This window comes from Lacerta agilis, chromosome 12 (assembly GCF_009819535.1).
Source record: "Lacerta agilis isolate rLacAgi1 chromosome 12, rLacAgi1.pri, whole genome shotgun sequence".
In the NCBI taxonomy this organism is placed as follows: domain Eukaryota; kingdom Metazoa; phylum Chordata; class Lepidosauria; order Squamata; family Lacertidae; genus Lacerta; species Lacerta agilis.
This window is the reverse complement of record NC_046323.1, coordinates 45528751-45600839: the sequence shown is the minus strand read 5'-3', so window position 1 is coordinate 45600839 and position 72089 is coordinate 45528751. Positions and strand designations below refer to the sequence as shown.

The 72089-nt window shown below is 43.2% G+C and overlaps 2 protein-coding genes across 4 annotated transcripts; one reads left to right on the top strand and one right to left on the bottom strand.

Annotated features, from left to right (window-relative positions):
- Positions 1 to 11506: 11506 nt before the first annotated feature.
- Positions 11507 to 39048, bottom strand: PAXIP1 (PAX interacting protein 1). Of its 3 annotated transcripts, none has more exons than XM_033164871.1 (22): positions 38807 to 39047; positions 35296 to 35430; positions 34185 to 34228; positions 32981 to 33044; positions 32762 to 32875; positions 30788 to 31411; positions 29298 to 29474; positions 28736 to 28910; positions 27712 to 27806; positions 27150 to 27245; positions 26182 to 26319; positions 25117 to 25238; positions 24586 to 24770; positions 23528 to 23571; positions 22770 to 22837; positions 21710 to 21812; positions 19060 to 19228; positions 18160 to 18260; positions 15595 to 15729; positions 15429 to 15504; positions 13456 to 13516; positions 11507 to 12621 (listed from the first exon to the last, which is right to left on the bottom strand). In XM_033164871.1, exons 1-22 carry the CDS (start codon positions 38897 to 38899, stop codon positions 12606 to 12608), a joined length of 2835 nt encoding a protein of 944 aa, XP_033020762.1. In that variant the 5' UTR covers positions 38900 to 39047; the 3' UTR covers positions 11507 to 12605. The 3 variants fall into 3 exon arrangements, with proteins under 3 accessions (XP_033020762.1, XP_033020763.1, XP_033020761.1); XM_033164872.1 differs by having other exon boundaries at positions 28736 to 28913; positions 29301 to 29474; XM_033164870.1 differs by having other exon boundaries at positions 28736 to 29474; positions 38807 to 39048.
- Positions 39049 to 62921: 23873 nt separating this feature from the next.
- HTR5A (5-hydroxytryptamine receptor 5A) lies at positions 62922 to 70585 on the top strand. Its single transcript, XM_033164873.1, has 2 exons — positions 62922 to 64202; positions 70224 to 70585. The coding sequence occupies exons 1-2, from the start codon at positions 63414 to 63416 to the stop codon at positions 70554 to 70556; spliced, it is 1122 nt and encodes a 373-aa protein (XP_033020764.1). The 5' UTR covers positions 62922 to 63413; the 3' UTR covers positions 70557 to 70585.
- Positions 70586 to 72089: the final 1504 nt, after the last annotated feature.

Sequence of the window (72089 nt, the reverse complement as noted above, 5' to 3'; positions counted from 1 at the left end):
TTCTGATTCACCTTTAAAACTTTGTGTAGTAAGGAAATGGAGGACCCAGTGTCTCCAGAAACACACAGCCTGCAGCTATTTAGTGGTCCAGCAACCATTCCCATCTCCTACACTAGTAAAACTTTAGTTTGCTTTGGATGGATCAAGGAGCTTGGGAGGTAGGAAGCAAGGAGGAGGCTGGAGCTGCTGTTCTCACAGCCTTCTAGGCAGTCCATCTCCCAGCTCACTCCAAGGAAAACACAGGAGGTGGCAAGGTGGCCACAGCTGAGGGAGCATTGCTCACATGCTGCTAGTGGCCATAAAAAGCAGGACGCAGGAGCGATGAGGGGGAAGTCACCAAGAAAACTTTAAGAGCGGAAGGGAAGAGAAGCGGAAGGAGTCAAAGGGACAAGACAGAGAACCTTTGCGTTCCCCATGCTTCGCAAGGGCCATTGTGCCACAGACAAACAAAATCTGTGCGTTTCAGTTTCAGAGAATCTCGCAGATAGAAAAAAAGTCAGCGAAGGCAGGAAGAAACTGGATTGGCTGCAAGTAGAATCTGAGGGCAACCCTCACATTGCTGAGCCTCTTAATACCCTGCTAGGCGATGTGGAGATTGTCAGAACGTTTATATAATATGGTTGCAGAGTTAAATGTTCCTTATTTAAAGGCAAGAGAGCATTTCTGGGCTGTTAAGCCTATAGGGATGCAGGAAGAGACCAGTGTGGGATACTTAAAGGGACCCTAGGCTCTAGGAAAACAGGGGGTAGGTAGGTATGCCCTACACTATAGAATATGCTAAGAATGTTTAAGAATTCTGTAATTACCAATTGTTGTTGTTGTTGAGTTGTTTAGTCATGTCCGACATTCATGACCCCATGGACCAGAGCACGCCAGGCACTCCTGTCTTCCACTGCCTCCCGCAGTTTGGTCAGACTCATGTTGGTAGCTTGTGAACACTGTCCAACCATCTCATCCTCTGTCGTCCCCTTCTCCTTGTGCCCTCCATCTTTCCCAACATCAGGGTCTTTTCCAGGGAGTCTTCTCTTCTCATGAGGTGGCCAAAGTATTGGAGCCTCGGTTTCAGGATCTGTCCTGTAGAATATAAAAAAACCAATCCTGTGACAAAAATCTAAGCCCCCTTGGTAGAGACTAATCAAAGACTACCTACAATAGTCTATGACCCTAGGAATCAACCTAGGACCCTGAGGGTCCTTGGGACCAAAAGGGGGGATTTCCTACGCATAGCAATGATAAGCCCCTGTCCTTTTTGCCTTCAAAATCCGCCCTCCATTCCCCATAACACTTTTTCTTCTTGTACTGTAATTTGCTGCTGTCTCTTTTTCTTTGAGATGAACTCAATCATGCTTTAACACCCAAGAAAGACTAGTCACATTGCAGTAAAGCAGGCATAGGCAAACTCAGCCCTCCAGATGTTTTGGACTACAGTTCGCATCATCCCTGACCACTGGTCCTGTTAGCTAGGGATGATGGGAGTTGTAGTCCCAAAACATCTGGAGGGCCGAGTTTGCCTATGCCTGCAGTAAAGCCAAACAAAGCTCTTTCTTTTAAGGACTGCTTTGTTTCATTTCATTTCTAGGCTACTAAACTGGGCAAAGGCCAATTGTGCATAAGGCCAATTCATCAGTGCGTTGCAGTAGCAATCTGTTTGGGTAGAATAGGCACAGGTTTCTTGAGCCTGCCACCACAAAATAACATTTTGCAGATTTGCAGTCATCTGGGAGCAGTGTGGGACTTTCAAGTGGCTGGCAATGGCCAGTGAGACAAGGGTTGTCATTTGTTTTCTTATCCATATACCCCTGTGGTAACATGCATATTGGAGGAATATGTGTTAGCTAAGAGTCAAGGTACACCACAGGGTGAATTGTGCCTAGAGAAGGGGGAATTGGCAGAAACGTAACAGGTGAGAGTTTAGAATGAAAGAATTTGCAGTTTATTTATATTTAGAAAATATTAGAAGCCATCAATCTAGATGCCAACATGAGCTGGCCTATTAGTCCAGACACATAAACCATTGGCTAGTCCAAAATCAGTTGCATCTGCTTGTGTCTACGCACTTTGATTATCTTGGCTATGAATCAAAGTCTGTTTATCTAGCAAAAGTGTTGTGGTCACTTGACACTTTGTGGTCTGCACAGTGACTCTCTCAGGTCCAGGAAATGAATTCTGAAAAACTAAACTATCTGTACCGGGATGTGAATGGTATTCATAACTCAACAGCTGAATGGCACTAATTTTACTCAGAAGACAGTAGGGAGTCACATCATAATAAGTTGCAGGAGGAGGGGAACGTTCCTTCAGAATAACTGGAACCAACGTCGGTGATAAAGCTGCGAAGGAAACTATCCAAGGAAAAGTAGGCAACAATTACTGCATGAATGAAATGAAGAAGTAACCACGCATATCAAGCTAATGAAATTATCCAGTGCACTCACAGCTAGCTAACGAAATTGCCTGCTTGCATATATTATCTAAGCAGCAATGCAAATCCACAGTTGGTTGAATTAACTCTTGACACGCAGATGTTACACCGGTGATCGAAGACCAAGAGTCGAGTTTCACAGCACTTGAACAGAGAAAGACATGGCAGATTTATATTAGACCTAATCCAGAGAAGACCCTAAACCACAAGGCTAGAAGTGTGGTTAGGTATCTAACCACGGGGGGTGGGGTTGAGGTGGCCTCTAAATTGTCTGCACCTAAGGGACTGACCACATAAACCACAGCTCTGTGTCTCCAGCTGGTGAAGTCGCATAGGCAACTGTCTGAAATGAAGTCCCACAATGATGAGTTAATGATCTACCCCACAAACACCACTTATAAGCATTGCCGATAGCTGGACATGGAAGAGCATTTTGGAAGGGGTCAGGTTGTGAAGCAAAGAGAACTCCACTGTGCAGTCAGTCATCGCAACCTGAGTCTGTGCTGGCAACATACAAGAATCGGTCCCGGATCAGTGCCGCTCTTCTTGGAAAAAAGACTGCATGGAGAGAATTCCCACAAACTCTCAAACAGTTGTCCAGACTCTTTTCTACCAAACTTAAAAATAAAAAACTTGTAGGGTTTTCATTTTCTGTTCATATCCAGTTTCTGAGGTGGTCATAGACCTTTAATTAAAATACATAGGAGAACGCCTACATTAAAACATCCATAATTAAAATATGTAACAAACAAGCTCATTAACACAGCATGACAGTTAACACAACAATCAAGGCAGGTGGAAAAGGGAAGACTCTCTTCCCAGGTACTGCAAGCAAAGGGACATTCGGCTTTATAGAAAACCAGCCTGGCTGGATCAGAGCAGGAGATCCTTTCAGGCCAGCAGGACCCCAGGACCTGAGACCAGGGCTCAAATCCTTGCTCAGCGGGTGACCTTGGGCATTCAATCTAACCCACCTCACAGGGTTGTTACTCTGTGAACCGCCGTGAGACCTGCAGGTATAGGGCGGTATATAAACTCAATTAATAATATTAGCAATAAATAATAATATATAAGCGGGAAGGGCAGAATCATGCATGTCACTTTGAGTTCCTTGGAGGAGAAGTGGGAAATAATTGCAGGGGGTTGGACTAGATGACCCTGGGGATCACTCTACAATCCTATGAATTAAAATTGTATGGATCGGGTAGCAGGTGATGGTGGGAGAGGCTAAGTCATGAGCAGGCAGTTCTGGACTGGATGGACAAATGGTCTCACCTGGAACAAGGCAGCTTCCTAGGAAAGGATGAAGTATCACTTAGTTTAGTACAGGTATCACTTAGTTTAGTACAGCTAGTCAAGATCCATTTTTGCACAACCTTTGCATATTGAAGAGAGAAAATATGCCAGGTCAGAGACTTAATTATTATTTACGTTTTTATCTCATCCTTTGTCCAAGGAGCTCAAAGTAGCCTTTCAAATTGAGTTAGACTGAGAGAGAATGCATTGTGGCTGATCAAGGATTTTGTACCCAGATCTCCCTGCTCTAAGGCCTGCACTTTAACCACTACACCATACTACCTATGATGCGCATTCCTCCTCTTCCCTTCCCCTGGCCTACACAGAAGGGCATTGTTGCTTCTTCTGAACATCTGACAGTCTGGCTTCAAACGATGACATCGCTACAGTCCTAATTAAAAAATAACTGGGGCTCTGTCTGCATGTGTGACACTGTTTGCACATGGCCACCTTTGCTTCCGCTCTCTGTGGCCCTGCAGCTTCCAAGCTCTGTGTCAGCTCCAGCAGGGCGGGCAGTGAGCACTTCATCAAGACGTCGGATGCTCAAGGGTGATTTTTATGGATATAATGACTAGTGCCAACTCCAGCTGAGATAAGGAGGCTTTCAGTTCCATCACAAAGCCTTATTCCTTCAGTCTTATACACACAGGGTCACTCTTCAGCTCCATTTTAGATGCAAGATGCTCTTTGTGTAAAAAACAAAACAAAAAAAAAGTGCAAAGGCAAACTGGAAGCTTCTTAAACCGAGGAGCAATTTGTAATGCTATCAGTTCACTGAGTGTTGCTGCAGTCCCTGTTTTGATGTTTTATTGTGTCTCTCTGAATGCAGGCATCACTCCCCCTAGCGGAAAATGTGGGCCATCATATTTTATTTTTTTTAAATTCTCTTTCCCAAATACATTTAAGATTTAGTTCCAAAAACTCTTTTGCCGTAACTCACCCCACACCAAAGGGGAACAAGCTCTGTTTGAAGTTTCCCCAAAGTAGCAAAGAAAATCTAAGAGAAACTGGACAAATTGTAAATTGGTATTAACCTAGTGGGCAACATACAATCAGTGGCGGACTTGGATACCATGGCATCCTGGGTGAAGCCAAAATGTGGTGCCCTCCCCAGCCCTTGTGCTGCTTTCCCAAATTATTTAGTTAGTTAGTTAGCTAGCTAGCTAGTAAGTATACTACCCTATAACCACAAGTCTTGAGGTCATTATAGTCTTGAGGCCATTATAACACAAAATACATACAAATACAAAAACAAAAAGACAGAAAAAGTCCCATTCCACAAGGTCTACCTGGTTTTTGGAAGGAGGTGGGGATGTTGCACTGCAACGCCCTCTGGCATCACATTTTAATAACACATTATTAGCATTAAATATGAACGTCACATGGCTATATTGTTATCAGAACCATTCCTTAACTCTTTTCTTAAAAACATGAGTGTAGATCCTCCCTAGGTTTTGGGAAGGAGGTGGGAGGACTCCAGGACCCTGTCAGACCCTCATGCCTCGTTCCCCAAGCCTGGTGTCTCACTTACCGGGCGTTAAGACGGTGCCCTTTTGGCTCAGTGCCGCAGTGTGTGCACCCTGATCGCACACCCCTAAATCCTAGATCAGATGCAAAAGTGCAAGGAGAGCTCCTTCACCCCTTGGTGGGAGGCCATCAATGACTAGCTTAGAAAGGATGGCTATGCATACCCTGATACATGGCCTTTTGACAAATGAAACAGTGCTTTATATTTCCCTACTGTGCAGGAGGTGACTTCTCATCCTGGGAGGAAGGTGCCTTTGAAAAACGGTGAAAGGTTCATCCTGGCTTCACACAGACTTTTATTTGGAAATATCCTACGAATAATTATATTTCTAAGATATTGAGTTGTCAATCAGTATAAACTCCCCCCCCCCCCAAATATTTGGATGGCAAATATCTGAAGAGAAAGATGTATATAGTTTGGGGTTTCTCTTTTAAGTTGGCAAACAAGTTAAGCGTGGCCATGTTTTTTTTAATTAATGGAATCAAATTTTCCAATCAAACCCCTCCCTGTCATACGAATGGTTTTAAGAAGTAGGGCATGGGGGTGTGTTTTGTTTTACCAACGTCCTCTGTCTTGATCTCTTGGGAAGCAGCCGTCTTAAGCCACTAGCGCTGCACAAAGCTGTTGACTGAATGACAAAAATATGGAATGACAAGAGGAATTTTCATATGAAGACTCTCTAAGCAATCTGGCATTGGGGTTGTGGTTTTACTGGTGTGAGCCTGACAAAACTGTCAATGTTGTTAATGCAGGACCACAGAAGAAACAGGAAAATATTAAAACCACAGGAAGGCTGCGTCTGGCACAGCAATTATAACACAGAAGGACTTTGATATTTCTAAACAGCTTAGCAATGAAGAACATTTCTTTGAAAAACAGTGATGCATCAGCCATTCTTAAAACAAGGAGGTGTTTGAGATGTCATAGTAATAATCATTGTACCTCTTTTTTGGTACATTTCATATTTGTGTCAGGGAATAAACAAACTACACCTGGAACCAAAAAATAAATTTAAAAATTGCAAACTTTTGAAATGTGACAAAATTTCAAATTTTGTGAAATTCTAAATTTTACAGTGGCCAACTAGATACCTGTTGGAAACTGTTAAATTTGAAATTTGAGTAAGCAGAAATTAAGTGATATTTCAATATGCTTTAATCATTTTTGTTCTTATCTTAAATTGCAAGTTTATTTTCTCAAGTTTTATGGCCACAACTAATATATAGTTATTGTATTGCACTGGAAATTTGAACATGATATTTTACCTCAAAAACAACAATGCATGTTGTTGTTAAGTCGCTAGACGCTATTGAATGATAGCTTTCAGTATCATCAGCTACTGAACAATCCCGTGTTCAGTCTCTCAAATATTGTCAATACAGAAAGTATTATGATGCAACAGGGATCAAATTGTAGTAAATGCTGAATATTATTTCATATCATTGATACTTGACATGCTATGATGTCCAGTACTTATTACTGTGTAATGGATGACACCATAATATTTACCCTGCTTATGCAAACTATTAATAACCAAAGCAAAATACCAATGAAGATCAGATATCAAATAAAGTCAGAGTTCATTAAATGTTATTTAAAACGTCTAAAATATTTACCCTTTAATTGTATATGAAATGATGCACCATTTCTCTATAACAAAAGGTACATTGTTTGCTATTGTACACTGCCATCTGTAATATGAAAATCAAATATTAATATAAAACAGTCAGTGAAGTTAGGAAATATTCAAACTAGAGACTCAGCTATACAGCTGCAAATAAAACGTTTTGAACGTGTCGTGAAGTGCAATATACAATTGTGGTACTAGATGGTGACTTGGAGCTATAGCATATTCAATGCATTTTTCAAAGCGATTTGAAAAACAAACAAACCCATTTTCACAAGAAGTGAAAGTTTTAAACGTGTGTAGATTCCACCTAGGTATATTAAACTTCAAATAATTGGGAGTTATTCAATAGCCCAACACAAGATGGCAGCAAAGGACAAATTTGTGTGTTTTTGTTATTCATTGCAAGTAGGCAGTTTTTTTTTAATTTGATGTTTTAATTTGTTGGGAGCCGCCCGAAGTGACTGGGGCAACTCAGTTGGATGAGCATAACATCAACAACAACAACAACAACAACAACAACAACAACAACAACAACAACAACAACAAGCTCATTCCCACCTGGGACCAAAGGCAAGAGAGAGAAGGAGATGGATGCGCATTTTGTCCACTGTTTCACAAGCTTTAGTACACTTTCCTCTATCATGGGCAGGTTTCATGGAATCATAGTTAGAAGGGGACCCTGAGAACCATCTAGTCTAACCCCCTGCAATGCAGGAATAAGACATGTAGCTGTCCCCTATGGGGATTGAACCTGTGAACCTGGCGTTATCAGCACCACACTTCAACCACCCAGTGGTTTCTACAATAGCTTGAAGACCTTTTCATCAATTCCACCTGGCAATAAGACAACTTTGCCCCTCAGATTTGGCCTTTGCAACTGTCATTCAGGTATCCATCTCCTCCTAGACTACTTGGGACCTGCAGAAAACAGTACTTCATCTCGTACCATTTGGTTCCGATTAAAATTTTAGTAGCTCCCCACCCTCCAGGAAGGTCTTGCATTTCATCTGGTTCTCTAGAAAGCTCACATTGTTCCCACACACACACACACACACACACTTCCCTCCGCAGCATTGCTCAGCATGCACAGAATGCAAACTAGGCTCCGTTCTCACTGAGCTGTTTTGGGGTCCCCTCTTGGAGTCCCCGCTCCTCTAAAGACTACTTTGTCCTTCTGCAAACCTTGGTGTCTTCAAGTCTGCCAATTCTTCTCCTTTGTGTGTGTCTGCTGCTCTTCTTAGCTGCATAATAAGGAAGGGCACTTGGAGAAATTGGATTTATAATATAGGGGAGAACTGGCATTCTGAGTGGGGAAGACGGAGCATTTGTTGCTTTTCCTCGAACTGCTTACTCTCCTGCTGAAAGGAAATAGTTGCACCAGCATACCTGGCATGGTGGCGATCCCTTCAGTGCAGTATTAAGTGCATAGTCTCTGTCTCCTGTATTTTTTGTCCCTTGTGAACAGTTTTGCATGTCACAGTTAAGCCACACTAGGTGGTGGAGCCTGGTGCTGATTTTATGCGCCTATCAACTCTTTTAGGCTACTTTCTAAACTGAAGCTATCTTAACAGCCACAACTTGAAAGACTGTTCATATTTCTTTTGCTTTTTTCTATGTAGGATTTTACCAACATGAGTCTGACCAAACTCCGGGAAGCAGTGGAAGACAGGAGTGCCTGGTGTGCTCTGGTCCATGGGGTCACGAAGAGTCGGACACAACAAAAAAAGTAAGATTTTATGTATACAGAGTCAGACCATTCGTACATCTAGCTCTGTAAAGCCTTTTGCCAGAGGTTGGGAGTGTTTGGCCCTTCAAATATTGGGCCAAAACTCACCTTGCACCTGACCACTGGCCATGCTGGCTGGGAATGGTGAGAATTGGAAGTCCAGTTGTATCAGAAAGACCATTGCTCCAAAACTAAGGGGTTTCAGACAGAAGCCATTCTTTCCCTACCTGGAGAAGTTGGGAAATGAAGCTGAGGCCTATATGCAAAGGATGAGCTCTACCACAGAATTGGAGAGCCTAAATCCACTTGTAATTTCTTAAATATCACACTTCTACCTACATCAATTAGTTTAAGTGGATTTCATGAGCAACTAATTATGCATTTTAAATCTACATTCATAAGAAAACCTGGCTGCAAGGGCAAAGTTAGCCTCCCTGAAGCATTTTGTGAGCAAGCTCTGGGCAAAATAGCATGCAAATTATTATGGTGGCCATGTAAGTATCAGGTAAGTAATTTTATATGTAATCTGCTCCTTAAAAAGGAAAATTTGTTTCATGGATTTCCTCATGGGAGGCTGCTTTCGTGCCTAAGATCTACTAGATGCAAAACCAAGGATAAAAGGAAGTACTTCTTCATGGAGCACATAGTCAAACTATGGAACTCAACTATCCCAGGAGGCAGTGGTGGCCACCAACTAAATAAAATCAAAGAATTGGAAGAGACCACAAGGACCATCTAGTCCAACCCTCTGCTATGCAGGAATCTTTCACTCAACATGGGGCTTGAACCCACAGCCCTGAGATTAAGGACTTCACAGCTTTGAAAGATTAGATAAATTCATAGCTATTGGTTTCTTACTAGCCACAATGACTCTGCTCTACCTCCAAAGATGGAGGCAGTAAATCTTCCAAATACCAACTGCTGAAAACCAAGGGAAGGGAGAATGTTCTTGAGCTCAGAACGTGTATGTGGGTTTCCTACAGGCATCTGGTTGGTCACTGTGACAACAGGATGCTGGACTAGATGGGCTATTGGCCTGATCCAGCAGGGTCTTCTTAAATTCTGATAAGGAACCTTTATTTGTGCAAGCAAAGCAATTGGCAATACATTATTAGTTCTCTATTATGTTAATTTGGTCATTCAACTGTAGTTCACATTTTCTCATTAGCAACCCATAAAAGCATTAGCAGACTCAATACTGCAACTGAAATGAATGTGGGTTTACTGGTGTACAATGTGTTAAGATAAGCTAGCTTCCTCAAGATTCATATGAAGATCTAAGTCAGCCTGATGTAATATATCGTAAGTCCTGGGAGAGGGCAGTCTCTGACCCTCTGGGATCCTCCCTAGATTCCTTATGGCACTGGGCTTCAGCTGAAACAAGGGGACAGTGCACCAGCAATGACTGTGGTTTCTTATTTCCACTTTCGGAGGAAGAGAAAAGACGAAGGCAAGTGAAAGTTGATAAGCAGGTGCTGGAGGTGCTAGTCCATGGGTAGGCAAACTAAGGCCCAGGGGCTGGATCCAGCCAAATTGCCTTCTAAATCCAGCCCGCAGACAGTCTGGGAATCAGCATGTTTTTACATGAGTAGAATGTGTGCTTTTATTTAAAATGCATCTTTGGGTTATTTGTGGGGCATAGGAATTGTTTCATTTCCCCCCCAAAATATAGTCCGGCCCCCCACATGGTCTGAGGGACAGTGGACCGGCCCCCTGCTGAAAAAGTTTGCTGACCCCTGTGCTTGTACAAGGAGTGATAGTATTTGTTGAGAACCGTCTGTATCAAGCGCTACCTTTGCAGCATAGTTATGATGTCCTGCATGGAATGCTGCCCTGGTAACGTTGAGAACGGAATGAGAGTTGTTTAAAGTGTGGACTGGAAGCTCCATGAATGCTCTGTGGTGCTTTAGATTTCTTGTCCATTACAACCTTTAAAAATCTCCTTGTACTGTAGCATGAGTAAGGTGGCACAGGGCCATGTGGATTAGATTAAAAATGAATAGATAAAGGCTCTTAGGTTCTCAGTGGCTCTTACTGAATTGTGTGACAAAATAAGTCCATTGCATTGGCAGGTGTCCAAGGGGGGCCTCCTCTAGAAACAGGGGTTGCAGCAACAGGTTTAGGAATTCCAAGTGGTGGACGTTGACTCCCTGCTTCCCCACCTCCATTCCTGAAATTTAAAGGCCTGAGTTCAGTATACATTTCACCTACCTGACCATTTTACAGTGATCGTTTTACTATTTCTTAACCGAGGGAGGATGGGTTCCTACCACATGTTTAGCACTGAATGGGTTCACATGCTTTTTGAATCTGAAAAATGACATGGTTTTATGCCGTGTTCCAAAACTCTTTTATAAGAATAAACATACATAAAATATTCAGTGTAGCAATTATACAGAACATAAATGTGGAAAATGTTTTACAGGCAAGAAATATGACACACAGATGCTGCAGAAGAGGCAACCATCACTGAAAGCCGCATGAAAAGCATGTACATTTTAAGGACAGCAGGTATTTCCATATGCTTTTCCTACAAATCATTTCCAATACCGTGATGGTGGACCTGCTGTACTTTCTGTTCTGGCTGTGCTATTTTGCAGTGTGAGCACACAAGTACAAACACCTTCAAAAGTTATGGTGCCAATGACGTCTAGTCGCCAAGTTTCAGCAGTGAAGAGGTTTCTTTACAAAGCAGTTGCAAAGAGATGTTGGCTAAAGTATGTATTTTCTGTACCTTGCAAAAATGTACAGTGAGAAAAGATCAAATAATTTCGGCTAACATTTAGTGCAGTGTCTTCAAAGTGCATTGCAAGTCTGTCAGTAGTGTTCAGTGTCCCACCTGCCATGTTTAAACATTAAACCATCAGAATTTACCAGTATACCTGCAGCTGCTCCACATGAATGTTTTTTTTTTTTTGGTCATATATGGCCCTTCATTTTCAGAAACACAAATGCACAAAACATGGCATGCTGTCAGGTGAGACAAATGCTAATTATTTCAACCTATATAAATTAAAGAATTCTGTAGTAACTGCCAAACCCAAATTATTGAAATCCTCAAAATCACTGAATAGAGATTTGCTATTGGATCCATAGATAATCCATTAAGGAACTGTACTTTTTTAAAGAATCTTTGGGAACTGGCTACACCTTACCAGACATTGTTCTTGCTGAAACAGTAGTTTGATACTAGTTTTTAAATAACATTTACTCAATTTATAATTAGTTCCATTATGTACAATATAATTTTGCAAATGTAATTCACCTTGAGCGAGTTTAGTTCTGTGAATTCATTTTTTGCATATTTATTTCATTAAAAATTATTTCAAGAAAAATTATCACAGCAGATATGAATGGGTTTAAGCTAACTTTAGTAGAAATACACAAAACATTAACAATAATTCTGTTTAAAAGTTTTTAATATTAAAACATACCTTGTAAAATAAAGGGAAGATTATCTTACAGCATTTGAAAGAATGATTTAGAGTAATTTACTCTTACCATAGTGCCATAATTGCACAATATTTAAAAGAAGAGGAAAGGAGCCACTACAAAATCTTTAAATCATTTAAAAGTATGTTTATACAAAAACCAGGATGTTAGTAATATAAAAGAAACAGAGCTTAATAAAATAAAATACAAAATATTTTATTTACATACCACAAGCCCTTTCTCTTTACATTCCAATATTGTGTGGTTAAGTACCAACAGTTGTGACAACTAAAAAAAAATTAGGAAAACTAATTTGTGCTATAAAAAGTAAGCTCTCTCTAGTATAATACAAAGAACATAGTTAATTATGTTTTAATAATAAAATGCTGCACATCTTAAACAGATGCAATTAACGTTTGCTCTCCTGCCTCAAACTGCTCATTGGCCTTCAGCAAAACAAGGGAGGAAGGGGACAAGAACTCCAGAAGTGCCAAGTGATCCACAGGCTGAAAAAGCTGGAAGGAAGGAAGGATTCAAGGAGTCTACAGCAATAAGGCATTTTTACTTCCAGTCAAGTGAATTTATATGTACATTTGGGTTAAGGAAAAAGCTATGCTGAAATGTGTGGATTGCCATAATCAGTTTTTTTGTACAAGTAAAGGATAGCATAAGGGGAGAGAGAATTTGTTTCTTAAGACTAACACATCAACATGGTTTTACAACTTTAAGATAAATATGCACTCAACAACAGAACACTGTGATGTGTATTTTTTCAGGCTATACTTTGATTAGAATATATGTGTTTTAACATTTAATTCAAACATTAATCCCCCCCTCTTTTTAGAGACACCATATTTTAAAATAAATTATTAAGACATTATTAAAGGGACAGTCACAACGAAAGATTAAAGCATGTGCCCTAAATTTCAGGGAATCCTAACAAACAATTCTAACTTCCTGTAAAAACCAGTATAGTCTGCTTCAGGTTACGTGTTTTTGTGTTGCGTCCCGCGGCAACCAGAAAGTACTGAAACAGGTTACTTCCAGGTTTTGCCGCTTGCGCAGAAGCACTAAATTGTGCCACGCGCGTGCACAGACGCAGCACTTCGGCTTGCGTCAGTTCCGTGTTATGGACGGGCCTCTGGAACGGATCCCATCCGTAACACGAGGTTCCACTGTAAGTATTTTTGCAAACACAGGTGAAAACTCTTTTCCTGAGCTTGTGAGAGCAAAGAGGGAATAAAACATGCCGTGGTAAAAGGTGATACCAGCTTACCTGAATTCCAATTCTCTACATTCATTCATTAGTTAGAAACTCTATATATGATTAATAAATTATGTGAACTTTGCCAGCTGCTCCCTTTAAGGGAGGATAGGATATAGAAAACACAATCATATTTTATATAGCATATGAAGGATATGATTCATAATCCAGTGTCTGAGTAAGAACGCCGGTCAAAACAAACTCTGCATTGTGAACATCTGCAAATACAGGGAAAAATAAATAAAACTTAATCAAGACATCCATGGTAACTTAATTGCAACTACTGATCTTTTAACGTTTTTGTTTTGACTGAAAGGACTTGGGTTGAGGAGTTGCCAGTTGAAAGTAAGAAAGATGGAAGCAGCACTTACTCAAGGTAACTATGAAGCTGGCTTTGCGTGTGTCCTTAAAACATTGTTTGAGGAGACTGACATTCTGATTAAGAGGCAGTGTGTATAAGGGATACTTGGCAGTTGGGTGCCAGGAACAGACCTGTGCAGGCTGTGTCAGACTGAGGCACATTTGCAGCTGGTGAGCTGGCAAATCATGGAAGCGGCCACTCATAAGCTGCGCTAGTGCCAAGTTTGACATCCTCAATGTAAAGCTATAAATACACCACGGGTGTACATTGGCTCTGTGTGCAGCCTGAATAACAATGTGATTTGAGGCGATTCAAGGTTGACTTTCATGTTATTGAGTTCGACTGTGTTGTTAACAAGGCATGCTGAGGTGGATCAGCAAGTTGCCAGCCTTCCAAGTAGCACTGTGGTCATAGTCATTCCATGTTATGTCATACAGACACCGCTTTTATTTTCTCAGAAGTGAAACTAAGCTCACTGGGAAGCTTGCAGGTGAAAGGGGTATCTTTTATTCTGACAGAGAGGTCTGGATTTCAAGCGCTTTGATTATTTCCTAGTATACTTCATTCAGGTGGAGGAACATTCAAATAAATAAGCAGAACTTTTCTTTATATAGAGGCAAGGTATAAGCAGTTAGACTACTGAGGTTGCCTGCTTCCACAGGCATTGACTCCCCCCCCCCAATTGCAGGGCGCATCATGTGATACGTCCTACCCCCACCTAGTGCACAAGTGCTCACTCACCGGGTTGGGACACGCAGGTGTCCTGCCATCGTGATGCTGGCATTTTATGTGCTGGGTGGAGAATGGGGAACACAGAGCTGGGCTCCACACTCAGCCTCCTCCCCCCAGCAGGGAGGAACCAGAGCGGGCGACAGGATTTTGGGGGAGCCTAGCTCCCCTTCCTTGAAAAATAGGGGGCAAGGCTGAAGACCCTTTAGGCTCCACCACTTGGTGCACCTGCTTCTAAAAAATAAAATAAAATTTAAGAGTCCTGTGCACAAAGAACCCTGAATGGATCTTCCTGAAGTTCAGTCTTACTTAATACTCTCTGGTAGGTTTCCTTTCCCTGTAAATTTAATCAGCAAGTCAAAAGGTGTGTGTGTGGGGGGGGGAATATAACCCCTTTTTTAGATTCTCCATTACAGAGCACTGGAATTAACAGCACCGATTCAAATAATGAATCACAATGGAATGCAACCTTCAGGGGTCTTCATCTTGATTCATGCTGATCCTGTTTGACAGCTACTGTTTCCCCTCCAACATTTTGCATTGGGATTTATCTGAACATGATACTCACCCCTAGCAAAAGGTGTTTTCTTCTAATACTATGCAAAAGTCCATTGTATGTATAAAATCTCCCACAAGCCCACACATCCAGGATTTGATATATATTTCAACTATAACCAAACTATTAGACTGGGATACATTTCTTTCCTTAAAGCAGAAGTCAGCAACCTCCAGCCCATGGGCCGGATGTGGCCCACAAAGACTGTTTTACCGGCCCACGAGCTGCCCGCTCGCCAAGTCCCCCACGCACAATGTGGGGACTCGCCAAGTGGTGCAGGAAATGGCATCTGCGCATGTCCAGATGCCGAAAATCGGTTCTGCACAGACGCAATTTCTGGCATCACGCTGCGCCAGTCTGGCCCACGGACGATCTCCGTGGGATTGATCCAGCCCATGGCCGGTAAACCTTGCCGACCCCTGCCTTGAAGTGTTGGTGCCATGTTGCATTGTTAAACATTGTTACAAGTATAAAGAACACATACCTATGCCTCTGGCAAAATATTCTCGACATAAGTGAAGATCATTTTCGCAAGAAATCAGAATAATCTCCGATAAACTCTGTATTAAAAATAGTGAAATTGAGTCAGCTCAAATGGACACATTTTCTAAGCAGAAAAATGTTAGAAAATCAATCAAGATCACACTCACTTTGTTTTGCTTGTGTTCCATAAGCTTTCGGAAAGAAGGTTGTTTGGTCAATACCTTTCCTCCTGCACATTCCACAATAGATTTCATAGTGGAAAGGCTAGGGCAAATTCCAGGTGTAATATAGAAGTACTTTCCCTAAAATCAAAACATTTATGAAACACTAAACACATCTGTATGTCTGCATTTGTGACACTGACCACTATGTCATTGAGCAGTTACCAGTGTGGTCTGTCCACTTCCTGTCAATTAGCATTCCCTATTGTGGTATATTAACTTCTCACCCTGTCCTGCCTCTTCTCTAATGTTATCATTTTCCCCCTTAAGCTGATGTTCACCATGGATACCTTGCTAATTTCTTCTACAAGGGAGGGAAAAGGTTCTGACTTGCTATTTCTACAAGGCAGCCCCACCCCATAGTTTTTATACACTGTACTCAAGTAGAAGAAGACTTGGAAGCAGAAGGGGGGCAAGAATGTTACAATAATTAATATAGGGAAGATAATATAATGAATTAAAATTTTGGTATTGTCTATATAAGAAAAGCAAGTCTGAATTATGAATAAATAAATACCGGTAAATGCAGTTTGATACAAGCAAAATAAGACTATGTTTACAGAGGAAGCTACAGCAAGTTATTTCTTTACCATCTGCTTCCAAATGTTTGCTTAAAATAGAAAGTACTTAGCTATCTTATCAGTAATGTAAAAAGAGGCATCAATAAACAGAAGAATAAAAAAGTTTCAGTGGATCTTGCAGTTATAATTTTTAACAAAAGAAGAGAATCAGCCTGTCTCTGGGTTCCCTACACAAACTGCAGTATAAAACGACATGGTTGACAGATTATTTCTGTTCTACAAGGACAGTCATTCATTAAATGGAATGTTTTAAAATTACAGATGGAAAAGCATTACTCTCCATTATTTGTAAAGAGTTAATGCATGAAGGTATGATGTTTTGGCAATTTCATAATTTGAAATATTACTTTTAAATTATGAATGTCAAACCTTAGTTGCCATTCTCAAAATGATGTTTCACTGGAGAACAAAGAGCAAGCTTTAGACCATAATTACAAAATTATAGATTTATTAGCTGAATAGAAGAGACTTGATAATCACTTGGACATAGGAAAATAGAAAAATCTAAAAGAACTGTCAAGATTCTAAACTAGAGGAGAAAAATAACCAACAACTAAGTAGCAAGAAATTTATTTATTCATAATTCAAACAGTCTTGAAAAGGACTGAGAAGCAGGAATAAAACCAAAGGTTTTGGAGATTTGAGAAAAGTAAAAGAAGTAAAGAGATGTGGATGGTTGCCAATATCAAAGATTTAGTAAGTTCCAAAAGGACACAGAGTCTAAACCAGATTGCAAAGAATCACATAAAGAGGAAAGATAGATATTAGGAAGAGAGCAATGTCCTTGGGAACTACAGAAGGGGGTGGAGGCGACATGGATAAGCTCCCATTTCTTCCCCTACCGAAGCCAATAACACACAAAAAAAGTTAAGTTCCAGGTCAGTGAGGAACTAGCTGAAGTCACAAGTATAACAAAGGATGCTGTTGCAGACACCCACATGTGCTGGGAGTTTTATAAATAACAAAGTTTTACTATTGCTTCAAAAATCCAAAAACCAGCTCCACAACTGTTTAAGATCTGACGCCAGAGTTTCATTTTTTCTTTTTCCCTCCCTCTGCCTTTTCCCTAGAGTATCATTTTTTAGACTGTAAGCCTGCTGGCAGGGACTGTCTTGTTTTAATTGATTGTATGTAAGCTACTCTGGGAGACTTTTTGGCTGAACAGAGGGGCACTAAGACTCTAAATAAATAGTAATATAATGAGTCATTTACAGGCCAAGTACTTCTCAAAGACAACGTCAATTCAGAAAACCTGCCAAATTATGGTGAAGGAAGAATTATGCTGACTTTTGCACTGATAAACCAGTTTGCAATTGGCTAGCAAACCATATTCCAAAGTCATGATTTGAATTGGGTTTGCAAATCATGGTGGCAGTTAACAGTCATCATTCTGTTTGCAGACACTGCTATAAGCAAACTTACAAAGCAGATGGGAAATGAAAGCACATGCATGATTCTAAATTATGATTATGTTTGGAAGCTACAAGCAAGATTTTCAGAGGTGTGATGCCTCAGTGGAATCCAGTCTATAACATTTAGTTATACTGAACTACTTATATTTCAAAATACAGTGGTACCTGAGGTTAAGAACTTAATTCGTTCCGGAGGTCCGTTCTTAACCTGAAACTGTTCTTAACCTGAGGTACCACTTTAGCTAATGGGGCCTCCCACTGCTGCTGCGCCACCGCCGCACGATTTCTGTTCTCAACCTGAAGCAAAGTTCTTAACCCTAGGTACTATTTCTGGGTTAGTGGAGTCTGTAACCTGAAGTGTCTGTAACCTGAAGCGTCTGCAACCCGAGGTACCACTGTAAAAGCTAAAAGTGGTTTGAAATGCTTTTTTTCTAGACTGGCATACATGATGATAACACTCATGTTTAAACACATGGTTCAAATCATCTGGATTTAGCGCTTTTTAAAAACTGATGTACCTTGAAAAGCGGTGTCTCCTGTGCTTTCTTTAGAGATTCTTCTAAGCTGAAACAGAAAAGAACTTCAGCTTCTGCATCCCTGAGTATGTAGTTTTGCTCTTCTAAAATGGAGGGAAAATATAACTGTAACTATTCATAACACAAAAAGATGCAAGCATCTACTACTGAGAAAATAATTTATCAGAAAAAATAATTATTTATGAATTTATCAGCTACTACTACTTTAGTTTGGGCATTTAGATTCAGCGGCCTCACCTTAAGTTTCATCAATAAGGAAGATGCCAGCGGGGCAGCTAGCGATTGTTTCTTTAAAAAATCAATAGCTTAATTTAAAATTTGCTTGGGACCCTTAAATTAAGCAGCAAAACTCAATATAAGAAGCTGGAGTTAAGTACTTGCTTTAACTTTATATTAAAAATTATATTTAAAAATTCAACACTTGAAAATTGCTGAGTGAAGAAGAACTACTTTTAAAACCACTGAAAATTTAGAAAAAGAAATCACATAAAAAATGGCAATAGAGATGTTAAAGTTCTACATGCATAGCCATAAAGATGGGATGTTGGGAGCCACCCAGAGTGGCTGGGGCAACCCAGTCAGATGGGTGGCATAATAAATTAACAACAACAATAATTTTTTTGTAAAATAATAAGCACTGCTTTGTAAACTATACCTACAAGTAAAATACACAGAACTAGGGGGACATTAACCCTCTTATCTGACTCACTCCCCCTGGTCACAGGTGAAACTTCTATTTCAACCTTTTTTGATTTGATTGTTTCAGTGTTGTTCCCCTGCTTAACAGCAAGTAGGGCACTATTTTGCGCATGCTTCATTTTTGTGTTTTAAAAGAGAGACTATTTATATCACTTATACTGACAAACTTTAAGAATTACTTACCTATAAACTTCTGGCCCTTGAAACACTCTTCCAACCATTCTGGGGTAACTATATGCTTTACAACTGAAATAGCTGTAAGGAATTTTACAGTACGTGTCACTTTACTCGCTATTAAGTGAGTGCATTTCTGGGCAGATTCTGCTACTTCACCTCCAAGAATGTAGAGTTTCTGAAAATTGTATTTGAAAAAAAGTTATAGCCTCTAGCCACATCATAATAGTTCTATCAAACTAAAAGCAAGATAAACTAAGCCTAGTTTACACAAGCATACACATAATTACCGTACACATGAACCAGCTCCACTGAAAAACAATGAAAGGCAGCCTTTCTCAACCTTGTGTGTTGTTGGACTACAACTCCCATCATACCTAGCCAGAATGGCCACTGGTCAGGGATGGTGGGAGCTGTAGTTCAAGAACATCTGGGGACCCAAGGTTGAGAAAGGCTGCAGTAAGGTGATAAAACGTATGTTTGTGATGCCACACCTGTGATGTCGTTTATGCTATTACATTAGCAGTCACTGCAACAAACATAATTGTGTGAAACTACCCCTAGATATACTGTATATTCTGGCGCATAAGACTACTTTTTAATCCAGGAAAATCTTCTCAAAAGTTGGGGGTCGTCTTATACGCCGGGTGGAGAATCTGCGTCAAGTGTATCTCAAACTCTATATTTTAACTGGAAAAGTTGGGGGTCATTTTATACACCCAGTCGTCTTATACGCCGGAAAATATGGACTAGCAACCAGAAGCCAAAGAAGAGTCCTGTTAAATTACACCAAAGAACAGAATACTGGACCACCAGATAGGCCAAACAAATGTCAAATTTTGGGGGTCTCTTGATAGATGTGCAAACTAAATAAATTGCCATGGGCACCATACAAACACCAAGACTAAATACACACTGCAACCTGTTCTATGAGTTACAACAGAACACTACTTTCAAGCCTAATTTCAGCATGAGGGGAGGAAACCCTGTGGGTGCCAGAAAAGGTCTGTACAGATACATGTACCCCTCATTAACAACCCCCAAGATAGGCATTTGGTCTGATCCCATAGGCCAGTGATGGCGAACCCGTGGCACGCGTGCCACAGCTGGCACGCAGAGCTCTCTCTGCTGGCACGCCAGGGGCGGGGAAATGGCGCCGCCGCGCTGCTCTGCTCATGCGTCCTGCCAGCGCAGGCGCAGCAGCGGACAGCAGCAATTTCCCTCCTTGGCGCCTGCTGCGGAGGATTCGACGCGAGGCAACAACGACGGCGAGGTAACAGCAGCGGCGGGCTGGGCCAGGGGCGGCGGGTGAGGGGGAAGCCCTCCTTTTGAGCGCTGCGAGCGGGGGTGGGGGGGAGCCGCGCGGCCCCGCCGGCGATGCCATCCCTAAGTAAAACGGCAGTGCTATGTATGTTCGGGTGGAAGGAAGGAGGCAAATGTGGAACTCTTTACTCAAACATGTGCACACAGGGTTGGTGCATTGGAGGAGTAGGCGGCCACCTCCGCTTCCATCCGAGCGGTGTTTGGGATGGCGCGAAGAAAAGTCTCACTAAGACCCAAGCCGCCAAGGGGCGCGCGCCCCCGCGCAGGGGTAGGCGGAGCTGCGCCAGAGCTGAGCGGCGTTTGCTTCCCGCCTCGCACTGCCGGGCGGGCTTTTCTTCCCAACCGCCTTCACAGTCCGGGAGGCGCAGTTGCTGTGGTGGCGGCTCTCACATGTCTTTAGCTACCTCCTCCGACTGCCCGAGTGCTCTCCGGTAAGGAGGAAGTCAAACTTCTCGAAGAAAGGGCAGGAGCTGCATTTGGGAAGGTTTGGGATGCAACCGCTATGGTTCCTCCCTTTGCCCAGTTTTTGCAAAACAAAAACAAAACCCCCACACATAATAAATAAATAAACCCACTGGCCCTTTCCTGCGTTCCGTTTTCTGGGAACGGTCTGTCTCCTCCCTCTGCAAAGTTGTATGCAGATGCGGAGAGGAGGGCGGTGAATAACACCGGAGTTCATGCAGGGAGAACTAACTCTCAAAAGTCTTTCTCTCTCTTCTCTTCCCTTCCTCCCCCCCCCCCCCGCTCTACTTCCTTAAAGGTAAATTACATGCATCAAGGCAGCTTTGCCTGTATCACATTCCGCGGATTGATTGCTTATGTATTTACACACACCCGCACAGTCGTGGGCAAAATTTTATTCAGTGTACCCAAAATAAAATAACTCTTTGAACCTGCTGCCCATAACCTTCTATCGATCTGGCTATGAATAATAGGTTGAGAAAGATTCAAAGAACAAATGAAGGGTTGTACTGGTATGTATATTATTTCCTCAGAGCAACCCCAGTGAAATAAGTGAACTTAAGGCCATTTAATTGCAGTGTTGGCACTTTGAAATAAAAAAGTTGGTTTTCCACTGCAGTTTGGGCACTCGGGCTCAAAAAGGTTCGCCATCACTGCCATAGGCTCTTATGATGATTTAGGTTTCTGTACAAGACTATCTAGATCTAAGCTTTCATACATGTATGTTTTGTTGCAGCAATTGGTAACTTGCTTGCATGAATGGGCCACCAGAAGTATAGAATCACAAGACAAACATTTTATATAATTTTGCAGGGGTTACAGTAGAGAAAAATGTTACAAAAATGCTTTTTCTGTTAAGACAGAGGAAAGTCACCTTGATGTACTGATGCACCTGGGAAGGCTCAAATCCCGTGAAGAGCACTACTGGTGTAAATTCTGGTGTCACGTTTTTAGTAGGAGTTGGCAAGTCTTCAATTCTACAAATACAAAATACTGTTAATACAAAACACAGTATTTTTGGATTTAAAATTCAACACAATTTTGATATACTGTTTTCATGATTAATATCTAAACGTAGAGAAGGTTCATGAAGTGTGTAGAAACACATCATATGCAACTTTTGTTTGGATTTAGCTGGTGCAGCCATCTTTTGTAGAATATTTCGTCTCTGAAGTGCATATGTATGGCATTATTTCAAGGTTCATGTTTTCTTACATACTTTGACTTAGTTTGCACACTCCCTCCAAACTGTTCACTTCCCACAGCACAAGTGTCTCTCTAAATAATCATCAGCAGAATGGTAATATAAAGCGGGGCTGGGGAACCCTTTTCAGGCCACGAAGGGCATTCTCTCATAGGGGACCTTCAGAGATCAACATGCTAGTGTTGAATGGGCCAGAGGCAAAAGTGGGTGGAGCAACAGGTGCAACTCTTACCTTTGCAAAGTACACACAAAGGTCCAGCCTAAAGGTTTCTATACACACACAGTACAAATTTCTCAATCTTCCATCAATGTAAGCAAGAGACCTCATCATAGTTCAAGAGCGCATTCCACCCAGGCAAAAGAACACAAGGAAGGTGCAAAGCAAGGTTGAGAACTAGGAAGGCAATATAGCCTCCTGTTGTTTAGTCATTGAGTCGTGTCCGACTCTTTGTGACTCCATGGACCAGAGCACGCCAGGCACTCCTAAAGCCTAGTCAGTGTTTCTCAAACTTGAGTCCTCAGCCATTGTAGTCCAACAACAGCTGGGAACACAAGTTTGAGAAGCGCTGAGAGAGTCCTGAAACAGACGGGCCTAAAAGCCTGCATTTATCCCTAGGATTGCAATTTGCCACTCCAGACAGAGAGATTTCCATAAGTTTTAGCAGTAGTTTTGATAATTTTATTTAATAGACAAAGAATGTGACACATTGGAGAATGGCCACACTCTTACCTTGGCCGCTTGCTTGACGGTTGAATTACTGATTCATTTTGCTTTGGTTTTAGTGGTAATCTCACACCCTGCAAAAATAATGTAGAAATATATAAGCATGCACGCACGCACACACTTTCCCTCTAATAATTATTTACTATTTCACAGCAAAATTTTTAGGCATAGTAACTCAAATAAAAACAGATTTAGCACACTTAATGCCTCAGCATAGGAGCCTAGATGCAGTTTAAAAGGTCTATTTTGGGGAAAGGTTCAGATATTTTAATTAGTTTGTGTGTGTGCACACTACACAACCTTATATGCTTCATCAGTCATCAAACAATTATATTAGAAATTGCCAACAGAAAGCAGTATCAAAACTGAAGGTTGTTCAATGCCACACTAAACTATACTTTAACATGAGAAAAGCCCCAAATGTATGTACTCCCACCACCCTGATGCAGCCATAACTTCTCAAGTTTCACTTCCATTTTCACTTGTCACTCTTGTCAAACTTGTATTGCTAATACGCCTCTGCAAAAATCCAAACAAATTCAAAGATCATTTAAATAGCAAATCATATTTTTAAAATTGGATTCTTTATTCTTATATTATGTAAACTGCCCTGGAATCAATTTTAAACAAAGGACAGCATAAGTGTATCTTAAACAAATGAATCTTTTAAGGATTTACCGGTATATTCCTTTGTCCAAACAGATTTATGATGTTCCCACTGAAATACCAGTTAAAGTAAAAAAATTATTAGCAAGTCCACATACCATTAGAAGTTCTGATGATACTTTGAGTGGAACTCTCCAAGCATCTGGGAACAGTGAACAGGAAATAACAAGTTTTGACATAAGGACATATATTTTCTTCACACTCCACCACACTAGTTCAGTACATACAGTCTTTTCATGCTAATTACACACACATAGTCTGACAGTATGCATGGAACATCCCCCAAAAGTGGCGCAGTTCACATTAGGTAAGCAAATATGTACTACCCTTTATTTCATGCGTTGTTTCCAGTTTTGCACAAATGTTCTAGCAGTGCAAACATAAAAGTCTTTAAAGGGAATGAATGTCATTTCCTATGGGGCTTCCTTGAGCCTGATAAGAATGCTAGATGAGCACTGGACTTTGGTGAGGAAGATTCCAAACGTGCAGTCTAACCATTTTTTTAAAAGCTAAAGACAAAAGTAGTTTATTTTATGGATCTTCTTTTCAAAAGTCCACCCACGTAGTCTTCACAGAAGTGTTCAAGTTAAAAGTTTTCTGATGATTGTCCCACCCGTGACAGCATTTTTTCCTTAATTTTGTATCGTTAAATTTCTTAAACTTAATTCCTGATTGCATAGTTGTAACCAATAAACATCGATTTAAACAGATATGCTGAGTTTATCATTGATTCACCTCCCAACTCACAGAGCTTTTCCATAAATCAAACTTATCTCAAGCTCCATGTCCTTTTTTTGTCCCACCCGTGACAACACTTTTAACATTTAATAAAATTGTCAAAAATAGCCATTAAAATAATAAAAAATTAGTAAAATGTTCAGTATCTTATTAAGAACATAGTTTAAATTTTGGTTGTTAATTTTTATGTATATTTACATTGTTACACATGTGTGAATACCAAAAAACATGATCAAAGTGTCCCACCCGTGACAATGGAATGGCCCAAATCAGAAGCCCAAGCAACAGCCATACTAACATGTCCCAAACCATGCAAAGTTCCTAAGTCTGAGCAACAAGTTTTATTTATTCATTCATTCGTTTCTTTACTGCAGAAGACTAACATTTGCTATGCTGTATGTCTGGCAACTCTTCTTACCAAGAAGGTTTAAAACCAGATGTTGATTAGGAGCAAGTGGTTCTTGAAGATTGAATACTGTGTATCGATTGTGCTGTATTTGCCGCAGTGCTTCAAAATTTCCAAGTAATATATCACAGAGCCATTGTGCATTCACACATGGTATCCTCCACTCTTTGGCTTTCTCATACTTTAAGCCAGTTGGCCTTGTTACAGAGGGGAAAGAGACACAAATGACACTAAACATCTTATTTATTTTCATTTATGAATCGCTTCCCATGAGGCATCCCAAAGCCATTTACAATAAAAACTTATATAAAATAATTGCATAAATAAAAAATTTAAACAATTGCACATATAAAACCAATTTATGAAACTATTATAGATATGTAATGTGTTTAAAACAAAAGATACCAATTGGGATTTTTTTTTAGAATGTAATAACTTCTCTATTTAGCTTATAATTTTATACTCAGTAATATTTTCACAAACTGTAACATTATTTATATATCATGGTTAATAAAAAAATCAAAATAAATATAAGCCACTTACTCTTTACAGATGAGAACTGTGTTGCTGCGACAAAGATAGCCTGTGTACTTTGCACCTGAGAGGTAGGCCATCAGCTTGAGATCATCTCTGTCACTATCAACAAAACCTGTCACTGAGATTATCTGGAAAAGAAGATGATTCAACCATCAGAAATATGAATAAACTGAAATTTCAAATAAATGCTATCAAAAAAAGTTGTAAGTCTCTCTTGGTCATTTGTAGTATGTGTCTCCTTGCCCATCTTTCAATGCCTACCAAAAGTGTCCTATTCTTTAAGTACATACTATGGGTAACCTTTTCTTCCCAAGTCTTCAGTTAATTTGAAATATGCTATGAAACATTAACTCTTCTCATTCTCAATTAGCCTTTTCTCAACTGCCTTTTAGCCCCAAAAGATTCAAAGGTTCATTTCATGGTATTATTAACTGATCTAGGAAGATTCAAGGTGTAAGCAACCATTGACAGATAAGGTCCAAACCAAACATTTGAATATGAAGTGGTAAAATCTTCAGGCAGTCACTTTATGACAGGGGTTCAGAATCTATGCTCCTCCAGATATTGTTGGACTTCCAAATCTCAGTCATGGTCAGTATGGCCAATGGTCAGGAATGATGGGAGTTATACTCCAATAATGTTAGAGGGGCCCCTGTTCTCCATTCTTGCTTTATGATATCATTTTCATAAATTGAGCCATTTGCATAACTCTCAATGTGATAACCAAATTTACCATCTCACAGAAAACCCTTCACAATACAGTAATCCTCACATAAAAAGGAGTAAAAAAAAAACACACCAAACAAACCAGTTTCACACCTGAGATTTAAAGATAACTTCAATTACACAGCAAGGAAATATATCCCATTCACATAAAGATATTTAGGTGCAGCAAAAAAATTCCTGAATTCAATCATGTAATTTTATTAATTCCAATTAGAGTTGTAAAATATTCTCAAAGACTGGACGTTACATATTTGCTCATTTTTGTATCTTCCTACATAAAAAGTGCTTGCAGTAAAAGAAATAATAGGAACAGCACCAAGCAAAATGCTAGGGTTAATTTCTTACATGCTGTGAACATGGTTTCCCTCCTGGTGGAAATGCTACAGGAAAATGAAGAGCTCGGTGAGGTGGTACCATTTTCTTCTTTTTTAGCACAGAGTTCAACCAGTGTGCTGTGATACATCTCTTCCTTTCTCTCAAAGCCTGCAACACAAATGCAAAACATTGTCACTGTACATATAAATTTTAGTAGGCATGTATGAAAATATTTTAAATATATATATGTTGCTGCTTTAGGTTTATAAAGCTTTTAGCCACCCACTTTCAAACAAAAATGAGGTTGGTATGGGATACAAATGAACCTAAGTCCCCAGACTGCAGTGAGTGCCATCTCCAATATAGGCCCACCAAACCTTAGGTTAGTGACTCTCAACTGTAAGGAGCATACAACTACCACAGTCTACAGAACAACCACCAAAAGATACTCTATATATGTGTGTGTGTGTGTGTGTGTGTGTGTGTGTGTGTGTGTATTCTTGTATTCTGTCTCTTTCCTATTCAAGCCTCTCTCTCTACACACACACACACACACACACACACACACGAGAGAGAGAGCCCTCTAACCTCATCCCCAATTCTGCCTCCTGGGCCTCGGAACAAAGGTGGTGACAGAGCAGATGGGAAGCCCCAAGTCATAGCATGAGTACTTGTTTGGCTGCTAAACAGCTCTAACAGCAGGGAAATACCTAGGAGGAATGGTCTACTCAGGGGGAGGGTGAAGACCTAGGTACAGGCCATGACTGCACAGAGGATCTTGTTATTGCTGTTTGAAGCTATATGCTTAAAATTGTATTTTACAGTTTTAAGTTGCCTTGAGGCTACTAGCAGCAAAAGACTGGGGGAACATAAATTATGTATCTATAAATACTTTCACCTTTGTAAGAAATTATTCCTGAACTATTGTATCATTCAATGTAAGGAAAAAAACAGCTCTAACAAACATAGCTAAGTACATTTGTGCCATGTGCTCTTACCTGAGCATACATATTACTAAGCTGACTTTCACAGAGAAGATGTGTACATCGGTTTGTGAATGTGGGATCTACTGTACCGCCATTTGCTTGGATTATCTAGAAAAATAAAAACTAGACACACTTAAAAGGTTTGTTAATCAAACAACACTCATTGAATTTTTTTGCCATGTTACATATGTGCCATAGTTTAAAAGAACAGCACAAACTTGTGAATACAGGCTCTTATCACTGTATTTTGCACAAAACCTAACTGGTAAGCTTGTTACTTTAGAGTAATGAGAAATTTTGGCAGATGGACCTCTGATAAACAGATAACAAAGAAAGGCAGAAATTATGTCTGAAGCTAGTAATAGTAAAAATCAGTTAAAAGGAGAACAAAGAAGATGAAGTTTTGTGTGCTTTGTTGGTAACATACATATTATGGACATGGAATATATATAATAATCTGTTAAATCAAAAAGAAAACAATTTGTTGGTTTTTAAATATACCTATTTTTGTTTAAGAAACTGAAAAACTAATGCAAAAAACTGAAAAATATTCACAAACAGAACAAATAATTACCCTTTTCCACGTTGCCAGTAACTGTTTATCAGACATCTGCTCAGGATAATCAGCAATTGCAAAGACACAACCCAACAGAAAATAGTCTTCTGGAACTAGAAGAGTAATACAAATTAAATTAATACAAAATAGTCTAGCATATTTTCTCTTATTTAATGGGCTACCACTAATAATAAAAAGGTCTTCATTTGCTGCTACACTCATCTCTCCAAAGAGTGAAACTTGATGTAGCTCACAGAACATGAGCACACCTGCGAGGTCGTCCACTTCCCAGCAAACTTTAGATCGGTGTTGGAAAGCAAGTGGCTGAATTTAGAGGGTGCTCTGTAGATGCAGAAACAGTTCTGTGAATTGGAGTTGCATTATGCACACATCACCTTAGGGACTGTGCATGGGTTATTCCCTCTGCCCATTACCGTACATACAAAAGTGAAGGAGCACTGTGCAGAGACTGCCCTTCACTAGTATTTGGATGCATTGTGAAAAATGCTTAGTAGACTGTAAACAATGGGTCTATAAAAATAGGTCATGAGTTCATTCCAACAAGCTCTAGACTTGAGCATGTCCACTGAAATGGAAGACTGACAATAGCCCCATAACACATGTAAATTATCAAATACAAAAAAGTCTTGGAAAATCTTTGAAGTGGAAGAATCTCCTACATTAAAGTTTGTAGCTGAAACAATTTTTTGGCCATGGCACCATGTTAAGTAACTCACTTACAGATGTGGTTTGTTCTCCCTTACTCTACTCTTGGTTTTCAAGCTGTCAACAAAGATGGTTTGCAATCAGATCACCATTGGTATTTTGTTTGGGGAATTGCTTGCTCTGGTCTCAGCTGCTCTTTTACTGCTTGTCTGATGTTTTATATTGTCACTCTTACAGTTTTAACATGAACCTTTTAATTAGATTTGTAAGACACATTATAGACCCACTGGGTCAGAAAGGGGGGGGGAATGCTCTACTATTTATATAAGTGTAATTAACAGCCTCAGCTAACATACACAAAAACAAAATTACTAACTTTCTATGGATGGATCATGCCCAAAGAGCTGCTGCTGCTGCAACTGTTGCTGCTGAGGATGCTGCGATGGCTGAACTGGAACCTGATGCTGTAATGTCTGAGAAGTCTGGGTCAAGAGTTGAGATGCTTGATTCTGCAGTTGTTGTTGTTGTTGTTGTTGTTGCTGCTGCTGCTGCTGCTGCAATCGTTGCAAATGTTGCTGCTGTAGTTGCTGCTGTTGCTGCTGCTGTAACTGTTGTTGAAGGTTTTGCTGCTGTAGTTGCAGCTGCTGTTGCTGCAGCTGCTGTTGCTGTAGCTGATGCAACTGCTGTTGCAAGGCATGCTGCTGCTGAAATTGCAACTGTTGTTGAGGACGATGTACTTGCTGCTGAGAATGTATCTGTTGTGTAGAAAACTGTAACTGCTGCTGTGAGAATTGGTGCTGATGAACTTGCTGTTGCACAAACTGATGAGGCTGCTGAGAGAAAGACTGTTGTGTTATCTGAGGCTGCTGTGGCTGCTGCTGTTGCTGCAACTGCACAATTTGTTGGGATGGAAGATGCAAGAGAGGGAGGTGCTGCTGTTGTTGTTGCTGCTGCTGCTGCTGTGACTGCTGAGGTGGATGCTGCTGCTGGTGTAGTAAGTGTGTCTCTGGAGTCAATTTAACTTGGCTAAGCAACACAGCATTTGAATGTCCTTGCTGGCTATGGTTTACTTGCTGCTCCAAAGTTTTTGTAGGAGCAGAAAGTGATTGCAAGATCTAGAAAACAAATGGATGCATGTAAACCTTCCTTCAAAACATTTCACTGAAAACAGAAAAGCATAAATAAAATCTGAAAACATTTTGATGTATTCAACTAAAGCTGTACCTTATTAGAAGGCTAATTAATAAAGGAAAGTATTTAGTTATTTGACAAAACAGTTGTTTTGAATACAAATTAACAGAAAGCATGTTTATATTCATTTGCAAATGGGAAAATTTTCAAGAGGTCCCAATATACTGATTGCATGGAGGTAGGTAAATGTCCTAGGAAGTATGATGTAAAACATGCAACTCATCATTATGCTTCTACACTTCACACATTAAGAGAAAGGCTAGCATAATTAAAAAGAAATATACAGTAAAAATTCTGTGATCATTTTCCTCTTCAAGTAGTTCCTTCTATTTCTGAAGTCGAGATGAGCATTGGTACTTATGCAGCCAAATGATACCATCCATACGTTAGAGATGTATCAGAAGGCTAAGGCAGGCACCAAAATGTAAAGAAATACAATTTTTTTAAGGAAAAGCATGAAGGCAACCCCTCAAATAGTAATGGAATGCTAAGTTACCATGGGGAAAATATTTACTGATCTAAAGAATACTTTCAAATTGCATATGAATTACATATTTGCTCATTTCCACAGCACTGTGTCTAATTTGTTAACTTGCACAATTAAGAAAATGTTATCACATTTTTTATCATCTATTTCCTCTTAACTTAGAAGACTACTGTATGTTGCAGGCCTTGGTCAGGTATGTGGCTCTGCACACATACAAGCACAGCATAAAATATGAAAAGACTATGCACAACTACACTAAAGGATTCAAAAATCACTGGAAAGAAAATTTAAACTCATATACTGTACAGTGGTACCCTGGTTTAAAAACAACTGAGTTTATGAACAACTTGGAATAAGAATGCTGCAAGCCCGGAAGTAGGTGTTTTGGTTTGTCAACTTTGCCTTGGAAGCAGAACATGTTCCGCTTGCTGTGTGTTCCATTTGTAAATTGAGTCCCCCGCTGCTATGGGAAAGCATGCCTTGGTTTAAGAACGCTTTGGTTTAAGAACAGACTTCCAGAACGGATTAAGTTTGTAAACCAAGGTACCACTGTAATCAATGTATTAAAACTTCTGTAATTCTGTGAGTGCAGCATAGCATTTGTATAGTGTTTTCTTGCACTAAAACCACTTCACATTCATTATCTAGTTGTAATCCTTACAACAATCCTCTTTGTATTTTATAGTATACAAGTCGTAAAAACTATTCATTTCCAAACATTTTTATTAACTTGTACTTTAAGATACTTACATGCGCAACATTTGATGGTCTATTAACCTGCTGAATATCAGCATTATTGGTAATATTCCTTAATGTCCGTACTGCAGGACTCCATGCAGCCATCATTTCTGGACGTCCAGAACTTTGAGGACTTTGTACTGAAGCCATTATATTACTTCTCATCTCAGAGGACAAAATATTGCCTGGGACAGGTGGGACATTGGCACACAAATTTATCAATCCAGAATCCTTGCCTGAAGGCAATCTGCGCTTTGCTGTAGTAGTCTGTGGAACTTCAGCAGGTGTCCAGTTCAAATTTCTTTCATGCTTTTCAGGAGACGAATCTGATGAATCATCAAACATCAGTTCTCCTTTTGTTTTATCAGCATCAATAGATTTAGGTGAAAAAGCTCGATCACCCAAAGGTGAGCCTTCTCGAGAAGATGCTGGACTTGACAACTTTTCATCTGTGCTGGCTTCATTTTGAGAATCCTGATCTTCATTTTCCTCCTCTTCTTCCTCTTCCTCATATATAATTAATCGTGGATGATAGGAAGCCTCATCTTTTTTAGTTTTATCAGATACAGAATCCAAAACCCAGTCAGGTGTCACAATTTTAATGTTTTCTCTTTTACAGGCGCATTCATATTTCTCCTAAGAACAAAAACATTCCAATTATGAGTCAATTTAGCTTTTAGATAACGAGTGTTAGTTTTGTAAACACTCATTTTAATTATATTGGTTTACATCAGCTCAATCAGTTACATTCCTGGTTACTAATAATAAATATGATTATAAACTCCTTCTAAGATTATAAACTCCTTAAAAAGTTAGTTACTCAGTCCTCTAAAATGTGAGTGAACAACCTGCAGCCCTCAGACCAATTTCAAAAACCCTCTGAAAGCTATCAATCTGACCTCTGACAAGAGTGATATCTTCCTTTTCTTGCAGCCTGATGGGCAACAAGGGAGAGAAAGAAAAAGGCAAAGAAAATTGGCAAAAAGAGATAAGCATTTTAAATTTCTAAATACAAAAATGTTAGAAATTATAGGTGCCAACATCCTATTTTTAGGTACTTTATTGACTAGGCAGTCCTGATGTGGGAAAGTTTTAACTACCACAGCAATTCTTGTGTAATACAGGCTGAAAAAGTATTGATACTGAAGGGCTTTCCAGCCAAATAAATGCAACTTGGAGACTTAAATAACAGGAATAAATCAACCTTATATTTAAGCACTAGCCTGGTAGCCATTCACAGCAAGGAATTTCGTGCACATAAGCACATGGAGGTGAGTGGACTGGCGGAGGTTTGCAACCCTCTCCCCTGTACCCAGCATAAAACAGAACAGGCTGCTACGCAAGGGGTACAGCGACTTCTGATCCCAGCAAAAAAAAATGGCTACTGATTTTTATTACAAGGTAGTAACTTTTGCAGACTGGTTTACAAGGCTGGAATAAACTGAGGTTCATGTGATATAAGCAAAAAACTAAAGCTGTCTTGGTTCCATATCCATATTTAGCTGTACTCAAAATAATTTGCTGCCTGCTGCAAGATCTTTATGATTTGCTCATCATTTTACCATTTTGATTATTTAGTGCAAATTGGCTATCCCACTGTAACCTCAGATCATTTATAAAATTAAATAATACTGGGTTATTTTTCACAAAATAAAAAATAATTAGGCGATCCCAGTCTAACATCCTTCCACTGTGAAAATTAATTAGCAATTTACTGCTACTCTCCATCCTATATTTTAATCTTTTACCAAAACACAAATGAACCAGTACTTCATGACTATGAATGCCAATTTTCTTTGATTTCATCAAAAGTTTCTGAAATGAAATGCTTATAAATCACTCCCAGCTACATACTGAACAGATCCCTACAAAAAATGTAAAAGGTTGACAAGGAAAGATTTCTTTGTAGAAATCATGCTGATTCTATCTCAGCAAGTCAAAGTAACATTAAAATTGGAAAACATGTCCACACAATAAAACTCTTACCCCTTTTGGCTCAGGCACAATCAAATGAGTGCATTTTTTATTGAGGCTCAGCCGGCAATCTCCACCATAAAACGTAATCAAAGCCCACAGTGTACTTCGGTCTTCAGTGGAAACCTATCAGAAAAGGCAAAAAAAAAAAAAAAATACCACTAGATATTAAGGGAAAAAGCACTTTCTGACACATCATTTGGCTATCAGCATAAACATACAACTTCTTACCTGAGACAGACAAGCAGCAATTCCAAAAAAGATCTGACAGGATTCTGGGGAAAAACCATTTACTCTGACAAAATTAAGTCAAGAATATAATATAAATGAGATGTAAAGTGAATAACTGGTGCAAGTTTACCAAAAGCTTCTCAAATAGCTAAGAAAAATCTTATGAATACTTCTCAAAGTATTTTATTCTGTGAACCGCTCTGAGACCTCCAGGTATAGGGCAGTATATAAGTAATAATAATAATAATAATAATAATAATAGCTTATGTTTCCTAATCTTTAACTTGGGTCTCACCAATTCAGGTGAGTCACACATCAACCACAAAAATAAATGAGCAGATCCAAACATATCACTTAATAGTTTAATCCTATGCATGTTTATCTGGAGGTTTGTCCTCCTGAGTTTCTTCTTACTTACTCTACTCCCTGGTACATGTTTATAGCCTGTGCCTCTAACTTTCTAACCTACTACATACCTAAGCGCTGCCTGTGCACATGTGAGTCCAGGTACACACTTGTAACAGCCCCGTTCTCATTTTGTTGCCCTCCAGACCTCACATAGGAGGCACATGAAGAAGGGCCTCAGATGATAATTGCAGTGTCTGGGTCAGTTCATACAGGGAGAGACAGTCCTTAAGATATTGCAGTCCTAAGCCACAAGGCTTAATAGGTTAAAACCAGCACTTTTAACTGGGCCCAGAAACTAACCAGCAGTCAGTGCAGTTGGACCAGGATTGATACGATATGCTCAAACCATCTTGCACTGGTGAGCAACTTGGCCGCAGAATTCTGCACCAGTTGAAGTTTCCAAACCGTCTTCAGAGGCAGCCCAACATATTACATGTTGCAGTAATCTAACCTAGAGGTTACCAGAGCATAGATGACACAGGTTAAGCTATCGCTGTCCAGAAAGAGGCACAGCTGGACCACCAGCTAGAGCTGATGGAAGGCACTCCACACCATTGAGGCTACCTGAGCCACAAGTGGCAGCAATGGTACCTGTAAACTGTGTACCCACTTGAGTGTTACCCTATCAAGAGCAGGCAGCCTCCCATCCATCCAGTCAAGGGAACCATCCACTATCACTGCCTCAGTCATATAAAGAATTAATCCTCTAGAACAGCTGCTGTGCTAGCCAATATTCTGCTGGTATTAAATTTTAAATAAGCATAACACATGTTAACATTTTAACCAAAAAGGATACGGCAGAAGAACTCCACATCGAACCGACAAAGTCACCCAAGAAGGCTAAAAACAAGTGAAAATATTGCATGTAGTGAGTTGCCAATAGACAATGCACATTACATCCTATAAATAACTGTCTATTCAACAAATATGTACCAAATTTAAATTAACCAACCAACCAGCTATTTAACATCTATTGACAGAAACACAGAAACTTGCCTTATAGCGCCCTGGTTTCGCACAGCACAGGAAGCCAAACTAAGCTTACTGAGACCATGCAGCCTGGAGAGGTGCTCACTATCACTTTGCTCTTCCCCAGTACTTTTTACTCATGTGCTGAACTATGTCAAGGTATGGCTTAGCTTGTCTTCAAAGCCGGCTTACGGTTATTGAAAAGACAGGTTTATTACAAGCCCAGGTTTGGACAATGTACTACTAAACCAAACCTTGGCCTAGCACAGCACAGTGCAGAAGTAAAAAAAATACCAGGGAGGAGCACAGCAGCTGCGAGCCACTATCTGTAAGTCATAGTTTGGCTTATCACATTGTGGAACCGAGGTCACTAAGTCAATATTGGTTCATCCTATTCTATATTGTTTACATTATACTACAACGGCAGTGGCTGTCTAGAGTTTCAGAGAACAGGCTTCCCCATGCCTAACTGAAGAGGAGAGGAACAGAACCTGGAACATTCTGTATACAAATTGTGTGATCTATCACTGAGCTGTGACCACTCCCTTGTTATTAGCATTCCCAAGCACTGCATAAGAATCATGCAAACTTTTACAAGTTCATGGTACTGCATATTTTTATGTGTTTTTATAAGTAAAGCAATGTCTTTTGCTTGCCAGCCAGATTATTGTTGACAGCAATCTTGCTAGCATTATTCCATTTTGAGGGTGAGAGGGAGTGTGCTGAATTAATATATAGTACTCTCATCATAAGCACACTTACGGTACAATGGATCACCGCATTCACATTTCAGGTTCTGGGTACAGGGTTTCCCACATATAGTACACTTATTTTGCACTCAAGTGCTGATTCTAAGATATTAATAACCCTGAAGGTCCTGCACTAAAATTAGGTTTACTGTAGTTAAAAGTATCAATTCTAATGTTGTAGGCACTCACTTTTACTACTGGAAGATCAAAGACTTCACGAGATTCACCAACTTCTGGATTGTCTCCATCTTCTGAAATGATGTGTGACGCCAAAGCATTGTAAGAAACCTCCTTCGCCTTGCCATCTTTCAAAAGCTGAATAACCTACAAAACAAGAGGGCTTTTGGTTTTCACTTTCAGGAAAATGCAGGTGTTAGACACTATTGAAGCAAAGTGTTTCTCCCTAGAGGCTTGTTTACATTAAAGCCAGCTCTTTCCCCAGATAAGCACTCCTTGTGCACAGCCAACCTACAAGAGACAACCATGGGACTCTGAGCTACTCACCCTGGTCTCCTATCATGTCCAGCTCTTACTGTGGCAATACAAGCAGGCACAAATAGGCACATTATAGCAGTGTTTTTCAACCTTTTTTGGGCAAAGGCACACTTGTTTCATGAAAAAAATCACGAGGCACACCACCATTAGAAAATGTTAAAAAAATTAACTCTGTGCCTATATTGACTATATATAAAGTAATTCTCTTAAATTAAGATAAATTCAACCGTGTAAATAAGTTTTTACTGATGTAATAATGGAAAGCTGAATGGTTTAGTAAGTTTATATAAAATATGCAGGGATTTATGTTGTGCAAAATGAACCACAGAAAGAGAGGAACTGAAGTCACTGACATTTTAAGGTGAATATTCTAAAATGTAAAACAGAAATTTAATTTTAAAAAATTCATTCTTGCATCGTGATCACAACTTGCGTCGCACTTCTCCGTGCTTCGGGTTGCAATACCGCAGCAGGTTAACTCAACCAGAGGCTGACTTCTAAGTATGCCATGCTTGGGAGCGCACTGTTAAAGCGAGAGCTTTGGGCATTTCCCTCCTGGGTAGGCAAGACAGAAGCCGTTCCAACTCCAACTAAACCGTTCCAGCTCCCAACTAAATCACTGCATCTCCGAGCAGGCAGAGGGCAACAGCACAGCAGAAGCCATCCGATTTCGCGGGCTCACACCTTCCACCTCTTACAGCAGGCAGAAATCCAACAGGTGCATGCCATCCCTTCTCCCGCTGTGCTGGCAGAGGGGGAAGCTGTCCCGGCTGAATCTCTGCCCGTCCCAAGGAAATCGGCATATACAAACAGACAGACAGACAAACAAACAAACAAACAAACAAAGGGACAAGGAGCAACCAGGTCGTGTCCGGCGGCTCTCCAAGGAGTTCGGATCCTTGGAGTGGCCACCCTCCCGCTAGAAGCAGGGCTTGGAGGAGGCCGGAGAGCCCGCGGCCCCCTCTGGGGAAGGCAGGCCTGCAACCCCTCGCAGGCGGGGCTGGGCAGGAGGCGGTGGCAAACGCCGCCAAAGGACCACGGTGCGCCCTCGGCACCTTCTTCATCCCCTCGGCCGGCGGCGGGGACGGCGGCCCGCGATGGAGCCCCGGAGCCGGGCTTGTTGTGTCGGCTGAGAGGCCGGCTTGCGCGAGGTGCGCCCTGGCCGTGCCACGGCTTCTCCTACCCAGAGGTGCCGGGGCTGAAGCGGCGTCTGCTGGCGGTCGGGCTGTCCTGCTGCACCGTGCTGGCCTTCTACGCTGCCAGCAGCCTACAGGAGCTGCCGCCCGCGTGGGGCCGCGGCAACGATGAGGGCGACGAGCCGGTGACCGTCCTCATGCAGTGGGAGCCCTTTGGGCGTAGCCGGCCTTTGGGCGGCTGCGAGCGCCGCTTCGGCATCCGCGCCTGCAACCTTTTCAATTTTCCCCACGGCACACCAGGCAACATCTCGCGGCACACTAGTGTGCCGCGGAACAGTGGTTGAAAAACACTGCATTATAGGATATTGCAGTGGGAAGTGAAATGCAAGGTGATGCAAACATTTCTTTTCATTGCCTTTTCCAAATCAAAATTCTTGCATGAAAGGAATCTGAATTCTAAATTCACTTTTGCTTGCTATTCATTGTTTTTATGCTGTTGTTGCAGACTTGCCACTGATTGTGGATTGTGTATGCAAGATTTCCAGTAGCAGTGTGAAAATCTAAGTATAATGCATTTGCTCACATCTTTTATCATATAGGATGATACATATATAGAGGATTACACCAGAAGGTGACAGAAATGGAGGCCGGGGTACACAGAGGAAGAATGTTTATTTCAGTTGCATGTACTTAAGATTAGCTGGAATGGGGTATGTAGGCTTGGTAGCTGAGGTAAAGATTTTGCAGGAAATGCGTTTTAAGAAGAGGTTTGAAGGAAGAGAGGCAGTGTAACCAAGGTGTTCTGAGAGACATTTTCAGTCAGAAGGGCAGCTATTTGAAGGTGCAAGGGACTTCTGAATGGCTGGGGATGGAGCTGGATGAACAAAGCTCACAACCAGTGATGTCAGCACAGGAGAGAATGAAACAAGACACAAGAAGCAAGACACAGAGGGTATTGAAAATAAAGGGCGAGAAGCTTGTCCAGGATCCAGAAACTGATATGGGTGTGTATGAATTTAAGAAAAGCTACCAAAACAATCAGAGTGAAGGTAGAGATGAATTATTTTGCCTACAAGAAGGCTGGACAGAGATAGGATCAAGGGACAAAAGGGCAAGAGATGTCAATAACCAGGAGGATATTGTTAATGGGACTTGTGGCTTGCCTCAAGACAGCTGTGAACATTCTGATGCAGTCAAGGCCAGCTAATAAAGAAGAAAAGCTTTCCTGTTGTCTGTACCACTCCAGGCTGATATTTAATGCTCTCCCCTCCGCCGCCTTGGATGCAGAAAACTACCTCAGGGGAAAGGATACAGCCTAGCCCTCTCTCTGCCAATCCTATTTTTGAATACGGGGATAATTTTGTTTACACGCAGCAACCCGCGCCTCTCTCTCCCCTGCAGCCGGACTACCATCGGGAAAACCTTCCCTACACGGTTAGGTGCCATTTACTCGAACTGGTCCTCCTTCCCCTTCCCCTCAGATTTATAAAACTGAGCTCCTCGGGGAAAGGAGGGGACGCCTGTCAGGTGAAGAGGAGGAGAGCAGGCGGAGAAAACCGAGGACTGGGCCTAGTCCTGGCCGCGTCCCCAATTGGACCTAACAGGGCCGAAAAAGAGGAGAGCGCGAGTTTGCGCCAGGAGGGAGCGGAAGCACAGCAGGTCCCACACTCTAGGGAAGCCGTGAGGGGAGAAGTGCAGCCCCCTCTGCCGCCTCCCTAGTCAGCCAGGCAACCGAGGCCGCCGTAGGGCCTGTCGGGCTCCAGGAGGCGCGCGGGACGGCGAGGCACCGGCAACAGAAATACTGTAAAAGGGTGGGGGGGGGAGGCGGCCGTTGGGAGCAGTTAACGGCCGCCCAGGCGCGCGGGGGAGGGCGGGCGGGGGGGTTTCGAACGCGCCCCACAAATCCCCCTCCCTTCCCGAAAAGCCGCGCGCTCAAAAAAACTGGCGCGAGCCGCTGTCAGCGCGTGGCCCGCGTCCGCTTACGGGGGGTGGGGGGTGGGGTAGAGGGCATTTGAAGCGCCCGAAGGCGGACGGGGCGCGCGTGAGGGGGGCCCGTCCGAGAAACGCACCTCGGCGCCTATGTCTCCCACGGCGAAGAACTTGACATCTTTGAACATCTCCTCGGGAACCTTCAGCTCCCGCTCTTCGGCTTCCTTCGCCATGGATGGTCCCTCCCGGCTGGGCGGCTTTTGAGAAAGGGAGGGGAGAGCGGCCGCCTCGGGTCCTGGGCCGAGGCTCCCCTCGCGAAGCCCCGGGTCTCCCTCGTCCTTCCCCACTCCGAGGCAGCGGCGGCCGCCGAACCGCGGGAACAGGGCGCGCGCGCTGAGGAACGAACCATCTCCCTCCGGCAGGGCGGGGTGTGTGTGCGTGCATGGGGCGGGGAGGGGCGGGTGAGGGACACAGCAATGCGGAGGGAGGGAGCGCGGGGTGCTCCGTCGGCCCCCGCCGCTCGCAGTCTGCCGTCAGCTTAACGGAGAGCCCGCGCGGCCGTGACAGAAAGTCTGAACCGTCTTTGAAGGGCACCCCCTTGCTAGTGGGAATAATGGACTCTTCTGGATTCCGCCCACCAACAAAGCATCCGGCAGTCAGGGAGCAGGTCCGGGCTGCTGCAGTCCCCGCCTCTTTCCGCCCTTAGCCCCGCCCCTTCGCCTTTTGCTTTCTTGCGCCGCGAAAGGAGCTTCCGCTGCCTTGTGGCTCGCGATGGCCTAGTTCGCTCCTCTTGCCTAGTCCTTGTTAAACATGAAACAAAAACAAAATAAAATAAAAAAATCATTCCAGCAGCACCTTAGAGACCAACTAAGTTTGTTCTTGGTATGAGCTTTCATGTGCATGCGCAAAAAACACCCACGCTAATTTCACCCGCTCTATTGTAATGACGCTGCAACCAGGTCTCTATCCCATAAAGCAGGAATGTGGGTGAATAAGGATCTACTGGAAGATCTGGCTAATTTCATCTCTTTTTTCAATTATTTTTATTTGATTTTATGAGTTTACGAAGCTAGAAAAACCATTAATGCATAATAAGAAACATCCCGTTTCCCCACCCTTCCACCTCCCAGCCATCAGTTGTATAGTTGCAAAATTAATAATACAGCTGGGTCGCAAGTCAGTACTCTTTTTCTATACTGCTTCATATTTTTAAGGGGGGGGGAATCTCAAAGCAGTTTACAACCTACATTAAAACATCAAATGGAACATTTCAGAATAAAATACTACTGAATAAAGTCAAATATAAAGTTAAAAATTCTAATGCTTATACTGTATTTCACTTATAATGCTTATATATTTGCAGCCCAGGGCAGCAAACACCAAGAGCTGATTGCAAAGAGTGCAATCCTGTTGGCTGATGCTTGGCCAGAATGCGCTGGCGTAGGAAGGGCTAGAAGCGTTTGAAAGCTGCACTCCTGCACTCATTTGCCAGGGAGTAAGCCCCATTGGACCTAACAGGGCCAGCTTCTGAGCAGACATTTACAGGTGTGCACAGTATGAGCCACCCTTTCCTAACATGGAAGCTTCAGCATCCTTGCTAAACTACAACTACCAGGATTCTTTGGGGGAAGAAACCATAAAACATTGCAGTTAACAGGATTAATAAACTACTGTTTTAGGATAATTATTACTAACACACCTAACACATCTAAAGTTCTATAAGCATCATACCAAGATTAAAAGCAGCATAGTCTGCCTGCAGGCACACCATCTAATAAACGGAATGTGAAAAGTAATGGGGAGAGAAGAAAGAAAGCAAATTCTACTTAAATTACATGAATATTACGTAATAACCATAAGGTTTGGGCTTTTTTATTTTATTTTTAAGGACACCAATATCTGATGAAGACTCTGGGTGGATGCTGGTGTAAATATTTCCTCCTCGGGCCTTAAAATAGATTGCTGCTGTGGTCTGTTCCAACTGTAATAAACTGGTATGAAACTAATACAAGTGAGCAGTGTATCCGTATACATGACCTGGATTTTTCACTATTCTAGGAGTTAAGGGAGGAGCAATACTTGTGATCTAACTCCTGATACTTGAGCAGAGGAAAGGATGGCCACTTAAGCATTGTTAGAAAAAGAAAGAAAAGAAATGCATTACCAAAAGAAGAAGAAAAAAGAAGATACAGATTTGCATGGAAATTGCAGGAGCAACTTTATATGCATTAGACGCATATATACAGTACATCTCACTGTACTGAGAAAGACTGTGGCAGGTCACCTGTGTGCCTCCTTAGCCTGCTGTCCAGAAACTAACTCTTGACAGGAAATGCCCAGGCTGCTCTCCCTTCTTATGGTTCTTTAATGCATTATGATACTCATCTTTAAATGGAAGTGCCCAATCATTCACCAAAAGATGGAACTGCATCTTGCTCTTCCAACCAACCATAAACAACACACACACATTGATAATAATCATTTGTGTGCACCTACGTTCTCCCATTCGTATATATGTTCCACCACTGTGTACATGTCAACATGCATATTCGTATATATATGCCAGGGGGTACCCAATGTGATGCTTTCCTCATGTTGGACAACTCCCATCATCCCTGACCATTGGTCGTGCAGGCTGTGACTTGATGGGAGTTGGAGTTCAACAGCATCTAGAGGCCACCACATTGGCTATGCCGTACTGCAGTGTTTTTCAACCTTTTTTGGGCAAAGGCACACTTGTTTCATGAAAAAAATCACGAGGCACACCACCATTAGAAAACGTTTAAAAATGTTAAAAAATTTAACTCTGTGCCTATATTGACTATATATAAAGTATATATATAAAGTATATATATAATTTTTCAATTTTCCCCACGGCACACCAGGCAACATCTCGCGGCACACTAGTGTGCCGTGGAACAGTGGTTGAAAAACACTGCCGTACTGTGTGGTAAAGACACACACATTGTTGATGCATCATTTTTTCACCATATTTTATTGAATTCCAGATATAACAGACATATGGGTTGCCATACATACCAGAATACTGTATCTGAAAGCAGTGTCCGGCCAGAAATCGGCTAAATGTATGGGAAAATCCAGACATATGGCAACCAATGTTGACAGTGTAAATGCCCAATTTCAAAACTGAAAAAGGCTCAACAGCTTTGTCCCCTCCCCCAAAAAAAGTGGGGGGGGAGGCTCAACAACAACCTTGCCAAAAAAAGCCCAACAACTTTACTGTCCAGATTGTCACTTTTTGAAAAAACGGCAACCCTGTGAACTAAGGTGAATCATTTACCCACACAAATATACTCATCTGCACCAACCTAAAGATGGTTTATGAAGGGGGGGGGGACAAAGTGGAATGCCCCATCTATCCCTTTGCCCCCTCTCAACCCACTTATATGTACATACACCAACACAGGCTTTTGCAATGAATGAACACTGAGTGAGTAGCTTCCCATTTATTACGTGCTGAATAGACTTTCTAAACAATGTGGGGAAGAAGCTATTTAGCCTCCTGGGTTCACACAGATGTTCTTTCAGGAAAGGTGGTGTCCTCCTCGGAACAGATTTCGAAAGCCCCAAGGAAGAGTGCAGGGCTGGGTGTTAGGTTTATGGCTAGTTCAAAGATCGAAGCCAGACACACAGATGTTACAAGAGACATTTAGATGGTGAGCTTTAATTAGTGCTAGGAAGTGCGAGCTGTCAGAGCTGTGCATTTTAGACAGAGTATAACTGGCTGTTTATTACTTACTTTTATAGATGTCTGGGCAGGCGCTTAGTGCTTGTAAATGGATAACAGAATGGCCACTAAGGATGATGACCCTACAAAGCAGAAAGGAGGGGCAATATTGAGCAAAAGCAGTTTCAGTTCCAATGTGTGAAGTAGTTCAAAAAATGAAAGCTCATGACTTCCACAGCTGGTTTGATCAAATCAAATCATGGAAACGGGTAGGGAGTTTTTCTAAAACAAAAGTTTGACTTGTACAGTATGATTCTGTTTCTCATTTTTTACTCCCTTTTCTTTGTAACCCCCCCAATAGCTTCAGTATACCTGTACAATGAGGAACAATCCATCTTAAAGGAGGAGATACTGCACTCCCTCCATGAGACGACCACCCATGACACATAAATGTTAAACAACTACTGCAGATATCCTCTTTTGGGGCAAGGTGCTCACAAAGGTGGTGGCGATCCAGCTTCAAGAATGCTTGGAGGAAATGGATTACTTTGATCCATCCTGACTTCAGGCCCAGTCTTGGCACTGAAAATACCATGGTCAACCTGGTTGATGATGTTTGTCAGGAGAGAGATTGGGGAAGTATGACCCTGATTGTTCTTGATCTTTTGGTGGCTCTGGCACAGCTCAAGGAAGTGGGTTGGGGTTGTGGGCTGTATACTTGCATGGTTCTCCTCTACCTTCAGGGCCATTTCCTGAATGTAGTTATTAGAGACCACTGTTCAGTGCCATGGTGTCCTGCAGAGACCAACATTCCCAGCTGCTTCTCACTTCTCCCCTCGGTGCTGCAAACAGGATTTCCCCTTGTCTCTAAACTGATTCTGGGGTTGCGGCACTCATCTCGCGTTACTGGCCGAGGGAGCCGGCATACAGGGGTCATGTGGCCAGCATGACAAAGCCGCTTCTGGCGAACCAGAGCAGCACACAGAAATGCCGTTTACCTTCCCTCTGGAGCGGTACCTATTTATCTACTTGCACTTTTGATGTGCTTTCGAACTGCTGGGTGAGCAGGAGCTGGGACCGAGCAATGGGAGCTCACCCCGTTGCGGGGATTTGAACCGCCGACCTTCTGATCAGCAAGCCCTAGGCTCTGTGGTTTAACCCACAGCCCCACCCGCGTTATTATATAACCTTGTCTCTAGCCTAAGCCAAACGAATCACCTCTCCCCAGCAAGCCTTTGACACCAAGCCACTTCACCTGCCTCTCGGGTCTTCCTTCTCCCCCCTCTGATCCTCTTCTTCTGCTGGACTCCACAGACACCAAACACCAATTCCAACCAACTAACTGTCACCTACTGACCAGTACTTGGTCATATATACTGTTCTTCTGGCTCCTTGTATTCCAGCTCCAGCCAATCACGCTCTCTAGCTGAAGATTCTAAACCTTAACCCACCAATCAAAATGTGCATATCTCCCATCCTTCTTTTGCATACTGAGAATTCTCACTCTCAGTTGTCAGTTAAGGATCCACATGACAGTTAAGCTATTGCTGTTTAACATCTACATGCAACAAACTGTAACTCAATCCTGCTGGTATTATTTTCCTTGTTGGTGAGAGTGAATGGTCCCACTGCTATGCTTTGCCAGCAGTCCCCATGCTGTAATGACCATCATTGTGTGTGTGACAGAACCATAGAACCACCCTGTCCAAATCTGTGCAAACTTTCTGCAAATATTTGCTCCCAAATAAGTCTGAGTTCAGTGGTATTCACTGTCAGGTAAGGATGCAAAGGACTAAAGTACTTATCTGATTTCTAAAGCACCAGATCTAATGCAATGTCTTACCTACCTCAGACAGCTTATTGAAAAGAGTGTGTTATGTTATTTCCCCACCACCACCACCTTATTGCTAATATTTTTGCACGAGCTTCTTCCTGATTAGCATGATGGGCAGTGCCAATACAAACCCCTTTGGTCTTCCAATATTTATTCAGCAGGACAAATCAGGAGAATAAGAGATCCAACTGATATTTAAAATCCCATCAACCTGACAGCCCTCTTTAAAATATCAGATGTTAACCATGCAAGGTCAGGGCACTGCACATGTATAAATCATTGAGAGCCATCTCTAAAGTCAGTTTGCGGCAAGGAAAAATCCTATTAATAAGGTGTCAATCTTAACTGAAACTTCACTTCTTGGCCAATTATGATAAAGATCTCAGGGTGAAGTTTAATTCCATCTGGAGCATGGATATTTAATGAGATGAGACAAAGGAGAGAGAAAACCACAAACAGAAATCAGCTTTATAACATTCACAGCAAAAAGGCAATTTTATTTTAAATAGAGGAGACATGAAAATCAAGTTATTTCCAACATACATTTTTTTACAGTTCTCTAGAGTGGAACCCTTCCCTTTTAAAGCGAAATGTTGTTATAACAAATTTCTGTGCCAAATAATATAAACTGAACTCCTAACCTGTATGCTTAGAGAATATTTACAGTACAGTATTTCCCCCCTAGCAGTTTAAGAAAAAGCAAAAGAAAGGCTTGGAGAATACAGTGCATTAATTTGTAAGCTGATAAGATACTTCCCCCAGGTAGTGAATTTACATGACTTTACTTCAGCCATGGTGGGCTTGTGGTCCCCAGATGCTGTTGGACTCCAACTCCCATCAGCCCCAGTCAACATAGTGGATGCTCAGCAATGGTAGAAAATGTAGTCCAATAATTCCTGGAAGACCACAGATTCCCCTGATTTAGTTTGGGTCAAACTAAAAAAATATAGGCAACAATCCCCTCAAAGCTTGCTATGGCTTTCAGCCCTTTTCAAATTGCAGCATCCAGCCCTGGTTCCTACCTGTGTTCACACTCCTTTTTTTTTAAATGATTTCCTTTGAAAATTACTTACCACATTTAAGCCAAAATCTGCAATTCTTTTTTCTTTTCTTTTCTTCTTTTGCTGTCATTTTCAGTTGCTCAAACAGCTCTCCTCCCCCAAGGAACCCCTTCCTTCTAAAGTCAATGAACGTTTTGAGTTGCTTGTATCCTGGGCAGAGATTCATTCCTGAGAGTTTGGAATATTGCTTTTAAATGTTTCATGTAGCCGATCCACTTCATAATTTTATTTCATAAAATTCATATACCACTTGATTGTACGGGGGGGGAGGGGCCTCAGTGGGGTTCTCTCTCATGGCAGATTAAAGAGCAGATTGTAAACAGTGCGTGATCATTCTTTCCACCCTACCTCATTTATTTCAATGTTTGACCTTATAATTCTGTGGAAAGCCAACTCAAGAGTACTGGGCCATTCTCAACTGTAAGGTGGTAAAAACAAATATATGTTGCTGTGAGAAGTGCTCTCTACTCAGGATTCCAGTCATCAGGGGCATCTTAGCCATAGCATAGAGGCTAGTGGTGCATGGAACCACAGCACCACATTCTGAAGGGTGCCAGGGAAGAGGCGGAGGCTGGACGCAGTGCCTCCCACATCAGCTCGCCACCCTCGTCCACCTCCACCATGCCGCGCTGCGCCTGGAGCCTCCTCCCTGCCGGAGGAGCTGCCCTCCAGCCCTGCCGGCAGCGCCACCCCACCATCCTCACCTGCCTCCGCCATGCCACACCACACCCGGAGCCTCCATCCTGCAGGAGAAGCTGCCCTCCAGCTGCTGCCCGCCTGGAGGGAAACATGGGGGTGGGGGGCGCCGGAGGGATCCTTGCACCACGGCGCAAGATAAGCTTAAGACGTCCCTGCCAGTCATTCTATTTCACCACTACTCCAGCTTCCATTTTCCCTCATGGCCTCTGAGCAGGCTCAGTTCTCATTGCACTGTGTTGGGGGGTCCTCTCACAAAGATTTTACGTGCTTCTGCAAAACTCAGGGTTCCACCGAACCTTCTGGTATCTCCCTGTTGTGCACGGCTGTTGCCAGTTTGGCTAAACGTTGCGATAATATAATAATATTTTAATTTATTATTTATACCCCGCCCATCTGGCTGGGTTTCCCCAGCCACTCTGGGCAGCTTCCAACAAAAAATTAAAATACAATAGTCTATTAAACATTAAAAGCTTCCCTAAACAGGGCTGCCTTCAGATGTCTTCTAAAAGTCTGGTAGTTGTTTTTCTCTTTGACATCTGGTGGGAGGGCGTTTCACAGGGCGGGTGCCACTACCAAGAAGGCCCTCTGCCTGGTTCCCTGTAACTTGGCTTCTCGCAGGGAGGGAACCACCAGAAGGCTCTTGGAGCTGGACCTCGGTGTCCGGGCAGAACAATGGGGGTGGAGACGCTGCTTCAGGTATACTGGACCAAGGCCATTTAGGGCTTTAAAGGTCAGCACCAACACTTTGAATTGTGCTCGGAAACGTACTGGGAGCCAATGAAGACGAATTAGAGGGACTATATAAAACTCAGGAAGCTGCCTTATTCCGAGTCAAACCAATGGTCCATCCAGCTCTGTATTGTCTGTGCTGATTGCCAACTACTCTCCAGGGTTTAGGCAGGGGACACCCCCAGCCCTACCGAGAGAAGCTGGGGATTGAATCAGTGACCTTCTGCGCGTGAAGTGGATGAACTTCCACTGAGCTATGGTGCTGTCAGTCATGAATATCCTTAGCTCACTCAATGGCTTTTCCACTCTGCCATTTATCATCTCAGATTTGTGTCCATTTATTCTTTTGCACAGAGACTGGCCTGTTTGTAAAATGTAGCTTATCAGGAGCATTTTCCTTGCTGAAAATGGGCCTCCTTTTAAAAGCTAAAAGAACTAGAAAGACAAAGCAAGGAGAGAATTACCCCAGCAATTTCATCCGTTCTTACGTTGCTGTACATTTGGGCAACTTGAACCCACGCAACATATTTTAGCCATCTGACATTTGGGAGTCGCTACAATAAGTCTCTTCCCTCCACTGCACAAGGCTAAAATGACCTGTGTGCTGTTTGAATTTACAAAAGTATAACAGAAAAAAGAATACAAACCCACATCATATCACATTCAGTTATATTAACTTGTGTAGTTTGCCCTCAAAGCTATTCTAACTAAATTTCAGGCATAAATTGTTTGTCTTGCTCTAGTGAACATAAGCCTCTACTCAATCTGTGTTAATAATACATAATATCATAGCAACAGCAGGCTGTCTAAGACATCATTTCACCAATGGCCTTCACTTACACAGCATGCAAAAAAGATATATAATTTAGAAAATTCAGGATGGTTTGGGGGCCTATGAAAAACCAATGAGCTGACGTTTGAAAAGACGGCTTCAGGGTATTCCTTGGAACCATTTCTTCCAATGTCTTTTAAGATTATTTTTCATAAGTAACTTTAGCCTAAGACAATGCATGAACATTCCTTCCCAAATATTTATTCGTCCTAGGAAAGTTGTTCCACAGTCTTCTACTCTTAATCCTATTATACTTGCTTTTGTTTTCCCACTACAGTGGAATCTTGGTTCCCAAACGGCTTAGTTGCCGAACAAATCGGCTCCCGAACGCTGCAAACCTGGAAGTAAGTGTCTCCAGTTTGCGAACGTTTTTCGGAAGCCGAATGTCCAACACGGCTTCCGCTTGAGTGCAGGAAGCTCCTGCAGGCAACCGGAAGCCGCGCCTTGGTTTCCAAACAGTTTCAGGAGTCGAACGGACTCCCAGAACAGATTAAGTTTGAGAACCAAGGTACCATTGTATCATGGAGTGAGGCACCGGGAAGTTTGAAGTCCTCCGCTATAGATTTGAACTGAGGGCTGATTTAGCTGAGAATTCCATATACTCTTTTAATAAAGAATGGATCAGTGTTGTTGGTGCTGTGGGAGCCAGGGCACCCCCCCCCCCCAGCACATTATTCTGGGTGCCTAGTACTTGTTGAAGGGTCTGTAAAATGTGTTTTGTTCTTGTTGGCATCCATCAATCTCGAGAGACCATGGAGTGCACCTTTGGGGCTGAAGTCAAACCGCTGTGTTAGCAGCACTGAAGTGATCTCCCTGGGGCTCAAGCCTGGGCATTGTATATGGAGGTCCTGGGCTGCCCAGGTGACAAGACCGCCGCTCTCAGCCTCACTGATGTGGTCCAAAGGAAAGGAAAGCAAGATATTTGGCACTATCTTGGCTGCAGGAGTTGCTGGAAGGAGGAATACAAGGCACCATCCAACCGTCTTAGGGACTCCTGTTTGTGTAGGGTTGACTCCTTAGCCTTTGATTCTCCCAAAGATAACCCACAAGGCAGCAAAGTTTTCAGATCAGGGTTTTTCTTCTCCTAGATGGGCTCCCTTCCCAGGTTGACAACCCCCATCTGCCCTCACTTCTCTTGACAGCACATGCAGAAACCACCTTCTTGACCAATGGATCCACTATTGGTCTCGTCCACTCAATCTGCCAGAGCCTGTCTTCTCATGCAGAGGAAGCCCCTAACTCACCAAGGGTTTGAGATCCATCAACTATAGAATAGAATAGAATCATAGAGTTGGAAGAGACCACAAGGGCCATCCAGTCCAACCCCCTGCCAAGCAGGAAACACCATCAAAGCATTCCTGACAGATGGCTGCCAAGCCTCTGCTTAAAGACCTCCAAAGAAGGAGACTCCACCACACTCCTTGGTAGCAAATTCCACTGCCAAACAGCTCTCACTGTCAGGAAATTCTTCCTAATGTTTAGGTGGAATCTTCTTTCTTGTAGTTTGAATCCATTGCCCCGTGTCCGCTTCTCTGGAGCAGCAGAAAACAACCTTTCACCCTCCTCTATATGACATCCTTTTATATATTTGAACATGGCTATCATATCACCCCTTAACCTTCTCTTCTCCAGGCTAAACATACCCAGCTCCCTATGCCGTTCCTCATAAGGCATCGTTTCCAGGCCTTTGACCATTTTGGTTGCCCTCTTCTGGACACGTTCCAGCTTGTCAGTATCCTTCTTGAACTGTGGTGCCCAGAACTGGACACAGTATTCCAGGTGAGGTCTGACCAGAGCAGAATGCTCATCAGAACTATGCTCATCTGGTTTGGCTTGTGTGGACACAGCTTGTGTACCTTTTATACCAAAATGCTCTTTCAATGGGTGCCCACGGGTTCATGGAGATAGCAATCCATCTTCTTTCCTTGCTGCATAATTAATAAAGGAAAACCAAGTGGCATAGAAGCTGTCTGCATTTTGATCCACCGCCACCACCACCACCCCCGCCACCGCCACCACACAACCAGTGAGTTCATTTGACCACAGGAACCACATTCCACAATTGCTGCTGCCTGCCTCTCATCAGTTCAGCTTTGCAGTGCTTTGTGTAAGTCTGTCTGCTGTCAAAAGTTAAACAATAAGTTCCTTGCGGATCAAGTCCCGGGCCTCAAAATTCAAGTAGCAAAAGAAGAGTGATTTGGGGATTTAACTGAAACTTTTGGTTTGTCATCTGTTCCATGTCTTGAGAAACATTTGTCACAAGTTGACTAACTAAGGGGCAGTTGACTAACTGGGGGGGGGGAGCCAAAACGATCACATTCCCTCCAACAATTTACCGTACTCGTTTTTCTGATTTTATTTAATAAGGAGAGGTATATAGACCAGCAGCTTGGAACTTTCACTTTAAAACTGTCCCGTTTCCCCCCTCCCCCTTTTCTGTTTTTCTGTCTGCAGGGTAGATGTGCGTGCCCGGTTGCCCCCCTGCTGGACACAATATGTACAATTCCTAGATCTGCTACTAGAAAGCCTGTTAAAGTTGTGACCATTGAATATTAACAATGTCGCGAATTCGCAACCCAAATATTGTTCATATTTATTTATTTATTTATTTATTTCGCTGATTCATCGCAATATGCTTTTTGAAATCTAAGTTTGCTTAACATTGGTATACTGCTGTCAAGCTACAAAGCTCACTAGGAGAATTGCTATCTTCCTTTACCTACCTCGCAAGGGTGTTGTGATAATAAAATGCCTCACTGAGCTATTGGAGGGGGGGCAGCTTAGAAACATGAGAAATTGATTACAACTAAGTAGTAAGGGTTCAAAATAAATAAATAAATAAATACATGTTTCATAAGCCCTCCCCCCAGCCCAGTCATAACCACTTAAGGACACAAGAAAGCTCTTTTAGATCAGGCCAAAGATCCATTTAGTCCAGAATCCTGTTTTCACAGTCACCAACCCAAAACCCCAAATTGGGAAATCCTCAAGCAGAAACTGAGTGCAACAGTGTTCTATTTTAACGGTCAGTGTTGTTTCCAAAGTAACTTGGTGTGCTTAGGACTGTTGCTTAAGACTTGATTCTTATAGGGCAGAGATGGGCAAGCTTTTTTCCATTCTCTCGGAGGCAACCTGTCAGGGACCACATGCAGACAATGGGCAGCGCTGAAGGGGATTTTCTTGGAGCTCTGGCAGGGAAGGAGAGCGAAGAAGAAGAAGAAGAAGAAGAAGAAGAAGAAGAAGAAGAAGAAGAAGAGTTTGGATTTGATATCCCGCTTTATCACTACCCGAAGGAGTCTCAAAGCGGCTAACATTCTCTTTTCCCTTCCTCCCCCACAACAAACACTCTGTGAGGTGAGTGAGGCTGAGAGACTTCAGAGAAGTGTGACTAGCCCAAGGTCACCCAGCAGCTGCATGTGGAGGAGTGGAGAAACGAACCCGGTTCCCCAGATTACGAGTCTACCGCTCTTAACCACTACACCACACTGGCGTATTTATTTTTTATTTTTTATTTATTAATTTATAATTATAATATATTATTTATTTATTTATTTATTTATACCCCACCCTCCCTGGCCAAAACTGGGCTCAGAGCAGCTAACATCAAATGTATAACACATTAACATAAAATCAGACAATCATTTAAAATACATCCTAAAATCAGATCAGGATCAGAATAAAATCCAATCAGATGGCAACCCGCAGATTAGGGTTGGGAACCTTAAATGCTCACCAGGCCCAACTGTTTGTTCTGAACTTATATGGGCCTGTGAGAAAAATTGGGAGGCCACTTTCATGCAAGCTCTTATGAAAGGGAAGGGGGAGTCAGACTGGACCCCGGCCAAAGGCCTGGCAGAACAGCTCCGTCTTGCAGGCCCTGCGGAAAGATGTCAAATCCCGCAGGCTCCTCGTCTCTTGTGACATAGTGCTCCACCAGGCCGGGGCCGCGGCCAAAAAGGCCTTGGCCCTGGTCAAGGCCAGTCTAATCTCCTTGAGGCTCGGGACCTCTGAAATGTTATTATTTGTGGACCATAATGTCCTCCGTGGGGCATACCAGGAGAGCCGGTCCCGTAAGTACGAGGGCATTTATGGAGTGATGCTAAGCCTCTCGTGCTATCTCAGAAGTGTGTGAAGCGGCAGAACAGAAAAGAGCAGGCAGGCAAAGGCTCTCACTCCACCAAATAGTGTAAGAATCCACTATGAGTTAGTAGAAGCATTTAGAGAAATATTCTGAATTTTCGTGCCTCAGGAGCATGTCTCTCCTCTACGCCCAGCTGGTTCCTAACAGGCAAACAATTGGATTCTTCAAATTTTTGCTTTAGCTTCATTAATTAGGATGGCTATTTAAGAACAAATCCCTTTTTATTATCTTGTAGGTAGAAAACATTATTCACTTGTATTTCAAACACTTTCGGTCCCTAATTGCTAGCTCCTGGTACAAAAATTAGAAGCATTGATTTGGCATCCAGAATAAGCCCTTTTAATCATCTCCACATATTAGCAGTAATGAAGGAGCCATTTGCAAGATTTCATTTACCGGTATTTTGCATTTCTGCTGGTTAGATGTACTTCAAGTATATATTTTTGGGGTGGGATGTGATTCCAAGTTGCTTTTATAAGAACTAGCAAATGAACATTGGTGTGTGTGTTTTGGACTCATTCAGAGCAGTAAAAGTATATCTGAGTTTTTGGTTTAGAAGAAAGAAAAGCAAATGGGATTGTGATAGAAATGCCCAGTGGCTGCTGGCGCACGTTGGAACTGCTAGGGCAGAAAGCAGAGAGACCAACAGCAGGGGGAGCACTCGATGAGAAAATAGTTTCATTCCAAAAATAAAAGCCTACTCCAGATTAATTCTGTATTGCTCTGTTAAGGAAAATTCCGGGTTGAGAGACTACTCAACAGCCCAGTTCGTCGTACAAGTCCCCCGCGGGTCCATGCAGTCAGTAAAAGAAGGAAATTCCAGCCAGGCAATTTGGAGCAAAACAGCAGTCAGTAGATTTAGATCCTCATCAATACACCATTGCTACATCACTAACATGTCACAGAAGGGGAGGGTTACACAAGATTAGCATAGACAGAAATGTCAGTGCAACACCCAAGCACAGTGGTACCTCAGGTTAAGAACTTAATTCGTTCCGGATATCTGTTCTTAACCTGAAACTGTTCTTAACCTGAGGTACCACTTTAGCTAATGGGGCCTCCCACTGCCGCCACCGCGCGATATCTGTTCTCATCCTGAAGCAAAGTTCTTAACCCGATGTACTATTTCTGGGTTAGCAGAGTCTGTAACCTGGAGCGTCTGTAACCCGAAGTACCACTGTACAGTATAAGATTAGCATAGGCAAACATGTCTAAAGTACCCACCACCCAAAAGTACAATAGAACTTCCTTTGCATGCCTGGAGCCTGAGGCAAGTCTGGTGATGAGATTGGGCTTCCCTTGGAGAACAATGAGCCCAGCAATTGTCACCTCTGGACATTTTCTGGGGGTATGAGGTGTGTATACATGTCTTCAAGCTTGGGGAGGTGGCAGAGGAAAGAGTCCTTTTTTCCAAGGGCAAAATGGCGCTGGAATGGAGGAACTTGGCAAAGGGGTTGATTTTACATGATTTATAAAGCTAGGTATCTTCCCTGAGCTGTCAAGTCGAAAGGATACATTCAAGCATAATTTTTGTAACATTTAAGTTGTTAAATGTTACAAAAATTATGCCTGAATGTATCCTTTCGACTTGACAGCTCAGGGAAGATACCTCCTAGCTTTATGAATCATGTAAAATCAACCCCCCACCCCGTAATTTCCGTAACAGCTCTGAAGTGTGTCCAGTTGAAAACAGATGTAGGCCATCCTACCCAATGACAATGGGGGCAGGCAGACACCAAGACCTCAGTCACCACCTCCTCCTTCTTCATCATTCACCTGGACGTAACCAAGGGGAGGGTTTTCAAACATGTATCAAGTAGCCACACCTGCCCAGGTGGATGGCAGGATATTGAATCACTCTAGATTGAAAATAGCATGTTGACTGCATACTGCATGCTAAGAAAAAACTGCATTTTTTTTAAAAAAAAATTGCTACAGAAAGGTTAGTCTGTGCACAGCCATATGTTTGGCAATGATGCTTTCCTCCAATTTTTCTGGAACAGATATTAAACTAACTGGCCGGCCGTTTTCTGGATCACCCCAGATATCCTTTCAAAAATTGGTGTCACCTCAGGACTGGAAAGTAGCCAATGTATGGAGGCAGACTTTAGGAGAAAGCTACATATCTTTGTTAGCACCATAGAACTGTAGAGCTGGAAGGGACCGTGAGGGTCATCTATTCCAACCCCCTGCAATGCAGGAATCTTTTGCGCAACATGAACCCACAAACCCCGAGATCAAGAGGCTCAGGCTGTACTGACTGAGCTACTAAGATCAGCAGTTTTACATTTGGGTTCTTCAAGAATCGTTGTGAGGACGCCATCCAGACCCAGTCATTCAGAAAGAGGTGCCTTGAAGGTCCTGGCTTGCAACCCCCCCCCCCTCCCAGCAACCTACATTGCGCTTCCAAGACCTTAGCAACATTTCACCACCCAAACATTTGTGCACCTACATGCAGCCTGTAATGGTACAGGCCAACACCAGAGGTGGTTTTAGGGTAGTGCAGCTGGTGTAGCTGCCCTGGGTGCCATGCCGCAGGGGCTGCCACAAGAATGCTGCAGAATGGAGTGTGGGCACAATATTTTAGCAGTGCATGGGGGCACCACTGAAATTTGAGAACCCAAAGTCCGCCACTGGCCAACACCAGATTTTGCCACTGTGGGGATGGGATGGCGGCAGGAGGAATCAGAGCCGCGTGTCCACTTTGGTTTGGATGATATGCGGTGAGCCGTCGCTGTCTCTTGTTCTGTGTTATGATGCTGCCCAGAGGGTTGGAAGAAGCTAAGGTGCAGCATAAATTACTACGGCTGTGGCAGCAGGAAGCAAGAAGCCAGACCCTTGAGTGTGACATTTGATTGAATATGCAACTGCCGTAATGATCTTCCCTCTGGGTGTCAAACACTCACTGTTTGCCTCCCGGTGCACAGAAGGGATTGTGATGACCGGAAAAGAAATGCTTTAATGCTGCAGCCTTGTGCTCCATTATATTTTACTGTCTCATCTTGCTGCGCCCTTTTCTTCTCCTTTCCTGCCTCCATTCTTCCCCCTCTGCACACACACATTGCTGCTCCTCTCTGGGCCCCCCGGCTGCTGCGTAGCAAGACCTGGCTGGCCTTGTTGTATTTAAAAATGCCCGTGAATTAAATCACATTTTTTTATACTCTTCAAAAGCGGTTATCTCACGACGCACGCAACAAACAGAAAATGAGATTTGCATTTTATTAGACACACTGGCGCTTGCCTGCGTCTTCACTTCCTAGCTAGGCTAACTCACTTAGCTGCTCACGGGTGTAATTACAGTTCCCTCCAGTATAGTTTCAAGACTGATAACTGATTTAACCTGCTCAGGAAGGGTGGCGGGTGAAGCGTTTTCTTTGGCTATGCTTCCAAGTGCGTGTAGAAAACCTGACATAGAGTATACACACATTATGGATGCCCCCAGCCCAATGGGCTCCCACTGCTGGTGTCTGAAGCCAAGTGCACAGGACATTTAATCCATATGTATCCTGGAGTAATACTCCTGTCTGTTGCCTCGAACCAGCTTCCATCTGTTACGGAAATTATAGGGGGGGGGGTCACCTAAGCAAAGTCTCTTCCCGAGTAAACTCATTTGGGGTATGGAGTGATGCCCTTAAGGGGACCCATCTCTCTGCCATGATCCAGTAGGTGAGAGACCAGTACACAGGGAAATGCCTCAGCAGGTAATCTCTGGGTGCTTCAGGAAGCCACTGGGCTAATATCCCTCAGCTGGAATCCCATTGTTCTCTCCCAGATAAGTGCTCAAGGTATCCTTGCCTATACTTAACACCCACTCACATTGGCCCAGGGCTATCTCCCTGATATTGCTCTGTTTCCCCCATATGCTAATCTTGTTTTTCCTATATGTCAATCATGTATAACCCTTCCCTTTCGTGATGTAGTGATGATGTGGTAATGATGTTTCCAAACTGTATTCTGGGATATGATAGGAGTTTTTAAAAGTTATTGAAACACTGCTCTGGGTGTGCAGTTTGACTGTAACCTATTGCGCAATAAACCCTGTCTTGTCCTTGCTCCAGTGGCTGGACTTCTTTTATTTAACTCCGCAGAAACCAGTGGGCTTATCCCTAAGGGCCAGGTGGCTGGGCAGTTCCACACCTGGGATTTTCCATTACACATCTCACTGGAAAACACAAGCTGCAGTTAACCTGAAGTGCATACAGCTCAAGCTGCCTTTGCACACAGAATCGGAGAATCTAGTCCAAACCCCTGTAATGCAGGAATCTCAACTAAAGCATCCGTGCACATGACCACCCGACCTCTGCTTAAGAAACTCCAATGACGGAGAGTCCAAATGCATAGTTGACAGAGCATGTACAGATCACAGCTTCCTGGAGTGGGAGATGGAAGCGTTGCTGGCATGGGGAAATAAATCAGGTAATGCACATTGGGGGAAGACAGACCCATCTGCTCTGTGGTGTGTGCAGCAAGTGCAAATGCCATTTGAAACACAGCAGGAGGAAAATGACATCCCTGCATTTTAAGCTGCTAATAGTTCTGCTTTTTTCCTCTGCAAAGACAATGCCATTTTCCCCACTGCCATTGAAAAAAAATGCTCTACAACGAATCTATTCTTCTTGAAGGTGCCACAAGGCTCTTTGTTATATAAGCACTAGATCTCCCATAGCCACAATTACGTTCCTAGCGTCAGAGTACATACATATGTTCAATGCTACCAGTATGCATAATTTCAGTTTGCTCTCTGGAAACCTCTGTCAATCACTGAGCAAGTTTGACTTGCTCTTTGTGGCATGTTCTATTCTGTGGGTTGCATCCCGACTAAGTTAGTCACACTTCACACTGCAATCCTACACATGCCTGCAGAGAAGGAGTGAGACTTTGTGTAGAGGGACGTTGTGTATAGGATTGCAGGCTCAATGGGACTGAAGCGTGACAAACCTAGTCTGGATTCAGCCCTTTGTTAAACAAACAAAAATCACAAAATATAATATATAAAACAAAACCAGTACTACAGAAATAAATGGGGTTTACTTCTGTTATAGGAATTTTAAGGTCTTAGATATAGAATAAATGTTCATAAGTGTACCAAGCAAACACGTACATGAATGTATAGGCCACATGTCTGAGGCAGCGCGGGAGGACAGTCCTGAAACCATTTTGACTCCCAAGCTGACCAAGTGTTTCTCTGCAAGGAGGGAAGAGGTGAAAGAAACCTTCCCATTGTCTCAGGAATTAAGTGATTACCATCTCAAAGGAATGGCCAGACTACCAGGAAAGGCAATCAGATAACCTGGAAGACAGGAAAAACAACAACATTCAAATTTCTGTTGTTAGGACCGCCTTTTCTGTGATGTAGGTATGATGTATCTGAGGGGTGGTCTTGGGCTACACACCTTCTATGATGTATGCATGATGTATGGAGCGGTGGTCTTGAGCTCCAGGGCAGGGAATTTCAAAATGTCTATATAAGGGCAGGCACACCTTTGTTCTGGGTCCTCCTCCAATCTCCTGTGTGTGAAGGGAGCACCCTGTTGCAACAGTTTTAATAAAGATCAGGCTTACTAGCTGCTTTGCTTCTCAATATTCTCTGGCTGGCCTCTGTTATTTTCTCCTACCGATGGAGAACCTACAAAGGACTCTGTAAGGGCTGTTGTGTATCCCATAAGGGAATAAGGGCAGATTTTGTTTATAACACTTCCCAGTCAGTGAAAGCAATTCCTGTAAGAAGAACGCAGGATCAAATTTAATAAGACATTTCATAACCTGAGAACATATTTTGATAACTTTCACCACCCCCACCCGCAAAGAAAACATGGAATTACTTGCCTGTAATATTTCTAGCATCTTTGATGTCATCACATCCATTCCAAAGATGGAGAGCAATTCTGCTACCTTATAAACCTTCAGATTCCCAATGGAACAGCCCTGGTCTGTTTTTTTGTTTTTTTGTTTTTTGCAGTGGACCGACACACCCAATCCTATGCTTGCTGACTTGCTTACAGATTGGAATGCAACTCCAAGTCAAGTTATGTACTTCTCTAGATGTTGCCATGCATGTTTTGTGCACATAAGAATACATATTTCAATGTAAAAGATACATACACAGTACATATGTTATTGAATAAGCTCTTCAGTCATCTCTCCTTTGGACTCTCTCAGACTCAGCCTAACCTATGGCACAAGGTTGCCATGAAATTCCTTGTGAGTTCCTTGAAAGGTGGGGGATGGGATGGGATGGAAATGTAATGATTATAATACACTTGAAGCAACTGGATATATAGTTCTACAAAATTCTTTCTAAAGCCTAAGCACACAATTCTCACCATGAAGAAAAGTGGAGGAAAAGAAAAGCGTCTGATGGCATAAAATAGATGTCGAACTAGGCCCATGAAAGAGCTGAGTTCAAAGCATTGTAAGGACGACTGATAATGAGGCCATCAAAGCACCTGTATAGCTGCCTCTCCCTTTGATCTTCTCAAGTTAATCATTTTCCATGATGTCAATTGTTTACTGGCTCTGTTTCCAGTTGTCCTCCAAGGTGCCAAAAACCTGGCAATAAACAAATCAGCCCCCCATCTTGGCATTAAGAAGAAAGGCTCCCCCAAATCAATGGTAATTGAGTTTTAGAGTGCCATCAGTTTTCTGTCATTAAGGCCATCTGTCTCCTTGGCAGATTCCACAGTTGGTTCTGACAGCATCGCTTTACCAAAAATAAAAAATTGTGGATGACTTTTTGGATACCAAATCCTAGCAGACAATAATTTCTCACTGCATTTTTCAGCCTTCTTGATTTAAGGATTGTTTGTTTTGTCAAATGTGTTTATCATATGTTACAGAACACTTGAAGCAATCTAAACTCAACAAATCACAAATCACTGATAAAAACAATCCCCATCATCATTTCCCTCCCCTAAACCCAAATATTAATCTTGCACAGGGCAAAACATTTACACCATCACATAGCCTGATATGAATTGCTGTGCTTCAAAACCTTATAGTCAGCATTTTAGAAAATAGCTGGGTTCTGAAGAGCATATCATTTATTTTCTCAAAAGGTAAGACCATTGTCATGTATGTGCTAGAAAGTCAAAACTACAGAGTGAACTTTTCTAGCCTGTATAAATTATGCAAATTAAACAATCTGCACCTGTCAGGTTTACTTTGCTTGATTCATTGTGCTCCTGCTAGTAGTGTGAGAACAACAAGGAGCTTGCCAATCCAGACACTGCAATCCAGCTTCAGCAACAGGAGGACAGGCTTGCAGGTGTCATATTCTGGCCTGATGAACCACAGGCAGCCCCAAGTGAGCAATTTGCTCCAACAAAGGTTGGGGGCAGACTGAGGCCTTCTATGCCTCTGTCTCCAGACTACCTTCTTCAAGCTCCATCACCTTGAGAGAACTACAGAGCCTTAAAGGGCAACCTTCTGGCCCAAAAATGGACACTCCAGCTTCATTCCATAGCCTCCTGGTATATTCTAGGATTGATGGTGTGTGGTGGGAGGCAACTGGGTCTTCCAGATCTGTGAGCGTCCAGCCTCTGGTGGTCTGGGAGGTTCCTCTAGGAGTTCTTGTGCAACCTTGGGCAATGGTCTCACCATTTTCCACAGTCAGCTCTGAGCCTTGACCCAGAAAGCCAGATGGGGAACTGATGGCCAGTGCTGATGATCGTGTTGTGCAATTAATTGGTTTCTATGTTTTCTAAACTGCTTAGAAGCCATCTGGGTGTCAAGCAGCCTATATATTATTAATATTACTCCTACTACTATTGCCTTTGAAACCCACACTGCAAATACCACAGAGCAGTTCTGAAGCCATTCAGCCAATGAGCCCAGTTCAAAGTGCTTGCGCTTTTCTTTACAGCTAATCCTGACTTTCTTGAACCCAGGAGGACCCTCTGGCATGTCAATCATTTTGGGGAAGGACATTAGCTCAGTGCCTTTTATGCAGAAGCTCCCATGTTTGCTCCCTGACATCTCTAGGCAGGGCTGGGAATGTCTCCCTGAAACTGGGGAACTGGCATTGACAGTACTGACATAGACGGGGTTCGTGTTTCCTTGGAATGAGGGACAGCAGAGATGGCGGTGTCTTTAGGACATGTGGTTTATGTTTATACAACCTTACGTGTATACAAACCCCAAGAGGGCTTTGTTTCCCCAGTAGCTGCTGCCTTGGATTCAAACAGAAATCAGACATGGCTCTGACTCTCTGGCTTCCCAGCCTGCAGCCTTTTCTCTTCTAGCTTCTAGTTCACATCACTCAGCTCTCTCTGCTCTTAACTCTGTCTTTGTCCTTCCCAGGACCTTCACGCTGAAGGAGGGGGCCCCACCCATTTGTCCTTTTTCACAAAGCCCCTTCCCTTGTTCCTCTTAATGGCCCATCACCCAGGCTATCACATCAGCAGGAAGCTAGCCTGACTTTTCCAAGAATTATAAGAGGGCCTGGGCATTCAGCTTAACCCCCAAAAAAACTTCATTAACAATGCAGCTTCCTGTGTCTTATCTGATTGCCCCACCATCAACAGTGGAAGTGAAGTTGGTGATGACTGGGGAGAGGGCAGTTTCTGATATGGCAACCCATCTGTGGAAGCCGTTCTTGGAGGTGGCAGATCTCTCCCAGACACCATTCTCTTTCCAGCACCAGGCAAACACCCTTAAATTTTCCCAGGTCTTCCCCCTCTGTGGAGTTTCATCATTCCATCAATTCCTCCTTGCTTTTGTGATGTTGTTTGCAGAACTGTTTGTTGTATTGCAATGAGTATGTGTTTTAATGTGTACAAAAAGAGGGGGGAAGCCCTTGGAGAAGGGCTATAGCATCCATGACAGATGACCACCCAACCTATGCTAAGAAACCTCCAAGGAAGGAGAGTTTGCCACCTCCCGAGGGAGTCCTTTCCACTGCCTGAAAGTTTTTTCTGTATGTCTAGTCGGAATCTTTCCCCCAGCAACTTGAAGGCATTGTTTCTCTGGAACAGGAGAAAACAAGCTTGCTCTATCTTCTATATGACAGCCCTTTGGATATCTGAAGATTGCTATTACTTGGAGCAAAGCAGGTGGCTCCCAGGGTCAAAGTGTTGCGGCGCATCCTGACGAGCGCCTGCGAGCGTGCGAGCGAGGCTCCCCCGCCCCGGAAAAACCAACGCCGTGGGAGTGGAGAGGGACGGCGCTCGCAGAGCTTCGGCTGGGCTGGAGAGACTTTTCTCTCTCTGCCTGGAACAGGAAGGTCGGAGACGAGGCAGGTGGGAAGGCGCGCGATGCGCGGATGAAAGGAGCCCCTCCGGGGACCAGGCGCCCTCCGGACCGCGTGGAGCCCTCGGGGAGCCGAGCGGGCGCTGTCAGCTGATGGGCGCGCCTCGGCGTAGGAGCGAGCCAGCGGACTCGGAGGAGGAGGAGGAGGAGGGCGGCTTCCCTTTGCTGCTGCAGCTCAGCCGCTGGAACCGCAGAGCAGGCGCCCCGGCAGGTATTGCCATCGCGTGGATCGGGCGCGGTTTCCCAAATAAAGCGGTGCGAGGGGAGAGGGGCGCAGAGAGAGAACCCCGTTGCAGCGCTAGCCTGTGTGTAGACACAAAAACACACGGTAAAGGGGTCCCCACCGAATTCAACGTGGCTTTCGGGCTCGCACGATCCTGTGTTCCTTCCTGGAAGCGAGCCCCGTTGAATCCAGCGGGGTCTTCCTTCCTGGAAACGCTGCATTAAAAAAAAAAAAGTCTCTTAGCGCCTCTCCGACTTCAAGCTGTTGTCTGGCAGCAAGTGCCATCCAATTATTCCTCGGGGCTTGCTGAGTGAACAGCGGCATCCTAAGCACCCTCGAGGGGGCTTCCTTCCGAGGAAGCGTGCTTAGGACTGCACGGTAAGGCTGCAGCCCCGAGGACCAGAGCAAAGGCGCACAACAGCGTTCAGCTTTAGCAGATTTATTGTGGCAGTGGCAAGATACCTTCATCCGATGTAAGGTATCCACTTCGACGAGAGTGAGGGACTCTCAATGCACGGTGAGTCTCTAAGGCGCTGGTGGGGCTGGGACACATTTGGAGTTGGGGGAAGCCTCGTGTCTGCAGAGTTTTTTTGCAGGGTCCGTACTTGCCATTTGCTTTTTGGTTTGTTCTTTGTGTGTGTTTGTGCAATCACCCTTGTGTGAGCCCATATCTCTGTCCCATGGCACAGTTGTCTAACCACACACAAACACACCAGGATCCCACAGGCATTATGTAGGGTAGTCTTCAGCAGTGCTATTTTTCTAGAAAAAGAGGTGCAGGAACTCACCACGAACACCTCCCTTGTTCTCTTAGAATGGCAATGGCGCCCACCTGAGAGGTGTCGGAATTGAGTTCCAGCTGAAAAAAAAGTCCTGGTCTTCACTAACCTGGTGCCTGCAGATGTTTCAAACAACATCTCCTGTCAAGCCCCAGCCAGGGAAGCCAAGGTGATCTCCTGTTGCAGATGGTCCAAATGCTGGGCTTCCCCTGTGGAGTGCTTTGGCGAAAGCAGTGGCCAATATCCTCTTTCAGCTGCCTTTGCGGAAGATGCAAAAGGGATCCCTAAAAGTGCATTTTCACACCCAACAGAGCTTGCCTTGGTTGCTTTGTAATGCAATATACAGGCAACATTTGCACTGGTCAGAATGTTCAATTGCATTACAAATGCCCACTGGAAAGAGAGGCAGTATAGTCAGCCTGGTCTAAAATGTGATGGCCGCAGCTATCATTGGCTCTGATCTTTAGAAGTTTCCAAGTTGGGGTTGGGGTTTTTTCTTCATTGTGTTCTCAGAAAGATGTCAAAGGTGGTGGTGTCTGTATTTAGCACCTGAATTAAAATTGATGGGGCTCAGGCTTGTGTAGAGAGCCCTGCCATCTAACCTGGAGGGGAGACTGGGTCCTTAATTCTGTTTTTGTAGGCTTTGATTTCTCAGTGGCAAATGTGGCAAAGGCACATCAGGATTTTCTTTTTCTGTATTGTATAATACATCTGTTCCTGTAAAGCATAGACCTGACCAAGAATAGATGACATTAAATCTAAGATTTCTCAAAGAAGGAGACAGAAGTGAAGGGAGAGGGAAGAGGAGGCTACAAAGTCAGAACTGCTGGTATTTGTAAGGGTCTTTACTCCTTCCTCCACTGCAAAGGCATTATCTCTTGATTTCTCTTTTGCCCTAAACTTTCTGCAACCAATGTGTTAACTTTCTAACATTGCAAAAATGCTTCAGAAAAGCAAGCAGAAGAATTGGCAATCTCCAATAGAATGTGTATTGTTCTTAATGCAGGTTCTCTTTGTTCAATTTACAGATGCGGCAAACTCCGACACAGAATTTGGAATCTCTCACAAATATTTCCTTAGTGTGTATCCTGGGCCTTCACCAGCTGGATCGATGCTTCACAAACCAGGAGTGTGACCGAGCTCTGGAGCCTGAAAAATTATTGCTAATATCATTACTTCTTAAATGCATATCACCACCCACCAGTCAATATTCTCTGGGAGGTTTGCAAACCAGGCATTATTAAAGCTATGACAGATACTAGTTAAAAATTGACAATAAGGAATGCAAGACAGCAGCCAAAATAGAAATCCTGCCTTTCCTGGCAATGAAAATTTCATAAATGGATCCCAGCTCAGGTGACAAGCCAGGATAAGTCACAACAGCCAAACTGATAAACTATGGATTGAATAAAAAACCTGGCAACCCCCCTCCCCCATGAACAATGGTTTTCCCTTAACTATATAACTTGGGGGATAACGAGGAACACCACCTTTTACAACCAGAAGAAGCATTTCATGCCACCTTGCCTTCCAAAACTTTCTACTGCTCATCCTTGCACAATGGATTGGTGCCCCAACTTCACCTGCTTCTCAGTCACTACTTCAGCAGAATCCAACCGGACAGGCTCCAGCTCTCTCCTGGACCACCCTGGTGCCCATGGACCCTTGTCTATCTTTAGCGTCCTCGTCTTGACTCTGTTGGCCATGTTGGTGGTTGCCACTTTCCTCTGGAACGTGCTAGTCCTGGCAACCATATTGCGTGTCCGCACTTTCCACAGGGTTCCTCACAACCTGGTGGCCTCGATGGCCATCTCGGATGTGATGGTGGCCGCCTTGGTGATGCCTCTCAGCCTGGTCCATGAACTCTCCGGGCGGCGCTGGAGGCTGGGGCGGATCCTGTGCCAGGTGTGGATCTCCTGCGATGTGCTGTGCTGCACGGCCAGCATCTGGAACGTCACGGCCATTGCTCTGGACCGCTACTGGTCCATCACTCGCCACCTAGAGTACACTCTGAGGACCCGCCGGCGCATCTCCAACATTATGATTGCTCTGACGTGGGTCCTCTCGGCCATCATCTCCCTGGCTCCAGTGATCTTTGGCTGGGGGGAAACTTACTCGGAGGGCAACGAGGAATGCCAAGTCAGCCAGGAACCCTCTTACACCATCTTCTCTACCTTTGGGGCTTTTTACCTGCCCCTCTGCGTAGTGCTCTTTGTCTACTGGAAAATCTACAAGGCAGCCAAGTTTCGCATTGGATCCCGGAAGAGCAACTCCATCACTCCTATCACACCTGAAGCCCTGGAGGTTAGTTTTTCATCAGGTGCTGCTGTCTGCTCTAGAATAGGGCAGCACATTCAAACAGGTCCGTTAGGGAGGGTGAAGTGGCTGCCAGTCGTTTATTACTGTTGTGTTTTTAGTACTGGGCTTAGGGAGGGAGAGAAACTTGTGGACTTTTCTGGTGGCCTTGTGTACTGTACACCTTGACTCAGGGAGGTGCACTATTTGCTGCTGCTCTGTGCTGGGCACCCAAATTTCTGTGGCTGGCTTTGTCTAACAACCACTTTGAGCCCTGAGCACAGTGGCTAACAGCGAGTTGTTGAATTTATTTATCTTATGCAATGGCTGTTGCCATCTGCTGCCTGAGTGTGTTGAGCTCACAAGCCCTTGGCTCATATTTCATCTCAGCCAGGAACTCCCTAGCCATCCTTAGGTAGTCATTGTTCCCTCTGCCTTACTTCTCATCACCTCCCCCCACCCCCACCCCACTCAGTCTCAAATAAGAAGGCATTTATCCTAGTTTTCTTTACAGGGTTGTTGCAAAGATAATGCCCATGAAGCACTTTGAACACTTGAAAGTGTCAAGTATTAAAAGACACATATTGGTTTTAGTAGGATATCTCCCACTAAAGATATTTAAGCTTAATCTTAACACTGTTATTGACATCAGTCGGGGCTTTAGTTCTTTTTCTCTTTGGGGCTGGATCAGTGCTGCTTTGTTCAGGATTCTAGCCAGCCAACAAGCCATGCCCTGTTATTCCATTCCATTCCAATCCATTTGATTCCATTCCCCAATCTGCTACCTACTATCCATTCAGCTTTCCGTATCCACTGATCCTGCTCAGTTCTCAGTGAGCTGCTTTTTGCCCTCTCCTGCATAGTTCTCCCCCAGCCGCGCAAAATACCTTTCTTGTAGTTCTGCAAACATTGCCATTTCTTCAAGCCTGTTTATACCTCACTTCTTGTGTGTGGGTGTGCAGTTTTGGTTTCATAAGATTCCATGCATGCAGAATGAGTTTGCTATGCGTATATCACATTAATCCCTTAATTAAGCAAACAGGATGGAAACTGAGATACATTTCACACATAGGAGAACCTACACAATTCAAGCCCTTTGTATTTGCTTGTGGATGCATTACCTAAAAGCACTCAAGGGAGAGCTCGCAAAAGCCTTTCTTTTTACACAGGTCTGGGACCATAAGACTATCCATACAAAATAATTTGAAATTGCAAGGCAGAAAATAAGCGTCAGTCATTGGTTCCATTTATTTAGGACACAGCATCCCCTGAAAATCTTGTTTGTTTTAGGATGTCATATGGACTAGAAACTTGAGGAAGCCTTGAAAAGAAAAAGTAAATAGCAAGGGTAGGGAATAGCTGCTAAAAAGACTAATCCTAGAACCGTTACCTTTTTACAGACAGGATAGTGTGACTTTAAGAGTTGTCAGGCAAGCAGGCAGGTATCAACAGAAGCTTTTATTGATGCAGAGGCGGGGGAACATTTTAAAGACAAATGAAATGGCTTCTAAGTCAGATCGCTGGTCTGTCTAGCTCTATGCTGCCTACACTGATTGGCAGAAGCTCTCCAGGTTTTCAATCTGCAGTCTTTATTAACACTACCTAGCACAGGAGCCAACTCCTAGGTGCTGTGGGGGCTTTGGCCCCCACAATAAAATATTTGAGGGGGCTGGGCCCCCACAAAGGTTACGGGCATTCCCATTCAAAAGGTGTGTGTGCACTGCGTCATGTGATTGATTATGCAGAGTGGGACTTACCTGGGCCCCCACAATATTTTATTCAAGTTGGCACCCCTGCTACCTGGAGATGGGAGGAATTGAACCAGGGACCTTTGCATGGTGCCAGGCTACTTTGAGCCCTTGGCAAGGCTAACTGCTTGTAATGCTCACCTGCCTACCAATTGCTAACTTCAATTTTCAAAAACAGGTGTCTTGCAGAAAAAGTGAACAGCACAAAACTTGAAACTGCCACGTCTACTTTAAATTGCAAGAATAAGTAACTCAACCATCTTTGGTTATCTTTCTCAAATGCAAATAAATAAATAAATAATGTTTCAGCACCCGAATCATTTTGAATGATCTTGCAAATTGTGATGTCAAAATTTGCATCTCTTAAAAGTTTCAGTTCCAGGCACATCAACATCTCACTTTGCATGCCTTCCCCTTTGCAAATTTTGCCACCGTTTCCTTCAGCTCAAGGAATTTATTCCACTCCCAGAGCTATAATTCCCTATGAAGAGGGATTGATTGTTAAACCACTGAGAGAACATTAGATGGGAACAGGGGCATCCCAACAACTCCCAGCACCCTTAACAAACTACAGTTCCCAGAATTATTATTATTTGGGGGACCATGACTGTTAAAAATGGCATCATAGTGCTATAAACCTATGGTGTGAATGTGACCAAAATGAAAGGCAATATCTAAATATTGTATGTAAATATAGCTGTATTTCATTCCCATCAGCCTTGGCAGTTAACTGAGCTCTACAGAAGTTAACTTTTTTTAAGTAGTCTTTATTGGTTTTATTTACACACATTAAAAATATTTACAGTCTCATCAATACAAATAAAAAAAGAAATAGAAGAAGAAAACAATGAAGAAAAAGAAAAACACGAGAAAAAAGGTTAAAATTGGTTTACATAACCACACTTCTCACATACTTACAAATCTTCCGATCTTTCTTAATGTACTTTCATTACATCATTGTTTGTCTGCACAGTTTTGATCTTTGTTTCTCATTCTTTTATCTTCAATAGTGTTCAATATTTATTTAGTTACAAGTATCACTCTAGTTCTGCTAATATGGCCTTATTATTGCAATATATTCTTATATATTCTCTAAATATTTTCCATTCACCAAAAGTTTTCTGCGTCATTTCTCCTCTAACTCCTCCTGTCAATTTCGCCAGCTGCAAATAGTCTAACATGAGCGTCTGCCACTCTAAGATTGTCGGTACTGATTCGTTTTTCCACTTTCTAGCTACAAGAATTCTAGTGCCAAAAAATTTAAACCCACCCCATTTATGTAGGGCTCCTTTCAGTGTCTCTGCATAAACTCCATAAGTCACCAGTTAACAATTGGTTTATCTGCAGAACATCCCAATTGAATCTTTATTAAGAATCCATTTGTTGGTCCTCCGCAGCCCTGGCCCCTTAGCCTTCTATGTCTGAGTACCATCTTGCAGCCAACAGCTACATTTGGCAGCTTGACAACACGCAGCACTTGGGGAGTGACCCACACCAAGACAGCTGTGACCCACACTTTAGGCCCTGGCACCTCCTGCTTTTTAATCTCGCAACTTCAGCCCCGGCTGGCCAGCAGCACATTATACTGCAGCTCCTATTTAACATTTCATTAGCATCTTTATTGTGCTAGGCAGCCTACACCACAAAGGCTTGACATTCTCCTTGCCCAGAGGATAAAACAAAACAAAAACTCAGGCAGGCTTGGAGGAGCGGAGGGGCTGCGGAGACAGAAAGCACAGAACAAGTGAAGCTACAAATTGGGGTGCGGGAAAGGCTTAGCGGAATCAGTGGATGCTGAGGAACGTAAGAAGAACCTACTGGATCTAGCAATGGCCCATCTAGTTCTGCATCCTGTTCTCCCAGTGGCTGGTCAGATGTCCAGGGGAAACCTTCATCAGGACCCGAGCACAAGACCACTCTCCCCTCCTGTGGTGCCCAGCAACTAGCATTCAGAAGCATTACTGCCTCTGACCGGGGAGGCAGAACTTAGTCAGCATGGCTAGTAGCCATGGATAGCTTTAAAGGTAAAGGGACCCCTGACCGTTAGGTCCAGTCACGGATGACTCTGGGGTTGCGGCGCTCATCTCGCTTTACTGGCCGAGGGAGCCGGCGTACAGCTTCCGGGTCATGTGGCCAGCATGACAAAGCTTCTTCTGGCGAACCAGAGCAGCGCATGGGAACGCCATTTACCTTCCCGCCGGAGCGGTACCTATTTATCTACTTTCACTTTGACGTGCTTTCAAACTGCTAGGTTGGCAGGAGCAGGGACCGAACAACGGGAGCTCACCCTGCCGTGGGGATTCAAACTGCCGACCTTCCGATCGGCAAGCCCTAGGCTCTGTGGTTTAACCCACAGCACCACCAGCGTCCCAATGGATAGCTTTACGCTCCATGAATTTGTCTTAATTCCCTTTGAAAGCCATTCAAGTTGATGGTCGTTACTGCCTCCTGTGGGAGCACGTTCCCTAGTTTTAACTATGTGCTGCATGAATGAATACTTCCTTTTATCTGTCCCGAATCTTCTGACATTCAGCTTAATTGGATGTCCTAGTGTTATCAGGGAGGGAGAAAAACTTTCCCTATCCACTTTCTCCACCCCATTCATAATTATATAAACTTCTATAAACATGTCACCTCTTACTCTTGCCTTTTCTCTAAACGGAAAAGTCCCAGATGCTGCAGCCTTTCTTTGTAGTGGAGCTGCTCCACCCTTTGATCATTTCAGTTGCCCCTTTCTGAACCTTTTCCAACTCTGCCATATCCTTTCTGAGGTGAGGTGACCAGAACAACCCACAGTATTCCAACTGCAGTCACACCAGAGATATTCTCAGTATAAGGGATATGCTAAGTACACTGTCTCTCGCCGTAGATGCTACTTGTTTATCTAATGCACAAGGATGCATAACGTTATAGAAAAGCGCGAGGTTGCTGCAGCCACAACATAACGTATCAATATGAAAAATACACTGGGGGGGGGAATCAAAAATAAAAGGTTGGAAATCTTATAGGTGTGTGTGGGGGGGAAATACAATCTACCAGTGATGTAACTTTAGTGTTATTGTTTAGTCAATTAGTCGTGTCCAACTCTTCGTGACCCCATGGACCAGAGCATGCCAGGCACTCGACTTTTATATGCCTGTTGTTATTGTCCATGGAGTTTTCTTGGCAGGGATGCTGGAGTGGATTGCCGGTTCCTCCTCCAGGTGGATCACATTTAGTCTAAACTCTCGGCTATGAAACTGTCCGTCTTGGGTGGCCCTGCACAGCATAGCTCATAGCTTCTCTGATTTATTCAAGCCTCTTTGCCACGACCATGATCCATGATCCATGTACAGTCCATCAAGTGAGAGGGGCAGGGCAAAAACTTGTTTGCGGAGGGCACCAGTCATCCAGGGCAGGAAATCTGTATCTTAGTTGTACAGCCCATCTTTTGCATACATATAGGGTATGAGATTTAATCTCTGGCATCTCCAGGTAGGGGTAAGACTCCCATCTGACCTTCAGATAGCTTCTGCCAGTCAGTGTCACCAATACTAAGTTAGCTGACTTGGTAGAAAACATCTCCCTGTGGACCAGGTTATCTTGTCAACCGGGAGTGTGGACTTCTCATTTGGGCAGCTGGGCTGCCTGCAGCCCCTGGCCTTTCCTGGCAGCGACAGTGATTGATGCAAAAAATGTCACCCCATTCCATGGGGGGGGGGGAGGTTGCATAGCTCTCCACTGGTTAGTTTTTGCGTTGTGGTGTGAACTAGAGGTAGTCAAAGGTGGACAACCGCTCTGGGTAGTGGGTGGCCTTCCCACCCTTTGCCCTGAAAGTACTTGAGGTCTTTTGAGTGTCCAGCTCTCCCTCGTCTCCCAAGGCAAAAAGGGGAAAAGATGGTGCTCTGGGTATCTGTAGGGGGGGCTCCCCACCTCCTCCTCCACCTTCTGTAAGGTAATGTGTGGTGTCTTTTTAGGTAAGAGGGGGTGGAAGGGTGGATGCTCCAGGAGCGCAAGCCAAATTGAGGCTTTGACCACTAGATATTGCCCCCCCCCAATTAGGATATGCATAGGAGGTGTTCAGCTGTGCGCGCGCACCTGCTTGGAACTCTCACCCCACTGCCAAACTCCAGGCAAACCTCTGCTGTACAGCATCTTGCAAATTAGCATGCAGCACACAGGATTTCGTGTTTGGCTACTGGCAGGTGGCAGGCCGGCCAGCAAAACAAAACAAAACACACACACACACACACACACACACACACACACACACACGTCTGAAGTTTATGTTTGTCTTTGGCAGGTGAAGGAAGCCTCTCAGCAGCCGCAGATGGTGTTCACCGCCCGGCACGCCACAGTCACCTTCCAGACGGTCGGAGACACGTGGAGGGAGCAGAAAGAGAAGAGAGCTGCCCTTATGGTGGGCATCCTCATTGGGGTGTTTGTGCTGTGCTGGATCCCCTTTTTCATCACAGAACTCATCAACCCCCTCTGTTCCTGTGACATACCCCCACTCTGGAAAAGCATTTTCCTATGGCTCGGCTATTCCAATTCTTTCTTCAACCCTCTGATCTACACGGCCTTCAACAAGAACTACAACAACGCTTTCCGGAACCTCTTCTCCAGGCAGCAGTAAGCGAGTTGCATGGAGGAGGAGGAGGGCAAAGGAAGAACGAAGGCCTTTCTAAAAACTTTCCCCTTCCTTACATTATGTAAAGAGACATTCAGGTGGGGGGGGGGTGTCTCCTTAAAGGCACGCGAGGCCTTTCCAGATTACCAGTTTATATCACAATAAATGCTCAGTTGTCACAGGGCATTCAGACTTCTTTCTTGAAGCACTTACTTGGTGAAGAGATTGAGTTTTCCCAGCACAAAGAAGCAACCTTTTATTATTGGGATTATCTGATTTCCCTTGCTAATGTTGTGTGGAAGATAACTTTTCTGAGCACCATGGAATGGTCTCCCCAGGGAAGTAACGTGTGACACCATGTGTAATGAGCTATGCCAATTTCTTCTCATGCCCATACCCTTTCATTGGAGGGGGAAACATTAAACTACAAAGCCCTTTTTGGCCAAGCCCCACTTATATCTCAAGAGTTGGCTCAGTCGGTAGAGCACAAGATTTAAACTCAGGGTTGTGGGTTCGAGCCCCACATTGAGCAAAGGATTCCTGCATTTCTAGAGGTTGGATTAAATGACCCCTGCGGTCCCTTCCAACTGTACGGTTCTATTGTTCTATCTGCCCCACACCTGAAGTCACACTTTGAGGCCTGGTGGACCTAATTTTGCTCGTGAACTCGAGGTTCCCCACCCCACTCTGTATCATGAACTTACTGATTAACTGAAAACCAGGTCTCTCGAGACAGATGGATGCCAGCAACAACAATTTCTATACTGCTTAATATATAAAACTCTAAGTGGTATACAACTTTTTAAAAAGCACAAGTGTAATAAAAAATCTGCAAGGAAACCATCAGTTCAAGTTACTATAAACTACAATAAAAATACAGAGGTGGGCCAGCACTCTGTAGCTTGGTCATGCATGCACAGGGAAGCCTGCCTGCAGGTCAGCCCTTTCCCTGCTTCTGGGCTGTGCAGTATAGTGGCATTAGAGGGATAGGGATGGAGGATCCAAGAAGAAGAAGCCCAGTACTGCAGGACTGGAGGGGGTGGACAGCTGCTTGGGGTCCCAGAGGGAGGGAGGCAGGTTGTCTCCCCACCCCCCGGTGTGAATTATTATTTATGAATTCATGAACTGCTTAATGCCAAGATAGACCTCTAAGCAGGTCACAAAGATAAAAACATGTTGAACCTCTAGTGTAAGGGAGTTCCACTGAGTAGGACCTGCCACACAAAAGGTTCTGTTCTTAGCAAAGACCGGCCAAATTTCAGAAGCACCAGAAGTGCTCTATCAGAGGATATCGTGGTTAAGGGTTCAGACAATCCTTAAGGTATTTTTGGCCCAAGTTGTTTAACACAAGAACCTTGAACCTGAACCTCATAGCAAGTTGGGAACCAGAGCAGCTCTTTCAGCAGTGGAGTAACATGCTGCCAGTAATTTGTGCCTATGAGCAGTCTGTTCACTGCATTCTTCACTCGCTGCAGCTTCTGGATGAGATGCAAGGGCAGCCCCTCGTGAAGCGTGTTACAGTCTTGAGGTTAACGATAC

Bases quoted from the DNA above. Each gene is read 5' to 3' on its own strand.
- HTR5A (XM_033164873.1), top strand. From the start codon at position 63,414: ATGCCACCTTGCCTTCCAAAACTTTCTACTGCTCATCCTTGCACAATG. The intron at 64,203-70,223 runs GTTAGTTTTTCA...TGTCTTTGGCAG, and splicing joins TCACACCTGAAGCCCTGGAG to GTGAAGGAAGCCTCTCAGCA.
- PAXIP1 (XM_033164870.1), bottom strand. From the start codon at position 38,899: ATGGCGAAGGAAGCCGAAGAGCGGGAGCTGAAGGTTCCCGAGGAGATG. The intron at 32,876-32,980 runs GTAAGAAGTTGT...CTTTTCTGATAG, and splicing joins TTGCTGCTTGTCTGTCTCAG to GTTTCCACTGAAGACCGAAG. The intron at 19,229-21,709 runs GTGACTTTCCTC...TACAATTTTCAG, and splicing joins AGGTGCATCAGTACATCAAG to AAACTCTACATTCTTGGAGG.